At 41.5% G+C, this 72,089-nt stretch overlaps 1 protein-coding gene and 1 pseudogene across 1 annotated transcript; both read left to right on the plus strand.

Annotated features, from left to right (window-relative positions):
* Positions 1–4,947: 4,947 nt before the first annotated feature.
* On the plus strand, positions 4,948–27,029 carry LOC122755935 (zinc-alpha-2-glycoprotein-like). Its single transcript, XM_044004896.1, has 6 exons — positions 4,948–5,108; positions 23,001–23,273; positions 23,563–23,832; positions 24,029–24,175; positions 26,076–26,129; positions 26,571–27,029. The coding sequence occupies exons 1-6, from the start codon at positions 5,009–5,011 to the stop codon at positions 26,606–26,608; spliced, it is 882 nt and encodes a 293-aa protein (XP_043860831.1). The 5' UTR covers positions 4,948–5,008; the 3' UTR covers positions 26,609–27,029.
* Positions 27,030–58,315: 31,286 nt separating this feature from the next.
* LOC122755936 lies at positions 58,316–59,188 on the plus strand (annotated as a pseudogene).
* The last annotated feature ends 12,901 nt before the right edge of the window (positions 59,189–72,089 follow it).

Below are 72,089 nucleotides of genomic sequence, written 5' to 3' on the forward strand. Positions count from 1 at the left end.
TGGTATATAAGACCTATCTAACAACCTTGGCCCTTCTCTTCATTAGGCCCATTTTCTTTTTGGAACTCTAGCAACTCTTTCTCCCTTGTATTTGCAGTAAGGGAATTCAGAGATTTCTCTCTCTTTCCTCCTGCCCCCAAATTAGGGGCAATGATGACTTTCAGCAGAAGCATCTAGAATCAGGAATACTGGCTTGCATAATTGGATCTGAGATTGGACTTCAGGTCCTGGTATGCTGCCTTCTACATTTCTGTTTCCTTTCCTGAGTACGGGTCAGTGACTAATGATCTCAGGAAAAGGGCGATGTTTCTAGCCTTGTTGGTTACTTCATGGGTTGAAAGTTCCTGAGTTGGGGTGGTGAGGTGGTGCAGTGGATAAAGCACCAGCCTTGGATTCAGGAGGACCTGAGTTCAAATCCGACCTCAGACACTTGACATACTTACTAGCTGTGTGATGCTGGGCAAGTCACTAACCCTCATTGCCCTGCAACAAAAAACAACAACAACAACAAAAGTTCCTGAGTTGGAGATTTGGGTCTCAGAAAGAGGGAAGAAGATTTCCTTAGCAGTACACTTAGAGGAGAAAATTACTACTGCCAGTACTATCCTTTGTCTGAAGGAAGAAGGTCTTGTAGGAGTTGGCTAGGACATCTGGACCATGTGAATCACCCAGACAGTACAGGTGAGGTGAATGTTGAATAACTATTTAGCAATCTCACAAACAAAAGATCTCTAGCTTCTGAGTAGAATATAATATATGCATTAAACTATTTGAGAAATTTTATGTTTTCTGTATTAGTTAATATACACCTCTGAGTCTTGTGGCTAATGCATTTTTCTGTGGTGAAGGAAATAAGCAGTAGTCCCATAGTTAATACACATATTGCAAATTAATTTGCAATAATTAACTACCTTTTTCTAGCAGGGACTCTGTTGCCCACATTTTGTGGAGCCTTAGACATGTGCCATACATAAACTTTGTTTTAGAGATTTCCCTGGAGTTTTACTCCAGGACAGATAGATGGCACCGTAGATAACAGTGCCAGGCCTAGAGTCAGGAAAACTCATCTTCCTGAGTTCAAATCTGGCCACAGATACTTACTAGCTATGTGACTCTGGGTAAGTCACTTAACCCTGTTTGCCTCAGTTTCCTCATCTGTAAAATGATCTGGAGAAGGAAATGGCAAACTACTCTAATGCTTCTGCCAAAAAAACCCCAAATGGGGTCACGAAGAGTAGGATATGACTGAAAAATGACTGAATAAAAAAGTAGTAGAATCAGCGAGAGAAAAACTAAAATCCTCTCTTTGAAGTGATCAAACCTTGGGGTATATGAGCCCAGAGCCCCTTCTTGAGGCCCCCTGGCCTTTGGGGTAGAAACACAATCTCTGGTATTTCTTCATTATTTCCTCTACTGAAAATGCTTTCTTTTTTGTTTTGTTTTGTTTTTTTTTGCGGGGCAATGAGGGTTAAGTGACTTGCCCAGGGTCACACAGCTAGTAAGTATCAAGTGTCTGAGGCTGAATTTGAACTCAGGTCCTCCTGAATCCAAGGCCAGTGCTTTATCCACTGTACCACCTGGCTGCCCTCTGCTTTCTCTATTATTACAAATAATCTGTTTGGCAAATCGAATGGCATTTTCTCAATCACCATCCTCTTTGACTTCTCTTCAGTTTCTGACATTGTGCATCCACTTCTTTTACTTGATACTCTCTTCTGACCAGGTTTTCATGATAGCACTCTCTTAGTACTCCTACCTATCTGACCACTCCTCAGTATCCTTTGCTGGATCTTCATCTAGAAGGGTCCTAGAGCATTCTCACTAACCACTCTATCCTGAGCCCTCTTCTCTTTTCCTCCTATACTGTTTCACTTTGTTATCTCATCAATTCTCAGGGATTCAATTCCACAAACATCTATGAAGTACCTACTATGTTCCGGGCACTGAGCTAAACTCAATTATCATCTCTATGCTGATGATTTTCAGATTGACTTATCTAGCCCTAACCTCTCTGCTGATCTTCAGTCTCACATTTCCAACTGCCTGTTGGAGATCTCTAACTAGATGTCCCATAGACATTTGATATTTCCAAAACGGAACAACCCTTCTTAATTCTAGTGCCTTGCCTCTATTATTTCTAATTTATTTTCCATATGTCATTTGTACATAGTTGTTTGCACATTGTGTGACCTCCTTAAGATTAGGGATTATCTTTTGCCTCTCTTTATATCCCCAATGCTTATAGTATACCTGGTATATAGATGATACTTCATGTTTATTGACTGACTGATTTCATTCTCATTCTTTCTTTTGCTCCTCAGCTGTTGTTGTTGGCCCTTTGTTCTCTCTCTTTCTTTTTTCCTGGTCAGGGCAATGAGGGTTAAGTGACTTGCCCAAGGTCACACAGCTAGTAAAAAAAAAAAAGTCAAGTGTCTGAGGTTGGATTTGAACTCAGGTCCTCCTGAATCCAGGGCCATTACTTTATCCACTGTGACACCTAACTGCCCCTCCCTCCTTCACTAATATGAGACAACCAGCTGATATAGAAGGCAATCAAGAGGGGCAGCTAGGTGGCGCAGTGGATAGAGCACCAGCCCTGGAGTCAGGAGGACCTGAGTTCAAATCTGGCCTCAGACACTTAACACTTACTAGCTGTGTGACCCTGGGCAAGTCACTTAACCCCAATTGCCTCACTAAAAAAAAAAAAAGAAGGCAATCAAGAGCAGGAAACTTCCCCACCCCTGCATATTCATCAGCCCTTGAGCTTCAAGGTCATATGCCCTAACATAGGAAGAATGTCAACCTCTGCTGTAAGGAACCACTGTTTACATTGAGTCAGTGAGGGAGAATCATATTTAGAGGCAAATAGAGGAACCAGTGGGAACAGAATATATCCCCTGCTCCTCTGGGAACATCTTATTAAAGTAACCACTTCTGTAGAGTCTAAGGCTACAAAGATGGAAAGAACACAGAACAAACTCTCAAGAGTTTAAAAAGTGAAAGAAATGTAAACAACAACTATGATTCCCAGTGGAACAAGATAAATCTTTATTCTTATAACAGAAAAGCGAAAGGGGGAGAGTTGGGGAGGAGCTTTTATCAGAGGAGAAGATAGCCCTTGAATTGGGTCGAGGGAGAGGAGTGCATTCCAGGTAACAGTGCCCAGAAGTGGGAGAGTGCAGAGAGAGACAGCAGAATAGTCAGTAGTACAGTTTGGTTTGAACATTGTGTCCCAGAAGAAGAATTGTTGTTCAGTTATTTCTGACTCTTCATGACCCCATTTGGTGTTTTCTTGGCAAAGATCCTGAAGTAGTTTGCTATTTCCTGCTCTCCAGTTCATTTTACAGATGAGAAACTGAGGAAAACAGGGTTAAATGACTTGTCCAGGATCACACAGCTAGTTAGTGTCCAAGGACGGATTTGAACTTGGAAGATGAGTCTATCCACTGTGCCACCTAGCTACTTACATTTTAAAACTTGATAAGGAGAAGCACAACCCAAGATTCCAGAGACTGAGGAAGGTTGTATCTTCCATAATAGGAGAGGTCTTCCAGGTGTGGAAGGAAGGCTTGCAGCTTCCCTTTCCTGACCCATTTGGAAGGCTGCCTTGCAGACTTGTTCACAAAACTGCTGCCATGAAACTAAACTGCCCTGGGAGCATTAAGGGACTGCCTCATGGGTAATCCTGTGTTTACCCCAGTATCTCAGCTATATTGCCTTGACAGCATGCTTCTCAAAGAAGATTTTCCAGAGATACCTGCCTGAAGCTAAAAGACTAAAGCAGATCTGGATTTTGCTGACCCTCCATGTTATTACTGTGAATTGCTCAGATGGTGCAGGTAAGAGGCAGTTTCCTAAAGTGTCCTTACTTTGGTGGGGGAATGTAGTGTGTATAATGGCCTCTTTGAATTCTTGACAACTTCTATATTTGTTTATATGTTGTGTCTTGTCAGTTTCCTGAGGGGAGGGACTGTATTTTACCTCTTTTTATATCCTTGGCATTTAGCACAGTGCCTGGCACATAGTTGGCACTTAATAAGTGTTTGTTGGTTAATTGTTCATGAGTTCCTGAGGATTCTTTCATCTTGTGCATTTCCTATGGTGGAGAAAAAAAGTCTGTCCAATATGAAATTGTCATATTGAACATTAAGTAATTTATATGGGAGTTAGGACTCTATTATCCACTTTGGGGAAATTTTAGATTTGAACCATGCCTGAACTTTATTTTGGAGCTCCCAGATTAACCGTAGATGAGAGACAACGAACCAAAAAGAGAAAATGACTCTTTGGGATTAATTCTCAAAATTAGACATAGGTTTTTGTGAACTCAAAGTCCTTGCTGGGGTGGGGTGGGGGGAATGAGTGGGCTGGAATAGGGGAGTGTAGAAAAAGGGAAAAAAATAAAGAGAGGAAGATCAATGAACAAAAGTGAAGATAAGGGGAAGAGAATATTGGAAACTGGAGAGAAAAAAGGGGAAATCCCATTGGTGGCTAGAATTGATCACACTGATAGGGTGAATAATTGTACACTTTTCCTGGGTTTGGGTCCAATTGAATTGGCTGAAGGTGTGGTATGAAGTTTACCGGAAAGGAAGAAAGGAAGTGGGAGCAATTGCATTTAACCCAGCAGTGGCGTCAGACACTAATGGCTGAGGGGTGGAGCTTGGGCAAACTGGCAGGACAAGTACTGGATTATTACATTTCTTCCATTTGCCTGGACACACCTTCTTGGTCTCTTCTAGTTGACTATCACCAGATTTTTGTTTTTCTTTTCTCTTTTGCATTCCCTTCTTTTTTTTTTTGCTTGAAAACAACAACAAAAAAGAAATGGAAAAAAGGCATTTAGTTCCATGGCAAGTGCCCAGAAGAGTCTGACTCAGACTAATTTTTTTTCCTCTGACTTGACTTTCTCCACGCACCCAGGGAAGGGGCCTCTTCTTTATGGCCTTTGAAATCTTTGAACAAAAACCCAGACTGAAGACTCCTGGGCGGTGATCCGAAAGTAGAGATGGAGAGGAGGGAGACACAGCAGGCCCACCTTTCCACTGTGTTATTGCTGCCGCTGTGGTTGCTGCTGCTGCTAGGAACGTGGAAGGAAACTGAGGCTTGTGAGTCTGAGAATAGGCTGCTTCTTTTCTCCGATGGGAAATATTGGGAGAGGCACTGGAGGGACAGGGGTGGCAGCTGGAAGAAGCTTCAGGTAATGAGTAGGGAGGGTCTGGGGGATGTTTTTTTCTCTGACTTTACTTTCTCCATGCACCCAGGGAAGGGGCCTTTTCTTTATGTCCTTTGAAATCTGTGAACATAAACACAGATTGAAGAATACTGGGCCATGATCCTAGGGTCACCTAGGGTGCTCAGTTGGGGTATGGGTATTGGAGGTTGAAGGAAAATAATGAATATAGCAGAGCTGGAAGGATATTGAGAAATCACGCAGTTGTTGTATGAAACTGCAAAGCAGAGGACCCTTCCTATCCCATATCTCATCCCTAAAAGCCCCCCAGAGGTAGAGCAGCCAGGGGTACAAGTTGCCTAGAATTGATAGATACTATGGGACTGAGAGCTAGGAAACTTCTGTATTTCTTTCCCAGTCTGGCTACACTGGGATGATGTGAGGTTGGAGTGGCCTGGAGGGCTACCCAGAGATTCTCCTCAAAGTACACAGGCTTCCTGGACAATTGTGTCAAATACTATTTTCTGAGCTTCCTGAAAGGCTTCCTGAAATGTGTACATTTTCAGTCAGGCAACCCAGTAAACCCTTTCCTTCTCTATTGGAGCAATTTTCTAGCTGGAAGATCAGCGGTGGTAGGGAAGGAATGTGTTGAGTGAGCATGTGGGGGCAGGAGGCATTTTAAAAACATCCCAGATGGGATCAGGTTCAGTTTCTCTATTTTCCTAGCCTTTCTTCCACAACTCCTTTTGTTCCATCTCTCCTCCATCATATGAGAGCCAAACGGCATTGATAGCCACTCACAGAGCACTTCCATGTCCACTCTGAGGGTTTGTACACTCCCTGTTGGTGGCAGTATGGAATAAGTGCTATTTATGATTTCCCAGAGTCCTCAGCCTTTCACTGACCAGGCTCATTGTGTAGGAGTGTGAAGATCAGTGGATGGACCAATTAGAACTCCCCTCTGTGGTCCCTCCCCTGGCAAACCCCTAGCACCTTTCTTGTATATGCTGTGCTTTGGTGAGCTTTGGCTCTGTTAGAATCGAGCTTTGAAGCTTGGATCCTGCATAGAATATGTTTATTCAGCATAGAATCAGTAATCAAATAAACCGGACATAGTAACTAGTGAACAATACCTAACGAATATGTAAAACACCTAGGAAGTTGTGCTTCAAGACTTCTCTCCTGCACCCTTGAAACTGCCCAGGCATAGGATCGGTCTGGTCTTGGGAGTACTAGGAAATGTCCAGCTTGAATTAGTTTAGTTCGCTGCTGTTTCTCCCCTTTGTGTAGGCAAAAAAGTGCTCCCTGAATACTTGACACATTAGATGAAGAAGCGGAATCTCTGGTAGTTAACTCTGGACCTGGGACTTTAGCAGGAGATTGAAACTTGAGATCTGGTATAAACTGGAACTTAGGAGGGTTGCTGCTTAGAAGAGAAAGACTGGAAGACTACATCCAGGCTCGTTGCTAATACAGCTCGATGGCTAACCAAGGTATTTTAGATTTTACCACTTGCTCCTCAGCCTTTCCACTATCCCTCTATTAACTAGAGGCCGAATATGTCAGACTCCTTTTACTTGCTTCTGGTCCCTAGCCCACCCCACCTTAATTCTCAAGGTCCAGGTCCGGGGAAGTCCCCAAGAAACCAGAATAGGATATGCCTCTAAGGGCAATGAAGCATTTGATTAAGACATTTGAGTGCCCTAGGCAAGGTTTGGCAGTTGTCCTCCAGCTGTGTATTACTGTCTAGGAAGAGGCAGCTAGGTGGTACAGTAGATAGAGCACTGGTCCTGGAGTCAAGAGGACCTGAGTAAAAATCTCACCTCAGACACTTACTAGCTGTGTGACTCTGGGCAAGTCACTTAACCCCAATTGCCTTAAACATCTGGGGCCATCTCCACTCATTCTGGACCATGTGAATCACCCAGCCATTGCCAGATTATTGGTGGGACAATGAGGGTTAAGTGACTTGCCTAGGGTCACACAGCTAATAAGTGTCAAGTGTCTGAGGCTGGATTTGAACTCAGGTCCTCCTGAATCCAGGGCTGGTGCTTTATCCACTGCACCATCTAGCTGGCCTCTGATGTGTATCTTGTCCTTGCTGTTTATATGACTCTGGAGGAGTGAAGTTGGTGACCTTGTACAGCTCACTTAGATCCAATTCAGTGCAAGTCATGACATCACCCCGATGTCATGGTCCTCTTCTAAAACGAAGGAAAAACAACAATTACTGTCTAGGGAAAGTATCCAGCCCCGACTGTAGCAAGTGTGACAGCCCACCACAAAACAAATACCCACATTCTGTGAAGGGCTGGATTTTTTGGAATTAAAATATGCATTTGCAAAAAAAAAAAATAAACTAATATTAAATAAATAAATAAAATATAAAATTTAAGGACAAATGCATTTAATTTTTTTTGCCTGGCCATTTTGGAATCAGGATTAGATTTAGGATTAGCACAGCCTGCCTAAAGCAGCAAAACATTGTTAAGGGCTAAAATTCTAGCTAGTTTGTCTAAAATATCTAATGAGTGGTCGCCAATAAATTATAAGCTTTAGCAAGAGTTAGACCTTTAAGCGTTTATTAAGGAAAACAAGAATTTGGTAAAGAGAGAGAGAAAGGCCTAGATTCCTATCTATTAAAGGGAGAGCACATTTCTAGCTCCGCTCTCCACCAGAGTCCAAAGGAAAGAGAGTGAGACTGAGCGCCAGTCTCTTCCTTCCTCCTCCCACTAGCCCGCGTCAGGAAGTGACGCCAAAGAAAAGACTCCTGGTCTTGCCCCCAAAGACCTTCGCTTCATGGGCAGAACTCTTCTACAGTTAGTATCCAGCAGGTGGCGTTATTCCAATCGTTACAACATACTGAAGGAGAGACAGGCATGCATAAATCAGGCAGGTCAAACTACCACCTCCATCTTGACCACTATCTCTCCTCAGACCCTAATAGAGACAGTTCAGGATCTTGTACCCAAAAGTCTTGGGAATAGCAATGCTTCTGGCCCAGTGCTCTAAGACATCATCCTGGGAAGCAACCTCTGTGGAGATGCTCCTTCAGGAACTGCAGCCACAGCTACTGAAGATCAGGAAGGAAAATTCTTGCCACCAAACCCCTGGCACTACCAAATGGTTCGACATCAGAAACCAATATGATTTTATCAGTAACATTAAAGAAGAATCATTGGGGCAGTTAGGTGGTACAGTGGATAGAGCACCAGCCCTGGAGTCAGGAGTACCTGAGTTAAAATCCGGCCTCAGATACTTAACACACACTTACTAGCTGTGTGACCCTGGGCAAGTCACTTAACCCCAATTGCCTCACTAAAAACAAAAAAAAAGGAGAAGAAGCATTGCCATCTGCTTTGGTGTTGCCGCCCCAAACAAACAAACAAAAAAACTACAAACAAAAATGTGGGAATTTGCCATTTTGCCATCTGACTTTGCAACTGAAAGCCAGCGTTGTCTCCCAGCTGGAAATGTGAGCTTCTTGAGGCAGGTATAGGCTCAATCTTTGTAGCCCTTGTGCTTAGCACAGTGCTTCACACATAGTAAGTGCTGAATAAATGCTTTATTTATTCCTTCAGCCTGGCTGATCCCTTGGGATCCTTTGGATCTCAGAAGAAAATGAAGAAGGCCCCCAGCACACCGAGAGGACCCTGTGGTGAATTGGTGGAAAGAGATTGGCAAGAGTCATGAGGGATTGGCAGGCATGAGTAGGTTGTGACCTGCATCTGCATGGATGAGAGCTAAAATCCCTTTTCATATGTCATATTTAAATGTGTTATTCCCCACCATGTGTTATCAATCCCTGTGTATTGTTCCCTAGGCAGCTATCTGCCTACTTCTAGTTCCAACTCTGGAAGCAGCCTTAATTTGCTTGCTATATATATATATATATATATATATATATATATATATATATATATATTTTTTTTTTGGAAGTTGGAAGATATACATCTGATACTCAAGCCCATAGATCGTTTACCCTGTGGCCTAATATCTTGGGGATGTTCCAGGCAGTCGTGGGGAAAGATCCTTGCCTCAATCAGATTGGCTTCTGCATTCTGCTCACTGGTGGCCAACACTTTCTTTCTTTCTTTTTTTTTTTTTTGGTGGGGCAATGAGAGTCAAGTGACTTGCCCAAGGTCACACAGCTAGTGTCAAGTGTCTGAGACCAGATTTGAACTCAGGTACTCCTGACTCCAGGGTTGGTGCTGTATCCACTGTGCCACCTAGCTGCCCCCAAGACTTTATTTCACTTGACTTTTTGGATTCCTACCATTACAGTTGATACCTTGGAATCCTGAGCTCCTAACTTGACTTTAGGTTCTTCAGATCCTGTCTTCGCCATAGTGTGGGACAACACCCAGATTACCATTTTCTGCTTAGCCCCTGATGAATCAATCTAACCCTGTTTCCACCCATGTTCCAGCATGATGGCATAGAAGCATTCTAAGAATATTTGTGCAAACTTTTGCAATGCAATGAGTTAATAGGATGTGGTCAGAACCCAAAATGAAGTCAACATTTTGAAAAAGAATCAGGAGAGGTTCACTCATAAAAGAATAATGAAATAACCTACTTCCTCCAACCCCAAGAAGGAGAATGAGACAGGAAAATCCTGCTCATTCATTTTTCATTTCCTGTATTCAGTGTTCTAGCCAAACTGGTCTTCTTGTTTCTCACACGGAATACTCCATTTCCCACTTCTGTCTTTATGCTGGGGTCCCTTATGCCTGAAATACATACTCTCCTCATCTCTGCCCTTTAGAATCTTTTGTTTTCTTCAAAACCCAGTTCAAACAATTTTGAATATCAACCCTTTCCTAATTTGTACTTCCCTCCCCCGCAGCTGCCAGTACCTTTCCTTTGAAAAGAACTTTGTAGTTATTTTTATGTGCTTTTATATCAACCAATGTGCATTTATTTATCAGCCCTCCCTCACTTAAATCTAATTCATTGCAAATCATGACATCATCCTGATGTCATGGTCCTCTTAGAAAATGAAGGACAAACAACTTAATATGTTCCAGGCACAGTGCTAAGTACTGGGGATCCAAAGCAAAAGAGATATAGATATAGATAGTTATATATATATAGAAAACTAGAGATAGAGATATGTGTGTATGTGTATATGTGTGTATACACATGTTTATACATATATGTGTATGTTATTTATGTATACAGATGTGTGTTGTGTGTATACACACACATACATATAGTCCCTGCCTTCCCATTCTAATAGAGGAAACAACTTATATAAATCAAAATATACATGATAAAGAGAAGAAAGGTAACCTTAATGGGAAGGGCATTAGCCCCTAAGAAGACCCCCCAAAGGCCTCCTGGAAGAGGTGAAGCTTAAGCCAAAAATTTAAAGGAAGACCAGTATTTTAAGAGTTGGGTTGACCTGAGTTCAAATCCGGCCTCAAGACACTTGACACTAGCTGTGTGACCCTGGGCAAGTCACTTAACCCCAATTGCCTCACTCCCCCCAAAAAAATTTTTTAAAAAACAGTTGGGTTGAGAGGGAGAGCCTTCTAGACACAGAGAACAGCAGGTAGTAGAGAATGACTGGATCATGGAGTACATGGAGGGTATATATTGGAAAAGTAGGAAGGAGTCAGGTTGTAAAGAGCTTTAAATGCCATCAGAGGATTGATTTAATATTTGATCCTGGAGGTGGGTATCCAATGGAGCTTATTGAACAGGGTGGTGACATAGGGAAATGGACACTTTAGGAAAATCATTCTTTATTTTTCTTGATAGGATTTTTTTCCAGTTACATGTAAAGAGAGTTTTCAACATTCATTTTTTTGTTTTTTTGTTTTTTGTTTTTTTAGTGAGGCAATTGGGGTTAAGTGACTTGTCCAGGGTCACACAGCTAGTAAGTGTTAAGTGTCTGAGGCTGGATTTGAACTCAGGTACTCCTGACTCCAGGGCTGGTGCTCTATCCACTGCGCCACCTAGCTGCCCCAACATTCATTTAAAAAAAAAATTTAAAGAAAAAAAATTTTTTTTTGCACGGCAATGGGGGTTAAGTGACTTGCCCAGGGTCACACAGCTAGTGTCAAGTGTCTGAGGCTGGATTTGAACTCAGGTACTCCTGAATCCAGGGCCAGTGCTTTATCTACTGCGCCACCTAGCTGCCCCTCAACATTCATTTTTTGAAAGATTTTGAGTTCCAAATTTTTCTCCTTCCCTCCCCAAGACAGCAAGCAATCTGATATAAGTTATATATGTGCAATCATGTTAAATATATAGGAAAGTCACTCTTACAGCTGAGTGAAAGATGGATTGAGGTGGGAAGAAACTGGAAGCAGAGAGACTAATTAGTAGGCTATTATTGCACTAATCTGGGTGAGGTGATGAGAGCCTGAACCAAGGTGGTGTCAGGGTGAGTGGAGAGAAGGGGACATATATAAGAGATGTGAAAATTAAAATAACAAGATTTAACAATAGATTGGATTTGTAGAGAGAAGGGGATAGATACTAGAGATGTTATGAGGGAAAAAATAACAAGATTTAGCAAACCAACTAATTGGATAAATGAGATAAGTAAGAAAGTGAATAGAATTATATCAGTCTAGCTTGGTAGAAATGTAACCTCCCTGATGGCCAGGAATGCCTTATTTTGTATTTGTATCCTGAGCACCTACCTCACAGTAGGCCCTAAATGAATGTTCAGTGATTGATTAGACCAGCCCTGTTATATTGGCTTCCTTTTGATGCATTATGGTATGCTTTGCTGGAAGAGTATCATGGTACTAGAGCGTAAGGTAATAATCTTTAACATGAAAGGGGAAAGCAGAATAAATTTAAGATCCTTAACATTTACCTAAAGTTACCTCATACATTTGCTTCCTTGCTTAGATATTGATACTTTATTGAACTTATTGTTTGCTTAAAGACAGATAATAGTGAATGAGTAATAAAAGTTACAAACTTTCAAAGAAAAAAAGTGATATCAGGTTGTAAACTTGGCTGACAGTAATAGGGAAGTTCAGAAGTTGTGTGTGTGAGACAGCGGGGGTGTGGGGGAGGGAGTTCTGTTTTGAATGTGTTGAGTTTGACATAACTATGGGACATCCAGATTGAAATATCCAGCAATCACTTGGTGGTGTGGTACTGAGTCGGGAAGAGAAACTAAGACTGGATAAATAGATCAGGAAATCATGTGTGTAAGGGTGATATTTGAGACTACAGAAGCTGAGAGTGAGTATTTAGAGAAAAAGAGAAGAGGACCCAAGACAAAGCCTTGGGAGACACCTACAGTTCGTCAGCCTGACATGGGAGAAGATCTAGCCAGAGACTGAGAGCACATGGTTAGCCAGAGTAGGGGGAAAACTAAGAGAAGGCAGAATCATGAAAGCACAGAGAGAAAAAAGTATCTAGGAGGAGAAGATGGTATGGTCAATAGAATGTCAAATGCAGAGAAGTTAAGAAGGATGAAATTTAAGAAGAGACCTTTTTACCAGTTGTTGATAGGTTTTTCAAGGAGTTTAGCCTAAGTAAAAAAGGATATCAAACATTAGCTGGAGGGCAGAATAAGATCCTCTCCTCTTACCTCACTTCTACACCTTTCTTCTTCCCTCTCTTCTATTCCTTTTTTGCTTCCCTTCCTTCCCCTTCACTCATTTCCTCTCTCTTCCCCTCCCCTCTTTTCCCCTCTCCTCCACTCTTTTCCCCTTCTCTCTTTTTCTTCTCCTCCCCCACCCTCCCTCTCCTCACCTAGATCAGAGCATATCTCATATATTTCATTACCATCTTTTTGCCAATGATTCCCAAATCGACACATCTAACCCTCACCTCTCTCCTGAGCTCCAATTTCATATCACCAGTTGCCTACTAGTCCCCATAGAATCTCAAGCTCCATATGTCTAAAACAGAACTAATTGTGCCATGACACCTCCCCCAAACCCAATCCACAAAATCCATTCTTTTTTTTTTTTTTTTTGGTGAGGCAATTGGGGTTAAGTGACTTGCCCAGGGTCACACAGTTAGTAAGTGTCAAGGGTCTGAGGCTGGATTCGAATTCAGGTCCTCCTGAATCCAGGGCTGGTGCTCTGCGCCACCCAGCTGCCCCTCATAAAATCCATTCTTGACCCTCACTTTCCTGTTTCTATCAATATCATCATCTTTCTAGTTACCCAGGTTTGCAACCTTGGAGTCATCTTTGACTCTTCCCTCTACCTCACTCTCACCATATTCAATCAATTCTAAAGTTCTGTTGGTTTTACTTCTGAGACATTTTTCATATCTGTCCACTTCTTTCCATTAACAAAATGAAAACCCTAGTTTGAGTCTTTATCACCTCCTGTCTGGACTATTGCAATCAATTCTAATTACTGTCCCTGACTCCAGTCCCTCTCCTCTCCAATCTATCCTCAACACAAGTTGTCAAAATTGATATTCTTAAAACCTTGGTCTAGAGGGCAGTTAGGTGGCCCAGTGGATAAAGCACTGGCCCTGGATTCAGGAGGACCTGAATTCAAATTTGACCTCAGACACTTGACACTAGCTGTGTGACCCTGGGCAAGTCACTTAACCCTTATTGCCCTGCAAAAAAAAAAAAACACAAACAAAAAACCCACCTTGGTCTAGACTATATCACTCCCTTGTTTGAGGAGCTTCAGTGACTCCTGTTGCCTTTATGATAAACTATAGACTCTTCTCTCTGGCATCTAAAGCCCTTCACAGTCTTCTTCCATTCATCCTGTCTTTCCAGACTGATCACACATTACTTCTCCTCCTGCACTCTATGTTCTAGCCAAACAAATCTACATCCTCTTCTCTAATCATGATTTTTCATCTCCTGACCCCATACTTTTGCACCCACACATGCCAGGAATGTTCTCCCTTTGCACAGTCCTCCCTCACTTAAAAATACAATTCACTGCAAGTCATGACATAATCCCAATGTCATGATCCTCTTCAAGAATGAAGGACAGGGGGAGCAGCTAGATGGTACAGTGGATAAAGCACTGGCCATGGATTCAGGAGGACCTGAGTTCAAATCCAGCCTCAGGTACTTGACACTTACTAGCTGTGTGACCTTGGGCAAGTCACTTAACCCTCATTGCCCTACCCCCCCCCAAAAAAAGAAGGAAGGACAATAATTCTCCATATATCTGACAGGTAGAGGATTTCTTACTCTCCTGATTTGCTTATGGTATCACACTTTATGTCTAAATCATGTAACCATTTTGATTTTATTTTGCTATACAGTATAAGATATTGGTCTATGCCTAGCTTCTGCCATATTGTTTTCCAGTTTTCCCAGCAGTTTTTATCAAATAGTGAGTTCTTATCCCAGAAACTGGGGTCTTTGGGTTTATCCAATGCTAGGTTACTATGGTCATTTAGGACTGTGTTTTGTGTACCTAAACTATTCCACTGATCCACCGCTCTATTCTTAGCCAGAGTGGGGCAGCTAGGTGGTTCAGTGGATAGCACACTGGCCTTGGATTCAGGACCTGAGTTCAAATCCGGCCTCAAATCCTTGACACTTACTAGCTGTGTGACCCTGGGCAAGTCACTTAACCCTCATTGCCCTGCAAAAAATAAAAACAAAAAAAAATATCAATGATGTTCTTAGCCAGAGCCATATGGTTTTTGTTTTTGTTTTTTAGTGAGGCAATTGGAGTTAAGTGACTTGCCCAGGGTCACACAGCTAATAAGTGTTAAGGGTCTGAGGCCGGATTTGAACTCAGGTACTCCTGACTCCAGGGCTGGTGCTCTATCCACTGCGCCACCTAGCTGCCTCTCTTTTTTTTTTTCCAGAGCCATATTGTTTTAATGATTACCACTTTATAATATAGTTCGAGATCTGATGTAACTAAGTCAACTTTCTTTGTATTTTTCATTAATTCCCTTGACATTTTGTTGTTATTTTTTGTAGCTCTATAGAATAATTTTTGTAGCTCTATAGAACAATTTTTTGGTAGTTTTGTCATGGGGTGCAGAGCACCCCAGAAGTTCTCTGGGGCACATCAAGGAATCTTCTCCTTGAGAAACTAAACCAGAGTACTGACACCCTAGAGAGATAAGTGGAACCAGTTTGGACTGAGCTAGCTTTGGGACCTCCCACCCTCCATTCTGGTCTCCCTTATCCCTGGGGAAATAAATTTGGGTGTGGCTGCAGCCTTTGAAGAGGGATCCGTAGCCACTCCTCACCCAATTCTTCTAGTCACTACCAGTGAGGGATGGTCCTCCACTCCTCACCCAATTGCCCCAGCTACCACCAGTGGGGGATGGTCCTCCCTCACTAAAGAAACTTTCCACAGTCACAGAGGTGACCCCTCCCCCCATCAGTCCTCTATAAAAGTACCTGCCATTCTCCTGCTCGAGGAGATTGGTACCTCTGAGCCACTTGCTTTGTGCCTATCTCCCCATGAGAAGTCCAAGGATTTCTTTCATGGTTTCCCTTCCCCCCACCCTTCCCTTCCCTTGCCCCTAAATAAACTACCACCTTATTCTAACTACTTTTGTGTGCAAGAGGGTGTAATTCTTTAAAGAGGAATTCCTAAGAATCCCAACCCCTAACCCAACCCCGTACCCCATTTCTCCCATTACAGTTTGATTGGTTTAGCACTGAATAAGTAAATTAGTTTAGACAGAATTGTCATTTTTATTATATTGGCTCAACCTAATCATGGGCAATTGACATTTTTCCAAATGTTTAGATCTGACTTTATTTGTGTGAAAAGTGTTTTATAATTGTGTTCATATAGTTCCTGGGTGCTAAAATTACTTTGGATTTACTCTTGCTCTTTTTATGGGTTCATATTGTTTTCTCCCAGGAGAATATAAGTTCTTTGAATGTAGAGTATTGTTGTTGTTGTCTTTGTATCCCCAGTACTTAGCAGGATACCCTGCATTTAGTAGATCCTCAATAAATACTTATTGAATTGAGAAAGGTCACCCTTAACTCTGGGGCAGCTAGAACAGTAAGTAGGCTTGGAATCAGGAAGACTCCTTCTGAGTTCAAATCTGGCTTCAGACACTCCTCCACCTCTACCAGGGTTACCCTAGGATCCTGAAAGTGAGTAGTAGCATCATGGTATTTGCCTTTTCCCCATTTCCAGACCTGCCAGTTGGAGGGTGGTTTGGAGTGAGTAAGCTAACACATAGGGAGAGGGGGGAAGAAAAAAAGCAAGAGTGGACAGAGAAGTGAGAGAGGAGGAGAGAAGAAGGGGAGGTCAAGGGGAGAGGAGAATAGCACAGCTACCTAACATGCCTGTGTAGCTCCTTCCCCCTGTCAGTTCCCAGGGCTGACTGAACCAGAATGTTCCTCCCGAGGCAGGCAGGTGGGCAGGCTGTGTTTTCTCTCCAGCTCCCTCTCCACTCCCACTCTCACCCCTCCTTTTGCAGCAGCAGAGCCCATCTTCTATGCTTCCTGGTCTAGGCTCTGAACACTGTCTGGGTCCCCCTGGAAAGGGGACAGGCAGACCCTTCTTCCTTAGGAGCAGGGACTCTTCCATTAAGTGACTTGCCCAGGGTCATACAGCTAGTAAGTGTTAAGTGTCTGAGACCAGATTTGAACCCAGGTACTCCTGACTCCAGGGCCAGTGCACCACCTAGCTGCCCCAGAAATTTCTTTATGAGGAATATTCCTAAATCCCCCACAAGATGGGGATGTTGCTCCATGATAATATACCTGCATTCTCTTTTTCTTTCTCTCTCCCCTCACACATTCTAGAGGGTTTTTTTCCCCTCTCGATTAAAATAAAGTTGAGAATGAGGAAAAGGGAGACCTTGAGAATGTCTGTATTTTCAAACTTTAGGCAGGTATTCAAATACTTTTTATAACAAATTCTGGCAATATAAAAATTGAGGTTATTTTTTTTATTCAAAAAGAACAGTATTGAAGAAAGAACGTTTCTCCAGTCATCTCTCCAAAACAAGATTCATGCTTGAGTTAGGGGCTGAATTGGACGACCCTATGAGTTTACTGCCATTCTTCCTGGATAATTAATTCTACCATAGCGTCCTTGACTCTCCTGGGGTCATGGTGCACCCGGAGGCTGATTTTTCAAACACCTTAGCCACTGAGCTGTGTGTTTTCCTGATTGCAGGGAATGCTGAGAAGAAGAGAAATGGCTTTTTTTTTTTTTTTAAGTGTGGGCTGGGGGTTGGGGGGCACGTGTTACGTGTTCTAGTTCTAAGATTACTCCGTTGGGGCTTTCTTCCTTCTAGGCCAGCTATAGAATCTGGCTTCCCATTTCCTGACTGTCATGGAAATGATTTCCAAGGTTTCTTTGTTATCTTGAAAAGGTGTGACATTCCAGGTGGAGGGTTATTTGGGACCTTTCAATAGTTGTGAAACCGAATTTCAAAAACTGACTCTGGGTGCTTATGGGCTTTTCTTTTCTTCCTTTTTTTTTTGGGGGGGGGCAGTGTGGGATGTTGCCTGTGGGGTTTGCAGGCCATAAAGAAGCCTGTTTGGAATATAGCCTGAAGAAGGAAGAAATCAAACTTTTTTTTTTCTTTTTTTTGCTGGGCAATGAGGGTTAAGTAACTTGCCCAGGGTCACACAGCTAGTAAGTGTCAAGTGTCTGAGGCTGGATTTGAACTCAGGTCCTCCTGAATCCAGGGCCGGTGCTTTATCCATTGAGCCACCTAGCTGCCCCCCAAATTGAACATTTTTAAAGAGCCTACTAAGTAACATATTATCTCCAATAACCCTGAGTTGTAGATGCTATTTATGATTATCATTTTACAGTCTAGGAAACTGAGGTTGGCAGAGGTTAAGTGACTCATCCACTATAGCACCTATAGGTAAATGTCTGAGGCTGAATTTGAACTCAGGTCTTAGCTTAGACTCTTGCACTGCCTAGCATCCCTAAGGGAAGTTTTAAAGTTTGTGGCAGAAACCTATAATTGCAGAAATAAAGCAAAATGGGGGGCAGCTAGGTGGCACAGTGGATAAAGCACTGGCCCAGGATTCAGGAGGACCTGAGTTCAAATCCAGCCTCAGACACTTGACACTTACTAGCTGTGTGACCCTGGGCAAGTCACTTAACCTTCATTGCCCTGCAAAAAAAAAAAAAGAAAGAAAGAAAGAAAAACAACTTTGGAAGGCCTTAGAACTCTGATCAAGGCCAGGACCAGTCACATACCCAGAGGAGCTAGGATGAAATAACCTCTGGACAGAGTTGATTGAATCAAAGTGTGGAGGAAGACATATGTCTTTGGACATGGCCACTGTGTGGATTTGTTTGACTTGAATATATCTGTTACAAGGTTTTCTTGAAAAAGGAAAAGCTACAGCTACAGCCTCGGGCTTGGAATCAGGAAGAAGATCTGAATTAAAATCCAGTTTTAGACACTAGCCCCTAGGCCTAATTTCTAATTCAATTAAAGAGTAACCCTAGGCAAGTCACTTAGCCTCTCCCTCAATTGTCTCGTCTGTAAAATGGAGATAATAATGGTCCCTACTTCCTAGGATTGTTGTGAGGATAAAATGAGATAATATTTGTAAAGCATTTAGTGCAATATGGCACACTAAATAAAATGCTTGTTCCTTTCCCTTTCCTAAATGGGGAAAAAAAATACAATGATAACCAATGTGAGGGAAAGTGCTGGTAACAAAACTTGGGAACAAAACTTTATTTGTCAAATTTTTCATTGAAGTTTTAAATTTTATTTTGAGTGGCTCTTAATTTGTATTCCTCTTTCTAGTAGTATTCTGACACACTATTCTAGTGTGGAGCTAACCATGGGTTCTTTTTAATTTAAGTTTTTATTGATGTCTTTTTGTTTTATATTACCCTCATTTTCTTTTCTTTGCTTTTCTTTTTTTTTTTGGTGAGTCAATTGGGGTTAAGTGACTTGCCCAGGGTCACACAGCTAGTAAGTGTTAACTGTCTGAGGCTGGATTTGAACTCAGGTCCTCCTGAATCCAGGGCTGGTGCTCTATCCACTGTGCCACCTAGCTGCCCTTGGCTTATGATGTTTTTTTGTTTGTTTGTTTGTTTTGTGGGGCAGTGAGGGTTAAGTGACTTGCCCAGAGTCACACAGCTAGTAAGTGTCAAGTGTCTGAGGCTGGATTTGAACTCAGGTCCTCCTGAATTCAGGGCCAGTGCTTCATCCACTGCACCACCTAGCTGCCCCGGGTCGTCCCAAAAGAATTACAAGACTCAGTGACTCAGTTTCCCAAATTTTATTGCAATACTGTGAGTGACCACAAGGAGAGAACCAGAAAAGTGGAAAGGTATCCCTCGAATAAAGAAAGACAGTTATATTTATAGTATGGATAAATTGATTATCAGTCTCATTATAATAATCTCCACTTTAGGGAGATACAAGGGAAGGTTTATCTTAATTTGGAGTTCCTGGGGGTTTAAACCAATCTGGGAGGCAGGTACCTTTTTGCATGGAGGTGTGTTTTGGGGGTTTACACATCATAAGGTGAATATGGGGACAAATTTGTCCTTTTCTCTGCATGTCACCTTTTCATTCCCATGTCTGGTTTCAAAATATTTTCATTTAACAGTTTGAATTTCTTTTCTTTTTTTTTTTTTTAGTGCGGCAATTGGGGTTAAGTGACTTGCCCAGGGTCACACAGCTAGTAAGTGTTAAGTGTCTAAGGCCGGATTTGAACTCAGGTACTCCTGACTCCAGGGCCAGTGCTCTATCCACTGCGCCACCTAGCTGCCCCAACAGTTTGAATTTCTACGCCCTGTCTGTGTATCATTTTTATAGTTAAGGTCTCTATGACCTGCCTCTTTATGTTATGGGTGCTGATTAATGTGGGTGACAAGAACCTAGGCTTTGACTTGTAGTAATGAAGACTCAAGCCTTAAATTACCCATTAACTGGGGTCTGAATCCCTCTTAGAGTTCAGATCTAAATTAGAGCTTGGGTCTTGGGTTTTTTCTGTTAACCCTTTTTTTGCCTCCCACATCAGTAGGAATGTGGACAGAGACATGGTGAGTGTGGCCAGATTGCCTTTCATGCTCAAATAGGCCCTATGAAGGGTATCTAAGTGGCTCGGTGGATAGAGCACTGTCCCTGAAGTTGGGAGGATCTGAGTACAAATCTCATCTTAGATACTTACTAGCTATATAACCCTGGGCAAGTCATTTAACCCCAATTTCCTTAAACATCTGGGGCCATCTCCAATCATGCTGATGTATATCTTGCCACTGGACCAGATGGCTCTGGAGGATAGTGGAGTTAGTTACTTTGCACAGCCCTCCCTCACTTAAAAATCCAATTCAGTGCAAATCATGACATCACCCCAATGTTGTGGTTCTCTCTGAGACTGAAGGACAAACAACAAGAAGTTCCTATGAAGCTAGAAAGGTATTTTCTTCACTTTTTTTAAAAAGTACAATTATGTAAAACTTTTCTATATTAGTAATTTTGTATAAGAAGACGAACAAAGAGAAAAAAATGAAAGTGAAAAATACCATGCTTCAGTATGTATTCAATCAATATCAGTTCTTTGGGGGAGCAGCTAGGTGGCAAAGTGAATAAAGCCCTGGATTCAGGAGGACCTGAGTTCAAATTCGACTTCAGATACTTGACACTTGTTAGTTATGTGACCCTGGGCAAGTCACTTAACCCTCATTGCCCTGCCCCCTCCCCAAAAAAAGAGAGAGAGATATCAGTTCTTTGGAGGTGGATAGTATGCTTCATCATTAGTGCTTTAGGATTGTCTTAGATCATTGCATTGCTGAGAATAGCTAAGTCATTCACAGTTTTTTATTAAACAATATTGCTGTTACTATGTACAACATTTTCTTGGTTATGTTGACATCAGTTCATGTAAGTCTTTTTTTTTTTTTTTTTTGGCGGGGCAATGGGGGTTAAGTGACTTGCCCAGGGTCACATAGCTAGCAAGTGTCAAGTGTCTAAGGTCGGATTTGAACTCAGATCCTCCTGAATCCAAGGCCAGTGCTCAATCCACTGTGCCACCTAGCTGCCCCCTCATGTAAGCCTTAGAAAGGTATTTTTAAGAATTAAATTTTATTTTATTTTCAAGTGTTCCACTTTCTCTTCCTCTTCCTACCCCTCCCACCACCTTCCAGTGAGAAATCAAGAAAAACCAAACCCTATTACAAACATGTATATAGTCAAAACCAGGGAGGTATTGACATATTCTGTGTCTCTAGTCAATACTAGACCAGCTAAGTTCAAACAGGTTCCAAGAGGTGAGTGAGTACCTGTCCTCTCCTAGTATGCTTGGTATTTCCAGAGGGGAAGGGAGAAAGGAATAAGGAAGGATTCATATAGTACCTACTATGTGATAGATCCTGTACTCATTTGATCCTCCCAACAACCCTAGGAGGTAACTGACTTGCCCAGGGTCACACAGCTAGTAAGTGTCAAGTGTCTGAGGCTGGATTTGAACTCAGATCCTCCTGAATCCAGGGCCAGTGCTTTATTCACTGCGCCACCTAGCTGCTCCCATTACTCTTTTTTTTTTTAATAGAGTTTTATTTGTACATTTTTTTTTGAATTTTTTTTTTTTTTGGTGAGGCAATTGGGGTTAAGTGACTTGCCCAAGGTCACACAGCTAGTAAGTGTTAAGTGTCTGAGGCTGGATTTGAACTCAGGTACTCCTGACTCCAGGGCCGGTGCTCTATCCACTGCGCCATCTAGCTGCCCCCGGTTACTCTTTTTAAAAAAAAGTATTTCATCACTGAGTCATGCCTGACTTTTTGTGACCCAATTTGAGGTTTTTCTTGGCAAATACACTGGAGTGGTTTGCCATTTCCTTCTTCAGCTCATTTTACAGATGAGGAAACTGAGGCAAATGGGGTTAAGTGACTTGCCATGGGTCACACAACTAGCTAGTAAGTATCTGAGGCTGGATTTTAACTCATATCTTCTTGAGCCTGTGCTCTATCCAATATGCTGCTTAGCTGCCCTAAAAAGTATTTAGAAAGTATCTATTATCTCCACTAGGCTGCTGAGAGGCAGTGTGATATAGTGAACAGAGAACTAGCCAGAAAGACATAAGTTAAAATCCTGCCTCTAACACATATTGCCTGGGCTAGTCACCTAGCACTTGAAGAACCAAGGTCTAAACATGTTCAAAAACAAATGTCAGGCAGCTAGGTGGCACAGTGAATAAAACACCAGCCCTGGATTCAGGAGGACCTGAGTTCAAATCTGGATTCAGATACTTGACACTTACTAGCTGTGTGACCTTGGGCAAGTCACTTAACTCATTTGCCTGCCAAAAAAATGTCTTTGACACAAAAATTTTCATCCTACTATCTCTTCTTTTTACTTTTTTTTTTTTTTTGGTGAGGCAATTGGGGTTAAGTGACTTGCCCAGGGTCACACAGCTAGTAAGTGCTAAGTGTCTGAGGCCGGATTTGAACTCAGGTCCTCCTGACTCCAGGGCCGGTGCTCTATCCACTGCGCCACCTAGCTGCCCCCCCCTACTATCTCTTAAAAAAAGTACACTGTCGGGGCAGCTAGGTGGCCCAGTGGATAGAGCACCGGCCCTGGAGTCAGGAGGACCTGAGTTCAAATCCGGCCTCAGACACTTAACACTTACTAGCTGTGTGACCCTGGGCAAGTCACTTAACCCCAATTGCCTCACTTAAAAGTACACTGTGTCCATTGACAGCAATGAAATTCTGCTCTTTCTGGTGCTCTCAGTGTTCTAAGCAACTCAAATAATAGAGTTTAAAGAGTATAAATCACATAGAAGGTGTTAGAAGGAGTGTCCTTTTTTTTTTTTACACCAATGAAATCACTGGTCCAGTACCCAACCCCCACTAAAATCCAGCTAGGCTGAAAATAGAGATTAATTTGGGGAACCCTCTATCAGAAAGAGGAATGAATGTGAGCTCTTCTTATCTCATAGGGCCTGCCTCTCTTCAATATGATCTCATTGTTGTGTCCCAGCCAGAACCAAGGGAACCTCTCTACATGGCCCTTGGCTATATAAATGATCAACTCTTCCTTCACTATGAGGGGGAGAGTAGAAGGGCAGAGCTGCAAAAACCATGGAATGATACAGAGGAGGGGAGAAAAATCTGGGAAAGGGTAACCCAAGACCTTGAAGAGAGGGGGAAAGAGCTGAGAATGACCCTTCAAGACATTCTGGGACACAACAACCAGAGTAACAGCAGTGATGGTGAGTATGAAGGATAAGACCATGGGAAGGGTGGAGAGGGGGGAGTCTATGGGAGATGGGGGGACAGGACAAAAAGAACCATAGGTTTATTGGGCCACATCAGATCTTCCCTTCTCCCTTTCCTAGGGAGTCTATTTATTTTAGAATGTCAAAAGGATCCAACCTGAGTTCCTTTATACCCTTTATGGGTGGGCTGGGGGAGCTGGGAGAAGTCTGTGTCCTTATTGAACACCAAGCGACAAGGTAAAGATGGGCAGTAGTTATTTATCCTATGGATGGGTGGTTTCAGGCTCTCACACCCTTCAGGCCACATTGGGGTGTGAGCTCCAGGACAATAGCACCAAAGGGTTCTGGAAGTTCCAATTTGATGGGCAAGACTTCCTCACCTTCTACCCGGAGAGACTCAGCTGGACTGCAGCCCATCTGGCAGCTCAGAGAATTAAGGAGAGATGGCAGGACTGGTTCCAAAGGAAACTCCTTAAGATCCATGAGGAGGAATACTGTTCTGTTCAGCTCCAGAAATACTTGGCATCCTGGAAGGGGATCTTGGAGAGGAAAGGTATGGATCCCAGGACAGAGGTTTTCCCTTGGCTTCATGGGTGTAGTTTCTGCCCCAGAGATGGGATATCATGGGTTTAAAAGAGTTTACAGAAATGATTGAGCCATGGTTCTCCTTCCTTCCTTGAAGCTTTCTTTGTTCTCAAAAAACATCTGCACTTTCTACCTGCTGAGACCCACACTCTATCCCATTCCAGAGCTACCAACTGATGAGCCATCTGGACCCAACACCTTGTCCCGCGGACCCCTGAAGGTTGAGTTACTAATTATTAGCATAGGCCTCATCCTTGCTCTCCTCATTGTTGTTGGAGCTCAGCTGTGGAGGTGGATGCAAGCAAAGCCAGGTATGTTGGACACGTTTGTTTAAAGACTTGGATAAAGGAAACTGTTGGGAAGTGGAAATAATGGATAGGACTAACTGGACTGAAGGCAAGGAAGGAACTTCTCAATGATCCTCTCTTGGCCCAGGGAGAGGTAGTGTTTGGTATCATCAGTGTTTCACCTTCTATCTCTTCTTTTCCATGATAGGAAGAAAGTAAACAAGTGTTAAGTGCTTTACAAACATTATCTGACTTGGTCCTTACAACAAACCTGGGAGGTGGGTGCTATTATTGTCCCCATTTTAAAATGAAGAGATTGAGGAAGATAGAGGGTAAGCAACTTGCCCAGGGGCACCCAGCTAGTGGTCTGAACTCAAGTTTTCCTAACTCCAGGCCTAGAGTTCTATTCACTGTACCACCAACCATGCCTCCTTCGGCATGATAGCGTCAGGCATCTCAGGGTATATTTAGAAATACTTAGATCTTGATCAGCAGCATGGAAAGAACACTGAAGAAACCTGGGTTTGAATCCTAGCACTGACACTAGCTGGGTGACTTTGGGAAAATCTTCACTCTCTCCAAACCTTCATTTTCTTATCTGAAAAATATGGACAAGAATACTTGCTCTACCTATATCACATCATTGTTAGGAGGAAGGTGCTTGGGCAGCTAGGTGGCACAAGGGGATAGAGTACTGGCTCTGGAGTCAGGAGGACCTGAGTTCAAATCCAGCCTCAGACACTTGACACTTACTGGCTGTGTGACCCTGGGCAAGTTACTTAACCCCAATTTTGCCTAGAAAGAAAGGAAGGAGGGGCAGCTAGGTGGTGCAGTGGATAGAGCACCAGCCCTGAATTCAGGAGGACCTGAGTTCAAATCCGGCCTCAGACCCTTGACACTAACTAGCTGTGTGACCCTGGGCAAGTCACTTAACCCCCTTTGCCTCACCAAAAGAAAAAAAAAAGAAAGGAAGGAAGAAAGAAAGAAAAAGAAAGGAGAAGAATTTAGTTTGGGGCAGCTAGGTGGTACAGTGGATAAAGTACCCACCCTGGATTCAGGAGGACCTGAGTTCAAATCCTGGCTCAGATACTTGACACTTGCCTCAAAAGAAAGGAAGGAAGGAAGGAAGGAAGGAAGGAAGGAAGGAAGGAAGGAAGGAAGAAAAAAAAGGAGAGGAATTTAGTTTGGGGCAGCTAGGTAGCACAGTGGATAAAGCACCAGCCCTGGATTCAGGAGGACCTGAGACACTTGACACTTACTAGCTGTGTGATCCTGGGCAAGTCACTTAACCCTCATCGCCCTGCAAAAAAAAAAAGTGCTTTATAAACATGAAAGTGCTATATAATCAAGAGTTTATTACCCTGCTGGATCTGTGGAGAGGGCTTGATTTGGGCTAAATGAAGCAGAGAGGATGCTTAGTGACAAGAGAAAGGTATATAGGCTTTAATCCTTCACAGAACCCCACCCCAATTTCTCCTCCTGGCTGACCTGTGGGACTTTTCTTGTTCTAGTAGTTATTGGAAAGGAGAGAAGAGAGAGACCTATGGGGACTTTACTCTCCTGGATTTACTTCTCTTTCTCATATTTTCCTTCCCTAATGAGTCCAATCTATTATCTCCATCAGTGTTGTTGGTGGTGATCAGTTGTTTCAGTCATGTTCAACTCTTCTTGACCTTATCTGGGGTTTTCTTGGCAAAGATATCGGACTGGTTTGCCATTTTTTAGATGAGGAATAAAGACAAACAGGGTTAAATGACTTACCCAGGGTCACATAGCTAGTAAGTGTCTGAGGTCAGATTTGAACTCATTAGGATGAGTCTTTCTGACTCCAGGCTTGGTGCTTTACCCACTGTGCCACCTAGCTACCCATCTCCATTAATAGCTTTCACTTAGTTATCTTTCTTCCTCTTCTCCCCTTCCCCAGAGATTAGGCCTGCCAGAAGAAGTGAATGGAAATCTGCCCACCCTCTTTTCCCAGGTGAGTCACTGTGGGAAATTTTAAGAAGGCTCAGGCATGGTGCAGAGTGGTTGGGATATTGTCTTTTCTGTTCTTGGGAAGGAAGAGATAGAATTTGGTAGAAAGGGTTGAATGGATAGGCTCACAGAGTAGTGGCTTTCGTGGGGAACTCTGATCAAAGTAGTGGGTTTTCATTCTCCTTCAGGGTTATTGCCCTTTTAAAACTACTCTCCTAAACCAGGGGCAGAAGGAATCCTTCTGTTTCCTAAAGGAATCAATGGGTATTCCATGGGAGTATCAGCTGATACTGTCCTCAAGTGGGAGATTCATGATTGAGAGAGGAAGCCCAGTATAACTGGGTCCTAGAGCTGTGGAGATTACAGTAGCCTTGGGTCATGTAAGTGTTTCCTCCCTGTGCATTCTGGGAGAGAGATCATTTTGGCCCCTTGTTAATTTTTGCAGGTTTTGGTCGCTTCAGAGAAACTCAGAGTATGGTGTAGGCAAGATCTGGAGTCAGGAGGTGAGGGCTTGTATCCAAGCTTCAACACTTACTAGCAGTGGATCTGTAGGAAATTCACTTTATCCCTTGGAGCTTCAGTGTCCTCGTGTGAATAACCTGAGGAGGAGTGCCTTTGCTACAAGGTTTTCTTGATCAAAGAATTACTTAAAACACTATCAAAATATAGAGGCAGTTGATGGTGCTAGTGAGCAAGGCAGGCCAGTGTCTTCTTCTACTAGCAGTACGGGCGATTGAGACAAATTTGTTCCAACAGCCATGAAAGTGGCTAAAGTAGATACTGTGGAGCACTTAGAGCTTGATCAGACATCGAAGACTCCAAGGTCATCCACCGCATCCTGGGTCATCGATAGTCATCTTGACTTTTGTTAGGCCACTTGACTTTGATGACTGGAAGAGACAGTGACGCTGATGACTTTGTGAAACTTTGCCTCACTTAAATCTAATTCATTCACAAGTCAAGACATTATTCAGTGATATCATAGGTCCTCTTTGAAAATGAAGGATAGGGGCAGCTAGGGGGCGCAGTGGATAAGCACAGGCCCTGGAGTCAGGAGGACCTGAGTTCAAATCCTGCCTCAGACACTTAACACTTACAAGCTGTGTGACCCTGGGCAAGTCACTTAACCCCAATTGCCTGACCTAAAAAAAAAAAAAAGAAAAAAAGAAAATGAAGGATAGGGGGCAGCTAGGTGGTGCAGTGGATAAAGCACCGACCCTGGATTCAGGAGGACCTGAGTTCAAATCCTGCCTCAGACACTTGACATTTACTAGCTGTATGACCCTGGGCAAGTCACTTAACCCTCATTGCCCCACAAAAAAAAAAGAAAGAAAATGAAGGATAAACAATTTGGGTAGGGGAGATGTGATTTTTGTTGGATTCTTTCCTCTTTTATAGGAGAGGCCTTCCTTTTGAGCCCAGTATGCCAGTAATAGGATCCATGGGTTAAAGAATGAAAATTATCTCACCCACACTTTGCTCCCCCTATCTTGACTCTCATCGACTCTCATTTGGCTTGCAATTTATTCCTGGGTGTAGTTGAATCCTGAATTCAGATGCCAGGCTTATACAATATTCTCAAATTCTCCCTTTTTGTACTATAGTTGTTAACACCCAAGCCCTGGTTCATTTTTTGTCTCCTTTAGAATTTTTTTTTTTTTGGTGAGGCAATTGGGGTTAAGTGACTTGCCCAGGGTCACACAGCTAATAAGTGTCAAGTGTCTGAGGCTGGATTTGAATTCAGGTACTCCTGACTCTAGGGCCAGTGCTCTATCCACTGCGCCACCTAGCTTCCCCCCTGTCTTAGAATTAAGAAAGGTCTCTCTCTTATCCTCTGTCTACTTGGAAACTTTGTATAACATAAATACCCCTTGGCATTTTTGCTAGCCAATAGAGTTTTATGCTAGGTAAATGAGATTTGATTTGAAAGCTACAACCTAAGAACAAAAGCCACTGAACCTGGATAATTGGAAAAGGAAAAAGCCTCTTTGCTACCACATCGAAAAAGTGTCTGGATTCCTCTGATCTCTCCAGCTGACTCTCACCTCTTGGAGCTGTGAGTCTCTGGCTTCTGCTGGATCCCAGCACTGAGATCTGATATGCTTTTATTTGACAGCATTTTCTCTATATCCACATCAGCTACTGGATCCCTTTTTCCTGCTTGTTTGGTTCTCAGTTCTCTTCTTCCTGCTTGGGAGTTAAGGTTAGACCCTCTACTCAGTCTATTTCTGCCCCAAAGGCAGGCTGTAATGGATTGTTATTATTTATTCTATATTCCAGGCCTGAACTCTAAGGTATGTGGTTTTGCTGAGTAGTCTGGATAAAGGTCTTAGAAACACCCTTCCTCTACCTCCTGCCCTCCCCTCCTTAAACTCACATACCTGTTTGAGAGGAGCTGAGAATGACACTATAGACTCCTTGGGAAGCCATCTAGGCCCAAGGGACTCTGGTCTAAGAATAGATTAGACAGCCCCCAGACAGAGACCAAAACATGTCCATCTTGAGAATTTGGTTTAATAACGTACTTGGGAAAGGAAACAAAAAGAAAGAAAGGAAGCCAGGGGCCCACACTGAGTTCCACATGGGAGTAGCCACTACAGGATGGGAGGAAGAACACAGTTCATTTCCTGCATGCCCACTTCCCCTATCCCCCAAGTAAAGAGACAGATCACCAATTGTCTCATGAGAAACAGTGAGTCAGAAGCTTTCTCTTCTTTCAGTTGAGGAAGTACCCTGCTCCAATGCCCATATTACAGAGCAGGCTGATGACCAAAGCTTGCTATATCATGCCCAAATGCCAAGTCCTTTCAGTGCTGGGTTACCACATTGCCTGAAGTAAACACCCATCATCCCCTGTGTGACCAAGTACTGGGCCAATACAGATGGTTGATCAGATCCAGGAAGGGCAACTCTAAGCATGCTCCATGAGATGGCTCTTGTTTCACATTCATTTATATAGAGATATGTACACCTGAGAATAAGGAGGAGGAGGAGGAGAGACAGAGACAGAGACAGAAGCAGAGAGAGACACAGGAAGAGAACATTTGAGGGAGGTGAAAGCCCTGTAGTATACTGAACTGGTCAAATTTTTTTTGTTCTCCAAGAAAAAGAAGTTTATTAAGATGTCATGGGGGGCAGCTAGGTGGCGCAGTGGATAGAGCACCGGCCCTGGAGTCAGGAGTACCTGAGTTCAAATCTGGCCTCAGACACTTAACACACACTTACTAGCTGTGTGACCCTGGGCAAGTCACTTAACCCCAATTGCCTCACTAAAAAAAAAAAAAAAGATGTCATGAAAGACATTTTTAAAAATTGAAGTCAAAGTGGGGAGCTAGGTGGTGTAGTGGATAAAGCACTGGCCTCGGATTCAGGAGAACCTGAGTTCAAATCCAGTCTCAGACACTTGACACTACCTGTGTGACCCTGGACAAGTCACTTAACCCTCATTGCCTGGCAAAAAAACAAAAAACAAAACAAACAAACAAAAAATTGAAGTCAAAATATGAAAGATAAAATAAGATTTTGCATGACAATTAACATAATTTCACAATAATATTACTAAGTTCCACACTAAAGTAAAGCTCCTTCCTATAACTTACTTCCTTCAGCCTGTTTTCAGAGACCAATCATCTAAGTGTTGGTGCCTCTTTTAAGTATTTGTTCTTTTTTTTTTTTTTGGTGTGAGGCAATTGGGGTTAAGTGACTTGCCCAGGGTCACACAGCTAATAAGTGTTAAGCATCTCAGGCTGGATTTGAACTCAGGTACTCCTGACTCCAGGGCCAGTGCTCTATCCACTGTGCCATCTAGCTGCCCCTTAAGCATTTGTTCTTAACCAAAAGTCACTGATAGAAGCTAAGCACTTTAAGCAGTAGCAGGAGCCCCATTCATAACAAAGAAGTATCTGGTTAATTTCTCTGCCTGGCTGCTTCTGAAACATGATAGAAAAGAGAACAGGGGAAAAAATCTTTTTTTTTTTTAAACTGTTAGCTTGACTTTTTTTCATTGTGGGTTTTTTGTGGAGTTTTTTTTTTTTTTTTTTGGTGGGGCAATGAGTGTTAAGTGACTTGCCCAGGGTCATACAGCTAATAAGTGTCAAGTGTCTGAGGCCGAATTTGAACTCAGGTCCTCCTGAATCCTGGGCCAGTGAGTGCTTTATCCACTGTGCCACCTAGCTGCTCCTAGCTTGACTTTTTTCATTTTCATTTTCAAGTCAAGGTCTTTATCTCTCTGTGTGACCTCATCAGTTCCTAAGTCTTTAAGTCTAAATAGCCAAACCACATTTCATTTGACATCACTAACTGCCTTTGTCACTCCCCAACTCAATATATCCAAAATAGAATTCATTATCTTTTCCCCAAAACCCACCTCTCTTCCCAACTTCCTTATTTCTTTTGAGGACATCACTTTCCCCATTCAATCCATTGCCAGGCCTTACTGACTTTACCTCCATGATGCATCTCATATCCATTTCCTTCTCTCATAAGCAGCCCCTCATCTGGACAATTGCACTTAGCCTCCTAATTGGCTTCCTTGTGTCTATTCTCTCCTCTTCATTCTGTCATCCACATAACTGCCAGCTTGGTATTTCTCAATCACAGGTCTAACCATGCCACGTGCCTGCTCAAAAAGCTTTGGGGGTTTCCTATTGCCTCTAAATCTAAAGGTTAAAGGTTTGGCATTTAAAGCCCTTTGCAATGGACTTATTCCCTTTCACACACTCTACAAATAGATCTCCTTGCTGTTCCTCATGTATGATATTCCATTTCCTTGCTCTTAGCCTTTGCATTGACCGTCCCTGAGATCTGGAATCCCCTCCCCCTCCTCTGGCTCCCTTTAAGGCTAAGCTAAAGTGTTTCTTCCCAGAAGCAGCTTTTCCTGACCCTTCCCAATTGCTAGTCTCTCCCCCACCCCCAATGACTTTGTATTTATTGTGTATTTCGATTTATGGTGTGTGTGTGTGTGTGTGTGTGTATACATAAAATACATGTACATACCTGTATACATATTGCTGTTGCTTCAACACCCCAATAGAATGTAAGCTCTTTAATTAAGGGCAGGTTTTTTTTTCCCCCAATTTTGTCTTTGTATCCTCAGTGCCTACTACACAGAGCACCTAGTAGGAACTTAATAAATGGCTGTGAAATTGAAGATAGACTGTCGGCAGAATTTTGGGGTGCCGCATCTTAGGAGAGGCATTGACAAACAAGAATCCATCCAAGAGGGTGGCAAGAATGCCAAGAGGGGAGAAAGTATATCCAAAGCCTGCCTGTTCTCTAACTTATGTTTGAATTTCTGTTTAATTATTACCAAATACTGCTACAGCCTGCCAGTCAGACACTAACCCCAGACTTGCTCTATGTTCTCTCTTCTGGGCTGGAAATGGCTTCTTCATCTTAACTATACTCATGCTGACAATTAGGGGTGGTTCCCTTCTCCAATGAGCTCATCATTGCCTAAGTCTTTTCTCAATCTTCATTTTTCTTGTCTTCTCTGCTGTCCTTGTGTAACGATTGGAATAACGCCACCTGCTGGATACTAACTGTAGAAGAGTCTAACATTTATATAGCATTGACTATGTGCCAGGCACTGTGGTGAGTGCTTTACAATTATGATGTCATTTGATCTTTACAACAACCCTGGGAGGACCATGCATTTCTATACCCATTTTACAAATGAGGAAATTGAGGCAAACAGAGGTTAAGCAACTTGCTCATGGTCATATACCTTTTCTAAGGTTCTGAGGCCAAATTTGAACTCATGTCTTTCTGACTCCAAAGATCAAAGATAAAGGGAAAAATCCCATACGTATAAAAATATTCATATCAATCCTTTTGGTCATAGCAAATAACTAGAAATAGAGTGAGTTACCCATCAACTGGTACAAGTTGTAGTATATGAATATAATGAAATATTAAATATATAGCCTTATAAGAAATTATAAAAGTAGGGCAGCTAGGTGGTGCAGTGGATAGAGCACCAACCCTGGAGTCAAGAGGACCTGAGTTCAAATACGGCCTCAGACACTTGACATGTACTAACTGTGTGACCCTGGGTAAGTCACTTAACTCTCCTTGTTCCACCAAAAAAAAACCCCACAAAAACAAAAACACAAACAAAACAATGCAAAACAGAAGGGCCTTATAACACATTCTTCCCCACAAAAAACCCAAAATTCCAAAAGTGACAGATTCAGAGAAAGCTGAGAAGACTTGTAGAAACTGATGGAGTTGAGTGAGCAGAACCCAATTTATATACAATAATGTAAAAGAAAACAACTTTGAAAAACTACATATTCTGATTAATGTAATGTTCAATCATGGCTTCAAAATGTTGATGAAGCAAAACACCTCCAGACAAGAAAATGATGGACTAGAGGTTCAGTCACATTTTCACATGTAGACAATGTGTTGAATTGGGTTTTTTTGTTTGTTTGTTTGTTTTTTTATTTTTTTAAATTAATTAATTAATTTTATTTATGTATTCATTCATTTATTCATTCATTCATTTAGGTGAGGCAATTGGGGTTAAGTGACTTGCCCAAGGTCACACAGCTAGTAAGTATTATGTGTCTGAGGCAGGATTTGAACTCAGGTCCTCCTGACTCCAGGGCCAATGCTCTATCCACTGTGCCACCTAGCTGTCCCGTGTTGAATTGTTTTAATTGACTTTCCTCTTTTTTTTTTTTTTTTTTTTGACGGGGAGGGCTAATGGTTGGGAGGATAGAATTAGTGGGTCACAATGAGAATACAAAAAGAAAGAACATCACTTAAGCATTTAAAAATTATAAGGAAGGGGCTGCTAGGTGGCGAAGTGGATAGAGCACTGGCCCTGGAGTCAGGAGTACCTGAGTTCAAATCCGGCCTCAGACACTTAACACTTACTAGCTGTGTGACCCTGGGCAAGTGACTTAACCCCAATTGCCTCACTAAAAAATAAAACAAAACAAAAGACCCAAAAAACTATAAAGAAGAAAATTTAAAAGTTCAAAAAAGAAAACAAATTAATAAGACAATTTTATTACCATCATATTAAATTTAATATATACTCTCCTCCTCCCACCCCAGACCCTGAGTCCTAAGAGAAGTTTGGTTTTCATATACAATTATCTTTTTTTTTTCTTGATACTCTCCTCTTCTTTCTTTTTTTTTTTTTTTTGCAGGGCAATGGGGGTTAAATGATTTGCCCAGGGTCACACAGCTAGTAAGTGTCAAGTGTCTGAGGCTGGATTTGAACTCAGGTACTACTGAATCCAGGGCCGGTGCTTTATCCACTGCGCCACCTAGCCACCCCCCTACTCTCCTCTTCTTATGTGAACAATTTGGTTGTTAGACTTTGGGAGCAGAAAACTTTTGCTGAAAGAAAAAGGAGGAAATCAACTTGTGAAGGATATATTTTTAAATTGCCCCTCTAGTGGCAATTGTTTAGTAGCTTAAAGGAAAAGAAAAAGAACTGTGTGAAAATCTGCTGAGATTTACCTTTTTGCAATCCCACCCATTCATTGTTCCTGACTTTTGATTGCACCTTTTCATTGAAATTGTTCTCTCCAAAGCTCCAAAGCTCATCATTGCATAATCCTGTGACCTTTTCACATCTTTTTGCATCTTACCTTCATCCTTCTTTCTTATCTTCTCTGCTGCCTTTGACACTATAAATCATCCTCTTCTGGATTTCTCTTCTCTCTGGGTGTTCCTGACACTGATCTAGTCCCCTCCCTCCACTCTTTCTCCCCTCCAACCTCCTTCACCACTCTTTTGAACTTTCCTTTACTAGATCTTCATCTAGGTCACATCCACTAAGCTTTTCCTCCAAAACCCTCCCCTCTGCATCCATCAGTTGGGGAATGGCTGAACAAGTTGTGATATATAATTGTAATGGAGTACTATTGTGCTATAAGAAATGATGAGCAGGGGGGCAGCTAAGTGGTGCAGTGGATAAAGCACTGGCCCTGGATTCAGGAGGACCTGAGTTCAAATTTGACCTCAGACACTTGACACTTACTAGCTGTGTGACCCTGGGCAAGTCACTTAACCCTCATTGCCCTGCAAAACAAATAAATAAATGAATGAGTGAATGAATAAATAAATAAATAAAGTCAAATACAGGGCCAATTATAAAAACAAAAGAAAAGAAAAAAAAAGAAATGATGAGCAGGAAGATTTCAAAAAACCTGGAAAGACTTAATTGAACTGATCCTAGTGAAGTGAGCAAAACCATGAGAACATTGTACACAGTAACAGCAACATTGTGTGATGATCAGCAGTGATAGACTTAGCTCTTCTCAGCATTACAATGATCCAAGACAATTCCGAAGGACTCATGATGAAAAATTCTATCCACCTTCAGAGAAAGAACTGATGGCACCTGACTGCAGATTGAAGCAATAAAATAAGAAATAATAAAATAAATATAATATATTTTCACTTTATTTTTCTGATGGGTTTTTTGTTTGTGTCTTCTTTCACAACATGAATAATATGGCAATATATTTTGCATGATTGCACATGTATACTCATATGAAATTGCTTACTGTCTCAGGGAGGGGGGAAGAGAGAGCGGGAGGGAAAGAGAGAATTTGGAACTCAATATTTTAAAAAATGACTGTTAGGGGCAGCTAGGTGGCGCAGTGGCTAGGAGTCAGGAGGACTTGAGTTCAAATTCGGCCTCAGACACTTGACACTTACTAGTTGTGTGACCCTGGGCAAGTCACTTAACCCCAATTGCCTCACCAACCCCCCCCAAAAACCCCCAAAACCTTTGCAAAAAAAAATGACTGTTAAAAATTATTTTAACATGTAATTGGGGGAAAAATGCTATTTAAAAAACAAAAAGAAAAACAAAGGGTTCCCTGTTACTGTCAAAGGCAACATGCTCCTCATTCTTTTTTCACCCCACATATCTAATATCTTGTAATTTTTATCTTGACAACATCTCTTGTATATGCCCCTTTCTCTTCACTCACAGCAGGGGCTACTTTTGCCCTTTTTTTGTAACCCTGGTACTCTGGCTGGTACATGTTGTTGTTGTTTGGTTATTCCAGTCGTGTCCTATTCTTTTCTTGGCAAAGACACTGGCATGGTTTGCCATTTCCTTCTCCAGTTCATTTTACAGATGAGAAAACTGAAGGAAACAAGTGACTTACCCAGGGTCATACAGCTACTAAGTGTCTGAGGCCAGATTTGAACTCAGAAAGATGAGTCTTTCCTGACTCCAGGTCTGACAATCTACAGAGAAAACACTAAATAAATGCTTAATGACTGATTTTTTGGATCAACATCATAGAGATTATCCCTAGATTATATCTATTTGACTCATATTGCCCCTACTCAGAGTTAACTTTGGGGCTCTCGAATATAGTTTATTTCTAGGTCTTTACAGATGTAGGCAAAATAGAGTTTCTGTTCAAGCATTCAACAAATGCATATGGGACATAGGACAATCTTTATTTCTTATAACATTGTTTTAGACTTTCAAAGCATAAGTTCTTCATGGTAAATAAGATATTATAACTTTATCTACTTACGCACAGTTAGAAAATTTAGATTGCAACTCTGGTGGGTGGAGGGCTCAAAACTATTAATTCATAAGAATTCTACCTTTTAAGGCAAAAGGCACTTCATTATTATAATTTTTCTTTCTTTTCTTATTTTTTAAAAAGTTATTTATTTTGGGGCAGCTAGGTGGTGCAGTGGATAGAGCACTGGCTCTGGATTCAGGAAGACCTGAGTTCAAATTCGGGCTCAGACATTTGACACTGGCTGTGTGACCATGGGCAAGTCACTTAACCCCAATTGCCTCACCCCCCCCCCAAAAAAAGCTATTTATTTTATTTTTAATTTATGAACTAAACAAGCATTTCTATAACAGTAGTATAATTTTAAAATGATTGCAAATCTATAATGTACAGCTTGCTATTCCTTTTTTTTTTTTAAGTGAGGCAGTTGGGGTTAAGTGACTTGCCCAGGGTCACACAGCTAGTAAGTGTTAAGTGTCTGAGGCTGGATTTGAACTCAGGTACTCCTGACTCCAAGGGCTGGTGCTCTATCCAGTGCGCCATCTAGCTGCCCCCTTTTTAAAAAAATTCCTTTTAAATATATAATAAATTTATCATGTAAGTAACTTTTTCCCTTTTTTCTCCCCCTCCCTCCACCCTGGAGATGACTACCATTAAACACAAGTTAACACACACACACACACACACATATATATATATATATATATATATATACATATACACACACATATCTATCTATCATTTATCTATCTATCTATCTATGATCTGAGAAACTATCCATAAAAGTTTCCTCCCAATTTTCTGCTTTTTTTCTGATGTTGGCTACATTTGGCACAGTAGTATTCCGTCATTGTTCAGCCATTCTTCGATTGACAGGCATCCCCTCAGTTTCCAGTTCTTTGCTACCACAAAGAAAACTGCTATAAATATTTTAGAACAAGGGGCAGCTAGGTGGCACAGTGGATAAAGCACCGGCCCTGGATTCAGTAGTACCTGAGTTCAAATCCAGCCTCAGACACTTGACACTTACTAGCTGTGTGACCCTGGGCAAGTTGCAACCCCCATTGCCCCACAAAAATAAATAAATAAATAAATAAACTATTTTAGAACATATAGATTCTTTTCCTTTTTTCCTAATCAACTTTGAAAATAGACCTAGGAGTGATATTTCTGGGTCAATCATATATCTGATATGCTTCCAAATGCTATAATACAAGAAAAACTAGAAACATAAAGAATATCATGAGTTTTTAAATTTTTTTTTTTTTAGTGAGGCAATTGGGGTTAAGTGACTTGTCCAGGGTCACACAGCTAGTAAGTATTAAGTGTTTGAGGCCAGATTTGAACTCAGGTACTCCTGACTCCAGGGCCAGTGCTCTATTCACTGCGCCACCTAGCTGCCCTGAGTTTTAAAATTTTTAAACATAATGCCAAACTTCACAATATGGTGTCCAATTTTGTAGCTCCTGCAATGAGAAGATGGGGGTCACTCATTGGTCAGGTATTCAAAGGACCTGTTGGCCAAGTGCCAAGGCAAGGAACAACAAGGATAGAGACACAATCAAAAATAGCTGGGGAGGGGCAGCTAGGTGGCACAGTGGATAGAACACTGGCCCTAGAGTCAGGAGGACATGAGTTCAAATTTGACCTCAGGCACTTAACACTTACTAGTTGTGTGTCCTTGGGCAAGTCACTTAACCCCAATTGCCTCACTTAAAAAAATAGCTGGGGGACTTTCCATGCCATTGAATCACCCCCACCACACTGGGCTTGGTTATTTACTCATCAAGCATTGGTCAAGCAAATGGATTCACTAGACTGATTTACTATATATCACTTGACAACAGTAATAATCACTGTCCCTGTGGAATCAAACTTAACTGAATAATACTTCTGAGAGGTCTTAATAAAATAGGGGTCTATATTAATCATATTCTACATCAAGTTCTCCTCAAGTCAAATGTCAGCTATACAGTTGGATAAAATCTTAACTTTCTCAGAAAATCATTCATGTACCTTTGGTACATTATTTAATCCAAAACCAAATAACAATAATCAACATTTATACTTTGCTCACTATGCTAAGCATTTTAGAATAATTGTATTCCTCCTACAATCCTGGGAGGTGAGTGCTATTATGTATTATCCCCTTTACATATAAAGAAGACTGATTAAATTCTCTGATATACCAAAATTCTTTTTTTTTTTGGTCTATGTTTTCTTTTGTAATATGGCTAATATGGAAATATATTGCATGACTATACATGTATAATCCATATCAAATTTCTTTCCTTCTCAATGAGAGGGAGGGGAGGGAAGGAGGGAGAGAATTTGAAACTAAAAATTTTAAAAAACAAGTGTTAAAAATGTTTGTTTACATGTAAATGAGAACAAAATAAAAATTAAATGCAAAAAAAGTCAATATATTAGTTTCTGAATCTAAAAAACTGATTTGGGTGCTATCCTACTGTTTTAGTTGTTTTAACATTTTCTTTTATATGTTATGGCCTACAAGTCATTTTGGGTACAAAGTGGCAACCCCTTAAAATTTTGAGGGAGGGACATAAATGAGCTAAAGCAACTTGGAGTGAACAGAGAAGAGTATCAGCCTTGTATTTCAGTTTCTTTCATGTATTTATCAAGAAGTTTAATTAGTATTGCAGGGATTCTTTTCTGTTTTCATGGTACTAGGCCTTCCCATTCAGGTCAGTGCAGCATTACTATTTATTTACCTGTTATCTTTATTTCTGATTAAAAAAAAAACAACCCAAATGGTGACCACTAGTATATGCTGATCTCTCACATGTTATAATTTCATATTTTGTTTTTCCTCAGTAATAGAGAGACTGTGGGGGAAAGGCTCAGTGGAATAAAATGAAAGTGTTCTTTTAAAAAAATGAAATAGATGCTCTATTTAAACACTTCTTCCCTCTTTAACATAAAAGGCATTAAGATATATAAGTGGAAAAGAGTTTTTCTTAAATTGATTGATAATAAGTTTAGTCTAATGATTTTACTTAGATGTTTTAGAAATATCATGTGAACTAATAAAGAATTATGTTTAATGTTTTTGTACATATATAGCCTATATCTGATTACTTGCTGTCTTGGGGAGGTGGGGAGGGAGAAAAATTTGAAACTAGAAATCTTATAAAAACAAATGTTGAAAACTATCTCTACATGTAACTGGAAAATAATAAAATACTTTTATAATTAAAAAAAGAAATGTCATGTGATATTTTTAATTTCAAGTCTGCTCAAATAACAAAGAAACCTTCAGCCTTATAACCTAGGCTACTGTTTAAGTGTTCCTGTCTCCTCTTTCCCTTTTTGCTACTGTAATTTTGGGTATCTAGCTAATCTTTCTTTTCTACTTTGTTGACTTTGACTCAAAGACTTTATAAGGACTGATTCAAGCATAGAACTATTGATTTGCTCCCTACCATGCCTACCTCTGATAGGCCAGGGATCCATGTACAATGTTAATACGTTTACAGATGGCACGACAAAGGAGAAAAGTTCCTAGAATTTCATTTCCCATCACTGGTGTTAAGAGGGCATCACTTGGGGGGCATCTAGGTGGCGCGGTGGATAAAGCACAAGCCCTGGATTCAGGAGGACCTGAGTTCAAATTCAGTCTCAGACACTTGACACTTACTAGTTGTGTGACCTTGGGCAAGTCACTTAACCCTCATTGTCCCACCAAAAAAAAGAGAGCGTATCACTTATTAGCAAAAATACTCTGGGGCAGCTAGGTGGCGCAGTGGGTAAAGCACCGGCCTTGGATTGAGGAGTACCTGAGTTCAAATCCAGCCTCAGACACTTGACACTAGCTGTGTGACCCTGGGCAAGTCACTTAACCCCCTGTTGCCCCGCAAAAAAAAAAATACTCTGAGTTGTTTCCAAGGAGGCTATATGCCTAGTTTTATTTGGGGCAGCTAGGTGGCACAGTAGATAGAGCACTGTCCCTAAAGTTGGGGGGACCTGAATTCAAATCTCACCTCAGACACTTAGTAGCTGTGTGACCCTGGACAAGTTACTTAACCCCAATTGCCTTAAAAATATAGATAGGGCCATCTCTAATTGTCCTGATATATGTCTTGCCACTGGACCCAGATGGCTCTGAAGGAGAGAGTGAGGTTGGTAACCTTGCACGGCTCTCCCTCACTTAAATCCAATTCACTGCAAGTCATGCCATCACCTCCCAATGTCATGGTCCTCTTTGAGAATGAAGGACAAACAACTATGTCTAGTTCAATAGCATGATGACATGGCCAGGTGAAGAATCAATATGATTGTCAAGGAATTCACTGAGAAGCATTTTTTTCTTTCCTTCTTTCTTTCTTCCTTTCTTCCTTCCTTCCTTTCTTTCTTTCTTTCTTTCTTTCTTTCTTTCTTTCTTTCTTTCTTTCTTTCTTTCTTTCTTTCTTTCTTTCTTTCTTTCTTCCTTCCTTCCTTCCTTCCTTCCTTCCTTCCTTCCTTCCTTCCTTCCTTCCTGTCTTTCTTTCCCTCCCATTCCATAGAATCAAGCAAATCTTTGCTTATTGACATCACTATGCAATGGCTTTACATACAGCAAGCTGGGAAATGCATCACAGAGATTTTCTGATGCTCTTTTGATCCCAAGACTTTGGGCAAATTAAGTTTTAAGATCTTTTTTTTTCCTTGGTCAGGCCCTCTATACTTGTATTAACTATATTACAAGGTTGTTACAAAGCTCAAATAAGGTAAATTAGATGCAACATGGTATGAAGACAATGTCAACAGATGGACAGAAGCTCCCAGCGCCTCCTACCTGATACCCAAAAGCCCTGAGACCATGACTGATGAGAAGGTGCCTGCCAGTCCTGTAGGAGACAAGAAAACTGAAATTTTGTGCGAATCAAAAAAAGAAGAGAGAAAAGAGCAATTAGGAGTATGGCCCTGCAAATGGGGGAGAACTGAGAAAAAACAAGAGAGGTTGGAAAGCCAGTGAACTATGTAGGGTACTCAATGCCACTATTGTTGCAACAGTTGAAGTTGGTATTGTCTTACCAAGGGGAGAAATTCTAGGAAAATAACTAAAGAAAAAAGTTGGGCCTATTGGGTCACCTGAAGTGAGAAACTGGGAAAGAAGAGCTCTACTCAAATGAGGCAGGAGCCATAAAGAGTGGGGTCAAGAAGAGTTGGACATGACTGAAAGGACTGAACATGAACAACAACAACAACTACTACTACAATAATAACATTCCTCTGTAGCCAAACAACTCCTGTCCCCATTCACTGTCAGATATGTGGAATGCTACCTAAATATAAATTATTGTGTCAGAACTGTGGATGTGTGTCCTAACACATACCCTAAATAGGAAATTAACTTCTCTTTTTATCATCACTCTTTTTTTTTTTTTTAGTGAGGCAATTGGGGTTAAGTGACTTGCCCAGGGTCACACAGCTAGTAAGTGTGTGTTAAGTGTCTGAGGCTGGATTTGAACTCAGGTACTCCTGACTCCAGGGCCGGTGCTCTATCCACTGCGCCACCTAGCTGCTCCGCTATCATCACTCTTAATCAATAGAAATGGTGCTCTAATAGGTTGTAAAACCCTTAACTAGATTCTGTTCAGCTAACTCTCAATTTGCCCATATAGTTTTTCCACTCTGGATAATCTCTTTTTTTGTGTGTGTGTGGGGCAATGGGGGTTAAGTGACTTGCCCAGGGTCACACAGCTAGTAAGTGTCAAGTGTCTGAGGCCAGATTTGTGTGTGTGTGTGTGTGTGTTTAGTGAGGCAGTTGGGGTTAAGTGACTTGCCCAGGGTCACACAGCTAGTAAGCGTTAAGTGTCTGAGCCGGATTTGAACTCAGGTCCTCCTGAATCCAGAGCCGGTGCTCTATCAACTGTACCACCTAGCTACCCCTTGAGGCCAGATTTGAACTCAGGTCCTCCTGAATCCAAGGCCAGTGCTCTTATCCACTGTGCCACCTAGCCACCTGGATTATCTCTTGATTCATCTCAAACATTTTTTTTCCTTTTACTACCCAGGAGAGGTCCCAACTATATCTTCAAATTGTTGGAGGCTGTTTAGGGAATACAAATTGATTAAAATGTTAGAAAGACAGTTATATTTATAGTATGGATAAATTGATTATCAGTCTCATTATAATAATCTCCACCTTAGGGAAGTACAGGGGAGGGCTTATTCTAATTTAGACTTCCTGGGGTCCTAAATCCTAAGGTGGTACCTTGTTCCATGGAGGCGTATTTTTGGGGTTTATGTGTAATAAGGTGAATCTGGGGACAAATTTGGCCTTTTCTGTGCATATCACCTTTTCATTCCCATGTCTAGTTTCAAAATATTTTCATTTATTAGTTTGAATTTCTATACCCTGTCTGTGTATCATTGTTATAGTTATGACCTGCCTATATGTTCTTGTTATGGGTGCTAATTAATGTGGGTAACAAGAACCTAGGCCCTGATTTGTATTAATGAAGACTCAGTCTTAAGTTATCCATTAACTGGGGTCTGAATCCCTCTTAGAGCTCGGGTCTTAGTTTTTTCTGTTAACCCATTTTTTACCTCCTACATCAAGTCCTTTGGAATTCTCTTGGATCATTGTATTGCTGAAAAGAGCTAAGTTATCAAAGCTGATCATTGCATAATGTTGCTGTTACTGTGTACCATGTTCTCCTGGTTCTGCTCACTTCACTCAGCATCAGTCCACTAAAGTCTTTCCAGGTTTTTCTGAAATCTGCCTGCTCACCATTTCTTATAGGATGATAGAATTCCATTACATTCATATACCACAACTTGTTTAGCCAGTCAGGAACTGTTTTCATTGTTGGCTTTGTATCCAGCAGCAAAGTGTCTTTATATAGAGGTATTTAATTAATTGAATAATGACTCCTCAGAAAAAGGTACCAGCCTGGGGGTTGGTTTAAGGCCCCAGGAACTCCAAATTAGAATAAGCCCTCTAGGTCACTTACTAGCTGTGTGATCCTGGGCAAGTCACTTAACCCTCATTTCCCCACAAAACCCCAAACAAACCAAAACAAAAACCAAAAGAATAAGCCCTCCCCTGTACCTCCCTAAAATGGAGATTATTATGAGACTGATAAGCAATTTATCTTTACTATAAATATAACTCTCTTTTCTTTCCTTATTGGAGAGATACCTTTCCACTTTTCTGGGTCTCTCCCTGTGTTCACTCACAGTATTGCAATAAAACTTGGGAAACTGAGTCACCGAGTCTTGTAATTCTTTTGGGACGACTTGCAATCAATTTGACCCTAAATTCCATCCCACATCAGACTCATGATGGAAAATGCTTTCCACATCCACAAAAAAGAACTGTGGAATCTGGATGCAGATTGAACCATACTGTTTCTTTTTTGTTTGTTTGTTTTCTTTTTTGAGGTTTTCCCTTTTGTTCTGATTCTTCTTTCACAACATGACTAATGCAGAAATATGTTTAATGTGAATGTACATATATAACCTATATCAGATTGTTTTCTGCTTGGGGAGCAGAGAGGGGAGAGAGGGAAGAAGAAAAATTTGGAACTCAAAATCTTATAAAAACAAATGTTTTAAGGGGCAGCTAGTTGGTACAGTGGATAAAGCACTGGCCATGGATTCAGGAGGACCTGAGTTCAAATCCAGCCTCAGATACTTGACACTAGCTGTGTGACCCTGGGCAAGTCACTTAACCCTCATTGCCTGCAAAAAAAAATGTTGAAAACTATCTTTACATGTAACTGGAAAATAATAAAATACTTTTAAGATGGAAAAAAATAAAAGAAAGAAGTCTCTGACCTCAGGGAGATTACATTCTAGAGGAGGAGAGCATACACAAAGACTCCAGATAAGGGTAAAAAGATAGGGAGAGAAAGAGACAAAGATAAGGCCAGAGAGGCTCTAGGAATATTTAAGAAGGGAGGGAATACAAAATAGCTGGGAGGATCTAGGGTAGGCTTCTGGAGAAGACTAAGATACCAGAACAGAGCCTAGAAAGAAGATAAGAATCCTGAAAGACACAGTAAAAGAGAATGAAATTCAGGCCATTTGTGCAATCCATGCAAATGCACCTAGGTGAGATATGAAATATAGAGTTGAAAAATTAGTAGTTAAGTTTAGTTATAGTGTAGTGAAGGAGAGAAATGTAAAACAAGTAAGGCTGCAGAGTTGCAGTAAGATTGGGGAAGGAGGAGGATAAATGTCTGAGTATTTTTTTTAATTACATCCCAGATGCTATAGGGAAACACTATAGGATTTTGAGCAGGGGAGTGACACAATCAGATCCGGATGTCCAGAATATTATTTTGATAGCAGTTAAAGGATAGAACTGGGAAGAGAGAAGTTGGAATTATGAAGTCTAATTAGGAAACTCTTAGAATGTTTCAAGGAAGAGATGCTGAGAGAAGTTTAAATTAGAGAGAAAGGAACATGCATTTATTATGTACTCACTACATACCAGGCACTATGATCAACACTTTATAAATATTTTCTCATTTGATCCTCACAATGACCTCGGGAGGTAAGTGCTACTATGATCTCCATTTTATAGTTGAGGAAAGTGTGGCAAATAGTGATTAAGACACCTGCCTGGGGTCACAGAGCTAGTAAGTAACTGAGGCAGGATTTGAACTCAGATCTTCCTGACTCCAGGCCCAGTGATCTATTCACTGCAGCTCTTATCTGCCTTTAATTAGAGCAATGACTGTGAAAATGGAGAGAAGAATCATTGAATCCTAAACCTGAGTTGTACTCTTCTACGGATGTCTATAGGGTCCAGGAGGGAAAGAGAATGGATACAAACTTAGACTCTAATAGGTTGGGCCTGCTTCAGGCCAGTCCCCTGGTAGTTTAGGTTTGATTAAGTAACAAAAGTGGATAACTTGTAGCCCATTCAACAGTTAAGAAAAAGAGATTTACTTAGCCATAGCAAGAAGGATATTTATAAAGGATACACATTGACAAAATTTGGGTACTTGAATTGCCAAGCATCTGCCCAGTACTTGGAGCTCCTTGTGGCTGTTTTGTATTTAGGGGAGTGATGAAATGATTTCTTTTTTTTTGTTTTTTGGTGAGGCAATTGAGGTTAAGTGACTTGCCCAGGGTCACACAGCTAGTAGGTGTTAAGTGTCTGAGGCCGAATTTGAACTCAGGTCCTCCTGAATCCAGGGCCAGTGCTCTATCCACTGCGCCATCTAGCTGCCCCAGTGATGAAGTGATTTCAACATTTTAAAGCTTTAGTCTCCTGAGCCAATCAAGTATCAAGGAAAACATTGATACCTTTTATGAAAAAATGAGACTAACTCTCATTTGGGGAGGGGTAAGGATATTGCTCCTACCCCAAGTCCCAAGGTAGTTTGGCATAAATTCAAAGGACACTTGTGGCCAAGATAATTCACAGTGCTGTACTCACAGTTCAGGACTGGACATCCTTTCTCATCCTCAGACTATCATTGCAAAGTTCATTTTCAGACAAGGTGTTTGTGTTGTGTGACTTCACTGCTAAGTAAGCTGTTCCACCATAGCTGTGCTGAACTGGTTCTTCACAGGGCATGGCATTTCAGCTGGACAAATGACCTGACTGCCAGGTGGTACAGTGAATAGAGCTCTGGGCCTGGCTGGAGTCAGGAAGTTGTTCAGTTGTTTTAGTTATGTCCAACTCTTCATGACCCTATTTGGGCTTTTCTTGGCCTGGAGTGGTTTGCCATCTACACGGCTCCTTTTACAGATGAGGAACTGAGACAAACAGTCAAGTGACCTGCTCAGGGTCAGAGAGCTAGCAAGTGTCTGAGGCCTGATTTGAACTCAGGAAGATGAGTCTTCCCCACTTCAAGCCTGGTGCTCTATCCACTGTACCACCTAGCTGCCCAGAATCAGGAAAATGTGAGTTCTAATCTGGCCTCAGACATTTCCTAGCTGTGTGATCCTCAGCAAATCACTTAACCTGTCTGCCTCAGTTTCCTCATCTGTAAAATGGCACTACTACTAATAGTACCTACCTTCTAGGGTTTTTCTGAGGTTCAAATGAGACAATATTTGTAAAGTATTTAGCACAGTGTTTAGATTCTTAATAAATGCTTCTTTCTTCCTTCCTTCCCTCCTTTCCTTTCTTCTTTCCCACCAAGGCAGTTTTTGATGCCAAGGGTGTGATTGGTCACAGATCAGCATTAGGGGAAGGGGTATAGGTGGCATGAAGTTGGGAATTATTAAACAAACTGTGGTACTTGAATATAAGGGATTATGATGTAAAGAGCAATGAAAATGAAGAAAACAGGAAAACAGGGATAGACATTTGAACCAATGCAAGATGAAATTAGAAGAAAAAGGAAATCAGGTTTATCCCCAGCAGGATCCTCCACTCATGCTCTTATGGAAGGGGAAGTTTATACATCCTAAATGTATCCTCCTCTGGAGACTAAGTTGGTGTAGTAAATGGAAGTTTGAAGGGCTGGGCCAGAATGCGGGGGAAGGGAGTATATGAAACAGTGCGTCCTGTTGTCACAAGGGGGCAACAAATTGCCAAAAATTAGGTGATAGAGAATGGTGCAGTACCCAGGCTTCTATGTCACCTGAAATTTGAAACAAAAAAGACTATCCATTCCAGGGAATGGCTCATTCAAACTCCCCTAGTCCTCTCTACGCCTCTCCTTTTTGCCTTTTCTTTCTTTTCCTTTTTTCAAATTATTTATATATTTGTTTTTGAATTTTATTTAAATTTTTTTTTCCAATTACCTGTAAAGTTTTTTTTTTTTAGTTTTTTCTCCCCCCTCCCTTCCCTTCCACTTCCCAAAGCCAGCAAGCAATCTGATATAGGTTATACATTACAATCATGTTAAACATATTTTTACATTAATCATGTTGTAAGAGAAAAACCATAACAAAAGGAAAAAGATAAACAATTACCAAAAAAAGCAACAACAAAAAGTAAAAATAGTATGCTTCAATCTGCATTCAGACTTCATAGTTCTTTTTCTGAATGTGGAGAGCATTTTCCATCATGAGTTTTTTGGCATTGTCTTGGATCACTGTATTGCTGAAAAGAGCTGAGTCTATCATAGTTGACCATCACACAATGTTGTTGATACTGTGTATAATGTTCTCTTGGTTCTTCTCATTTCACTCAGCATCAATTTATGAAGTCTTTCCAGGTTTTTCTGAAATCCATCTGCTTATCATTTCTTACAGCACAATAGTATTCCATTACATTCATATGCCACAATTTGTTTAGCCATTCCCCAGATGATGGGCATTCCCTCAACTTCCAGTTCTTTGACACCACAAAAAGGGCAGCTATAGATATTTTTGTACATGTGGGCCTTTCCCCCTTTGTATGATCTCTTTGGGATATAGACCTAGTAGTGGTATTGCTGGGTTAAAGGGTATGCAGTTTTATAGCCTTTTGGGCATGGTTCCAAATTGCTCTCCAGGATGGTTAGATCAGTTCCCAGTTCCACCAACAGTGCATTAGTGTTCCAATTTTCCCACAACTTCTCCAACATTTATCACTTTCCTTTTTTGTCATGTTAGCCAATTGGATAGGTGTGAAGTGGTACCTCAGAGTAGTTTTAATTTGCATTTCTCTACTCAGTAGTAATTGAGAACATTTTTTAATATGGCTGTAGATAGCTTTCATTTCTTCATTTGAAAACTGCCTATTCATATCCTTTGAGCATTTATTTCTCAATTGGAGAATGACTTGTATTCTTATATATTTGACTCCATTCTCTCTTCCCAGCTTTTGGCTTTCTTTTTTTTTTTAATCATAAAAGTTGTTTATTGCTTTCCAGTTCCATGTAAAGATAGTTTAAAACATGTTTTCATAAGATTTTTAGTTCCAAATTTTTCTCCCTCCCTCCCTTCTCTCCCCCCTCCCCAAGACAGAAAACAATCTAAGATAGGTTATATATGTATAGTCATATTAAACATATTTCTGTATTAGTCATGTTGTGAAAGAAGAATGAGAACAAAAGGGAAAAATCTCAAAAACAACAAAAAAAGTAGAAACAGTATGATTCAATCTGTATTCAGAATCAACAGTTCTTTTTTTCTGGATGTGGAGAACATTTTCCATCATGAGTCCTTTGGAGTTGTATTGTATTGCTGAGAAGAGTTGTCTATCACAGTTGATCATTGTGAAATGTTGCTGTTACTGTGTACAATGTTCTCCTGGTTCTGCTTACTTCGCTCAGCATCAGTCCACTTAAGTTTTTCCAGGTTTTTCTGAAATCTGCCCACTCATCATTTCTTATATTGGCTTTCTGTCTAATCTTGTTGGCACTGGTTTTGTTTGTGTAAAAACTTTTCAATTTAAGGTAGTCAAAATGATCCACTCTGCATTTCATAATGTTCTCTATCTCATCTTTGGTCAAAAATTCTTCCCCTCTCCTTAGATCTGACAAGTAAACTATTCCTTTTCTAATTTGCCTATGGTATCACCCTTTATGTCTAGATCACATACCCATTTTGACTTTACTTTGATGTACAGTGTAAGATGTTGGTCTGTGCCTAGTTTCTGCCATACTATTTTCCAGTTTTCTCAGCAATTTTTGTCAAATAGTGAGTTCTTATCCTGGAGGCTAGTCTTTGGGTTTATCAAACAGGAGATTGCTGTTTTGTGTGCTTAACCTATTCCATTGATCCACTTCTCTATTTCTTAGCCAGTACCAAATAGTTTTGGTGGTTGCTGCTTTATAATAGTTTTAGATCTGGTAGGCCACCTTCCTTTGCATTTTTTTTTCATTAATTCTCTTGATATTCTTGACCTTTTGTTCTTCTATATGAATTTTATTTTTTTTTCTAGCTCTATGAAATAATTTTTGGTAGTTTGGTATAGCACTGAATAACTAAATTAATTTTAGGTAGAATTGTAATTTTTATTATATTAGCACGGCCCACTCATGAGCAATTTATATTTTTTCCACTTGTTTAGATCTGATTTTATTTGTGTGAAAAGTATTTTGTAATTGTATTCATTATAGTTCCTGTGTTGGCCTCAAGTAGACTCCTAAATATTTTATATTATCTACAGTTATTTTAAATGGAATTTCTCTTTCTATCTCTTGCTGCTGGACTTTGTTGGTCATCTATAGAAATGCTGATGATTTATGTGGGTTTATTTTATATCCTGCAACTTTGCTAAAGTTAATTGTTTCATGTAGTTTTTTAAGTTGATTCTTTAGGATTCTCTAAGTATGCCATTACATCATCTCAACTTTTCTTTTGCTATGTTGCTGGCCACCATTTTTTCCTATCTGTTAGCACTGCTACATCTATAGGTTTTTATTACCACTTGCCTAGGAAATTTCAGTAGACTCTAACAAGGTCTTCTGTATGTTGTACTAGTTTGCTTAAAAGTTTGGAGTCCCAATTGCTTAATGAACAAGATTCCAACATACGCCTTCCTTGCTCTCTGCCCATTGAATTCTTATCTAGCATTTAAGGGTCATCTGAAATACTTCCTGTTCCTTGAAGTTTCCCCTCATCCTTCCAATTATTAAGGATGCTTTCTGTCTCAGATCTTGTTTTGTTTTATGTCTCTTTCAAGTGCCTTTTTTTTTTTTTGGTGAGGCAACTGGGGTTGACTTTCCCAAGGTCATACATGCTCTATCCGTTGCACCACCTAGCTGCCCCTCAAGTGCTTTTCAAAAAATTATATTCAAATCCGGCCTCAGACACTTAACACTTACTAGCTGTGTGACCCTGGGCAAGTCACTTAACCCCAATTGCCTCACTAAAAAAATTTTTTTTAAAAAATTATAAACTCTACAATGAAACACATACAAAAAATTAAGGAGGATTGCATGAAATCATGAACTTCTATTATTCATAGTTTTATTTATATGTATGTATGTGTGTATGTATGTACGTATATGTATATAAAAGACTGTGGTATGTGAGAAAATAATGGGGTTCTATGACCCAGAGAGCCTTACTAGACCTTTCTTTTTTTTTCTGATAAAAGTATTTTATTTTTTTCCAGTTACATGTAAAGATAGTTCCCAACATTTGTTTATACAAGCTTTCCAATTTCAGATTTTTCTCCCTCCCTCCCCTCCCTCCCTCCTCCCCTAGACAGCAGGTAATCTGATATAGGTTTTTATATATATATATATATACATAATAACATTAAACATATTTCTGCATTAGTCATGTTATAAGAGAAGAATACCAGACATTTCTTAAGGCCAGCCTAGAGTCAGGAGAATTTCAAAGGAAATGTGGTTGTACTTTGGACTGTGAATAGGGATTAAAACCACACCTCCCTGAAGGCTTTTTCCCCTTGGAGGGCTCTGTTTTCTGATGCCAAGTTCTCAGATGTCAGCATGTACTGCGCTGAACCCTCAAATCCAGTAAACCAATAGATTTGAATGATGCTAGCCAATTACCTTGGAGCACTGTGGGAGGGCCACCTCTCCATGATTTCTCTCTTGGCCCTGGAACACAGGAGAAGCCACATGGCCCACTCTCAAGGGCTCTTGGCTTTGAACACTCAAGGAGGCAGGATGCAGATTATTCTCTCTCCCCTCTTTCCTATGTAGTCCTTGATCTTTCTGAGCCATGTGCTCTCTTTACTATATTTAATATGCTTTAATAAATGCTCAATGCCCCAAACTGGTGCAGTAGCCTCCAATTTCTAAGTAGCAACATATTAGAACCCCAGCTAAGTTTCCCTAAAACTTGGGAGAGTAATAGGGTGAACCCATAGAATTTTAAATGCCACAGTTAACAATTCTAATGTCCTTTTTATGTATTATAATTTTATATATTTTCCTTATAGGTTCAATTAGATCAAAGCCTATGTCTAAATTCAAACTTTGTATCTCTCCCAGTATCCATCAATGTGTTCTACACACATCAGTCTCTTTAAAAAAAACATTGAAGGGACAGCTAGGTGGTTCAGCTGATAGAGCACCAGCCCTGGATTCAGGAGGACCTGAGTTCACTTGACACTTACTAGCTGTGTGACCCTGGGCAAGTCACTTAACCCTCATTGCCTGCAAAAACAAACAAACAGATAGATAAATAAACAAATGCTACTTACAGATACTCAGTGCCACAATAAGGTGAAAATGTGACCAAGTTTATGTGTGAATTGTGATAATTTTATTATTCATGTGCTTGCTTTAATCTTTGAGTACCTGTGACTATTATTTCTATTGATTTACTGTTATATAAATGTGTCATTACTATGAGTGGCTAGTTTTGTGTAAATGGAAGTACATTAGTGAAGACTTAAAAGGCTTAAAGGAGGATTAGATTCCCCCTACTTACCACTAAAAAGTTACTACTATTTTCCCCTACAAAGCTATCCCTAGGACCTAAAAGAGATAGGCCTGCTCTGGGAACCTAGACTTGTTATTGATTTAGAGTGATTTAAGCAGCTCAGAGAGTAAGTATCCATCCATATGCTATGTGTAAAAGGTATGGGGGGGGGGGGCAGCTAGGTGGCACAGTAGATAGAACACGGGCCCTGGAATCAGGAGGACCTGAGTTCAAATCTGACCTCAGACACTTGACACTTACTAGCTGTGTGACCCTGGGCAAGTCACTTAATCCCAATTGCCTCACTAAAAAACAAACAAACAAAAAGAAACGAGGCATTTCAGTTGGGTGATCATCCCATGCACTCATTACACAGCTCTTCTCTAGCCTGATCAATCTACTTACTCTTGCAAGCTCAGTAGTGCTTCTCCCATCTCTGATCCTGTATTCTATATGTTTTCAAATCGCCACTTCCATGACATCATTTAGATAGCTGCACAAAATTTAGAACTCCCCACTACCTTTTTAGTGAACCTAGTTGAGTACTCCAATTTTCCCCTCTTTCAGGAACAATTGTTTATATGCCTAGACTTGCATAGAACACAGAACTTGTGGAGAAGGCGAAGAATCAATGGGAATGCTCTTCCAGAGTATGTCAGAAGCACATTAGCCCAAGCTAATTCAGGCCTGTGAACCTGCTCTGTGCACAGTGCTGTGTTGTAGCAAAGCTAAAGAAAGGAAAGAGGAATAGTTGGTGCCTTACTGGAGTTTATATTTTAGTCTCTATCAGAGGGGAGAGGGAAGACACACACAAAAATATGCCATGATGCTAGTTTAATGAACACTACCAGGTAGTCTTAGGATGTCAGAAGTAGCTATGGCAACCAAGCAGCCTTCTACCCAGCCGCCACAGGACTAATGATGTTGACTTTAGAGAGAAAAGTTAAAATCCATCTTGTTAAGCTATGTGTAAGAGTAGAGAAAAGGGGGCAGCTAGATGGCACAGTGGATAGAGCACCGGCCCTGGAGTCAGGAGGACCTGAGTTCAAATCTGGCCTCAGACTCTTAACACTTACTAGCTGTGTGACCCTGGGCAAGTCACTTAACCCCAATTGCCTCACTGGAAAAAAAAAAGAGTAGAGAAAAGATTAAGGGATAAAAGCGATGTGTCCTTTCTCTAGGTACACGCCCCTTTAATTTCTGAGACTCTTGTGGCTTGCTGTTGTGGATGATGGCAGTGATTGACAGATGCAAGATGGTGCTAGTGGGAGCTGCTGATCAAGGAGTGAGCTGATCATGAGCATACACATGAAATTATTGGGATCTACCTGTTTTCCTTTTTCTTCCATCTCTAGCCAGGACTGAACATTGGGAGACGCTTACAGTTAGCAGGCACCATGTGATTGAAGATCAGCAAAGGAAACAGAAGAGGTTAGAGAGATAAGAGAACCAGGAAAAAAGAGAGCATTAGGGAAAAGATGACTGACAGTGTCACAAGCTGTAGAGAGGTATTTTGTAGTGACAAATCAGGGGAGGACCTTTTTAGTACTTCTGAACAAGAGGAACTAGTGAAAAAAATGTAGTCCCCTCAGGATTAGGTTTAGGGAACTATCCTCCCACGTATAGAAGAAAGAGATTTCTCCAGTTACCAAGGATCTCTTAATTGCCAAATCTAATAGTCTTTTCTCAGTCCTTCTCCTTCTACACTATTTCACTTTGCAATTTCATCATCTCCCAAGGTTTCAATGATCATCTCTGCCTAGAGGACTTTCAGATCTACTTGTCTAGCCTTAACTTGCCTCTCTACTGACCCTCCAGGTTCACATCTTCAGATGCCTATTGGATATCTCAAACTGGATGTCCATTTGACATCTTAAAATCATTATATCCAAAACTAAACTCACTTTCCTTTCCCCTCTTTCTAATTCCCCTAGAATACCACCATCTTATTATTCAGTCACCTAGGATCACAAACTAGGTATCATTCTCAACTCTTCACCCTCCCTTCAACCCCCCCATATTATTATTATTATTTGGGGGGGCAGGGCGATGAGGGTTAAGTGACTTGACCAGGGTCACACAGCTAGTAAGTATCAAGTGTCTGAGGCGGGATTTGAACTCAGGTACTCCTGACTCCAGGGCCGGTGCTTTATCCACTGCGCCACCTAGCTGCGCCCCCCCCCATATTCAACACTTTGTTAAGTCCTGCCATTTCTACCTTTATAACATAAATCTACGCTCCTGGGATCTAACCCCCTGTTTTACAGATAAGGAAACTGAGACCCAGGGAAGCTGTAAGAGACCTGGTCATGGTAAGTGGCTGGGGCAAGCAAGATTTACCCTCAAGTCTGGCGCGCTGGGATAAGGGGTGGGGCGTGGGGGGAAGGAGGCTGCTCGTGCCACTGGCATCTCCTATTCCCAATCCAGGAAAGGGGGAGGGGAGGAATACTGAGCTCACCCCGAAGTCCTGGAGAGCGCGCTCTCAGAGCCTGGGTGCACTCGACTGGAGGCGTCCCAGCGGTCGGAGCCGAGTCGAGTGCGGTGCAGATCTCTCCTCATTTATGTGAAGAGAGCACGCGCTTCGGAGCGGCGGGTGTTACTCCCTTCCTTACCACCTTTGTCACACTGGCCTCGCCCCTTGTCCCCCAATCGGCCCAGGTTAGGGTTAGGGATGGAGTCAGGATCGGAAGTCAGAAATGGGCTAGGGGGTGGCTAGGTGGCAAAGTGGATAAAGCACCGGCCCTGGATTCAGAAGGACCTGAGTTCAAACGTGGCCTCAGACACTTGACACTAGCTGTGTGACCCTGGGCAAGTCACTTAACCGCCATTGCCCCATAAAAAATTTTTTTTAATTAAAAAAAAAAGAAATGGGCTAGAAAATAAGTTGAGTACACGTTTCAAAAGCCGTCTCCTCCACCCTTCTCCTGACCCTTTTTAACTCCCCAACTCCACACATCTTAGACACTGCCACCTGCCCAGTCTACACGCCCCACATCCACGCACTCGAATTCCTCTTCTCGACTCGCTCCCCCAACCCCGAATGCCTTAGGCGTCAGAATTCCTATTTTGCAGACTTGGGCTGGGTCTAACTCCCTACTCTGTTTTCCCCGGCTCCGATCTGGACCCACTGTTCTGCCTCTTCCCCAAGCTTCGGAATCTGTCCATCTCCATCTTCCATCCCGACTCAGAGTTCTGAAAGTTCTCTATCCTCAGTCCCCTCACCTCCAGCTCCCCGGACTTACCGAACGGGACAGTCAGAACATTCAAGATCACTGGGGTTATTTCTGGGATTATCAGGAACAAGCAAAGGCCCCGGCAGATACGTACCATTGCTCTTCTCCTGCTCCTAAAACTCTCCGCAGCTACGGTTTTTCTCCCCGGTTACAAATCCCTACTACCACACAGCTCCAGGAAACACACTGCTCTCTGCTGTAGCAGAGGTGAAGTTAATCCCGAAAAAGACCAGCGCCGTAGCTCCGCCCAGTGCCTCACGCCTTCCCAACTAGGAAAGTTTTTGTTCCAAGTTTCCAGAGGGACGGGTTTCTTTCAAGGAAAATCTCAAACGGGATAATTTAGGCTTGTAAGAAGAATCTCGCACAGAGTTCTCACAAAGAAGGCTAAGGGCTTCTTAAAGGGGACAGAGCGAGGAGGGAGGAAAGAAGGAAGAGAATTTGGAACACAAAGTTTTAAAAATGGTTGTTAAAAATTGTTCTTGCATGTAATTGGGGAAAATAAAATTCTAAATAAACAAAACAAACTTGAAGGAGAAATGAGACCAAGACAGTTCAAATAAAAGCCCCCCTCACATCCACCCCCGTTCCCCCCACCCCCACCAAAAAAGAAAAGAAGTCTAAGGGGGACGACAGGGTTTAGATCTTTGATCATATGCTTCTCTGTCCTACTAGGCTTGTTTCTAACTTTCTAAATGCGTCAATCACTTCTTTACATCCAACCCTGCCCCCAACCCTCCAGATTCTCTGCCACCTCTCCCAGCGGACGCTGGGGTAAGGAGAACGGGAGGATAAAAACCCCAGAGTTCTAACTACTGGTCTTTGGGGGGTGGGTTGGGGATAGGAGTGGGTGGAGATAACAAGTGCGGAGGCTAGTCTCCACCCTGCAGGCTAAGCTGCCAAGTCGCTCCCAGGCAGCCAATCACGGTTACCTGTGCCTAGTTTGTGGTGGGTACTAAAGCTAAAACGCTTTACAAATATTAGCATAGGTGATCCTCAGTTTAGACCTATGAGATGAGAGGATAAAGAAACAAGGAACCCCGGTCTCAAACACTTAACACTTACTAGCTGTGTGACCCTGGGCAAGTCACTTAACCCCAATTGCCCCCCCACACACACACAGACACAAGAAACAAGCAAGGAACCGGGGCGGCTAGATGGCACAGCACCGGCCCTGGATTCAGGAGGATCTGAGTTCAAATCTGGCCTCAGACACTTAACACTTACTAGCTGTGTGTCCCTGGGCAAACCATTTAACCCCAATTGCCTCACACAAAAAAAGAAAGACAAAAGGAACCCACTTCGATTCTGTTAAAAGAAGTTAAAAGAATGTGAGTCAATCTACTACCACAACCACCACTCCAAAAATCATCCCTAATAGCTTCCTTTCTTGCCGAATGAGTCTTGGCATTTAGCCCCATTTAACTCCACTAGTGCCCTTAGCTCAGCTCTTTGATCCTTAAGTTCTTTCCACTAGGTCCATTTCTTTCCAATTTCCTCCCGCCACCCCCATCCCCTTTCTGCTTCACTCTAGCTTGGTCTAAAAAAATCTGCCTGGATATATAAATTTCACCCTTGCTCACACCCTAAAAATTTGCAAGTGAAGTACAAGCTTTTACTTCTCACAAAATTCTTAAAAGCCTACAGAAAGCTAAGGGGAACCACAGAGTTTAGAACTCTCATCATATCCTTCTCTGTCCTCCTTGGCTTATTTCTTCCGCCTTTTCTAAATATTTCAATCCTTTCTTTGCATCTGATCCTATGTCTGTGTGTATACCTGTGTGTATGTATGTATGTATATATATGTGTGTGTGTGTATGTGTGTGTGTATATATATACATACATACATACACACACTGTGTAAAGAATTAATTGTGATTTGAGGTTTTTCTGACCCCATCTTTGGCTAAAGTTAGAAGACCTGGCTAGAGATGCCAGCCTCAGGCACCGCCACTACCTCAGCGCTGACACAGTGTTCCACCCACCTCAGGCAACGACTATGTAGGCCTGGCCAAATTATGATTGGAAGCCTGGTGAGGGGAGGTGACCTTCAGTGTCTGGAACTTGGGAAGTGTGAGATTTAAAAATGACTATAAGAGCATTAAACTCCCCCTTTAACTTTTCCCTTCATATATCTCCCAGACCAGTAAGAAAAGAAGCCTCTGAGCTTTTAATCAGTGAGGGATTAGCCTTTATTGTTTAGACAACAAACAGGTGATACCAATTAGGGAAACAGGAAAGCAAAACTGCTTGCCAGGCCCAGAACCAGAGCCGTCACCACTAAACTCAGAAGCCAGAGTGAGTGAGACTGAGAGAGCCAACTTCTGTTCTACCCCCAGTTTTAAGTTGGCATCCTGGAAGTATGGCGTGCTTGGCCACACTCTCCCGGGCAGCAGCAGGCACATGGCTGTTTGTCATGGTCTCCTCCCCAAAAGGGCGGTCCTTCAAAAGTCGCTTCAGTAGTATGCTGTTTTTACCACAGTAGGCTGACAGTCTTACAGCCACCTGTTAATTCTGTTAATCAGGGCTGCCAGCCAATTTGCTTGGGGCTATGTATGTATGTGGACCCTGTTTCCTGTGGAAGAGGGGCCTTTTGGGATAGAGAGAAGGGAGGAGTCAGTCCATTCTGGTGTGTGAGAGAGAGAGAGAGATGGGGCGCAGCAGTTTTACTCTTTGGGAACAGCCGAGTCTGGTTGGTGTGATTTCAGGTCGTATTATTTTCCTTCCCCTATTCCCTTTTTCCTTTGTTCCTAGTTCTACTAACCTTACTTGTGTTTTAAATTTGTTCTTATTAATAAACCCTGTTTAGTTTTTGAAACAGGCTGTTAATCTCCTTCCTTACCCCAATATTATGGTGAGCCACCCAATTAACTTTCCTAATTTTAAATTTGGCTCTTACAACCCTAAGTTAATTGGGGAGCCAAAATAATTCCCACATATTAAATTTGGCCTCTTTCAGAAAAAAAACAAAACAGGGTTTATTGATGGGAACAAATTTAAACCACAAGTAAGGTTAATAAAAATAGGGACAAAGACAAAGGGAATAGGAGAAGGAAAATTATATGACCTATGATCACACCACCACCTGGGCTCAGCAGTTCCCAAAGAGCAAAACAGTTGTGTCTCCTCTCTCTCCCTCTCTCCCTCTCTCATGCCAGAATGAATCTCTCTTTCCTTCTCCTTCCCAGAAACCCCCCTCCCAACAGGAAACTGAGCTGTCCTCACTCAGCCCCAAGCTAATTGGCTGGCAGCTCTGATTGACAGAATTAATAGGCCAATGTAGAACTGCCAGCCTTCCCAACTTCTGGAGGCTGAAGGTCACCTGACTGCCCACACCAGGCTTCTAGTCATGGCAATTTGGCCAGGCCCACGTAGACATCGGCTCGTGGCGATGATGTGAGCTACAGTGCCATGGCGAAGGCCACACAGCCAGTGGTTGGAGCACCGTGCCATCAAGGAGGCAGCAGTGCCTGAGGCCAGCCGAGGCGAGCATCAGGGCTTCTAATTTTAGCCAAAGAAATCTCAAATCACAATTAATTCTTTACAACACACACATACACACATGTACATATACATACATGTATATATATCCATGCATGTATACAGACGTAGTCGATTTTATTCCATTCAAAAAGTCCTTATTAAGTACGCTAGGAGCCAAGCACTGTACTAGGTACCTGGATCAAAAAGACTCTAAAGGGGCAGCTAGGTGGTGCAGTGGATAAAGCACTGGCCCTGGATTCAGAAGGACCTGAGTTCAAATCCAGCCTCAGACACTTAACACTTACTAGTTGTGTAACCCTGGGCAAAGTCACTTAACCCCAATTACCTTGCAAAAAAAGAAAAAGAAGAAAGAAAAAGAAGTAAAAAAAGACTCTAAGAAAAATCAATTATTGGCTTCGGTAAGAGGCTTTACTCTGGACCTCAGTTTCTTCAACTGGATCAGTGCTGGGATTAAACTAGATGGCCCTAAAGTCCCAGTTATAGGATTGTATGTTCCTATGAGTAATTTCTTTGAAATCTCCCTTGCCAACTAATAAGCATTTACCATGAGCCTCCTGTCAGTCAGCCAGGTCCTGAGGCTACAAAGATAAAATTGACAAAGTCCCTTCACTCCAAGAGCTTACATCCTATTAGTTTGAGGCATATTGATAAATAAGTAATGTAGCTCTTCCTAGCTGGGTGCTCAGAGAGGCGGTGCCATGGTCAGCTCCAGTGCCAAGATTGTGAAGCCAAATGTGGAGAAGCCAGAGAGTTCAAGTCTGGCATTTCACAGGTTCTATTGGAGTTGGAGATGAACTCTGACTTAAAAGCTCAGCTAAGAGAGATGAATATCACAGCAGCTAAGGAAATTGAAGTTAGTGGTGGCAGAAAAGCTATCATTGGGGCATCTAGGTGGTGCAGTGGATAGAGTACTGGCCCTGGAATCAGGAGTACCTGAGTTCAAATCCGGCCTCAGACGCTTGACACTAGCTGTGTGACCCTGGGCAAGTCATTTAACCCCAATTGCCTCACCAAAAAAAAAAAAAAAGAAAAGCTATCATCATTTTTGTTCCAGTTCCTCAGTTAAAATCTTTTCAGAAGATCCAAGTACAACTAATTCGTGAATTGGAGAAAAAGTTCAGGGGCAAACATGTGGTCTTTTTGCTCAGAGGAGAAAAAGCTGTACAAAAAGTAAGCAAGGAGCAGCTAAGTGGTGCAGTGGATAGAGCACCAGCCCTGGATTCAGAAGGACCTGAGTTCAAATCTGCCCTCAGACACTTGACACTTACTAGGTGTGTGACCCTGGGCAAGTCATTTAACCCTAATTGCCTCACTAAAAAAAAAGTAAGCAAAAGTGTCCCAGGAGCCATACTCTGACTGCTATACATGATTCAGTCCTTGAGGATCTTGTCTGTCCAAGTGAAAGTGTTGGCAAGAGAATCTAGAAACTAGATGGCAGCAGGCTCATAAAGGTCCATTTGGATAAAGCACAGCAGAACAATGTGGAACACAAGGTAGAAACATTTTCTGGTGTTTATAAGAAGCTGACGGGCAAAGGCTTTAGTTTTGAATTTCCAGAGTTCCAACTGTAAATGCAGAAATGAATAAAGTCCATTGTTCATAATAAATGAATGTATGAATGAACGGATAGATAGATAGATGATAGATGCTGTGTGTAAAAAATAAATGCAAGGGGAGGGGGAGGGGAAGGAGGGAGAAAAATTTGGAACTCAAAATCTTAAAACAAATGTTGAAAACTATCTTCATGTAACTGAAAAAATAAAATACTATTAAGATTGAAAAAAAATAAATGCAAGGTAATCTTTTTTTGCGGGGGGGGGGGGGAACTAGCAGCTTGGAGGGGCAATTAGGAAAGAATCCACATGAAAAGTGAAGCTTGAACAAAGTTTATTTGAAACTTAGGGGCAGAGGTGAGGTGGGAGTGCATCCAGGACATGGAAGACAGCCAGCACTGAGGTGCTGAGGGGGTTAGACTGTGAGTATGTGTCCCTCTCTCAGTCCACAAACTTGTCCTACAGTTCCACAACTGCCATTTTTTGTCTTTTTGTTAAATTCCCTGTCTCCAGCACCAGTCCCTTTGTCTTTCCTTTTCCATGACTGATACCAAAGTTGTCTTTGCCTATCAGGGGAAAAAGGAAAGAAAAGAGTTGTTAAGGTTAAAATCCTAGCTAGTCTGTCTAAAATGTCTAATGAGCGGTCACCAATAAATTATAAGCTTTAGCAAGAGTTAGACTTTTAAGCATTTATTAAGGAGAATAAGAATTTGGTGAAGAGAATGAGAAAGGCCTAGATTCATCTATCTATTAAAGGGAGAGAGCATTCCTAGCTCCGCTCTTCACCAGAGTCCACAGGAAAGAGCACAAGTCAGAGCGCCAGGCTCCCCCTTCTTCCTCTCACAAGCAAACGTCGCTTCCTGATGCCAAAGAAAAGACGCATGGTCTTGCCCTCAGAGACCTTCACCTCATGGCAGAGCTTTTCTACAGTAAGTCTCCAGCAGGTGGCGTCATTCCAATCGTTACAGTGGAAAGCTATCTCTGCCTAAACAGGAGAAACTTATGGCACAAGGCTGAGTGTTCAATCTGAATAGAGACCTGAGTCCAAATCTCCCAGCTGGCATCTTTTGGAGAGAGCACTTTCAGTTAAGTGATGAGGTTGGGAATCAGATAAAAATTTAGTTATATAAGTGAGAGGAAGGAAAGGGAAGCAATAAGCACATACGTTTCCTCCCACCCCCCTGCCTAAGAATCTGGCTATGAAAGGAAAGAGATACATAGGATTATGATGAAGCAGCCTCACTGGAGGAAGCCCCGAGATATCAGAATCATAGAAAGCTTTATTCTTGGATTCTGAGATTGTGTCAAGAGATTGTTTTGTTATTGTTGAGAGAGCCTCTTAGAAGATGTGCTCTTCAAATCACTGGTAGGGGGTGCTGGGGAACAGTCACCATGAATATTTCTTTCTTTTTTTTGCTGAGCAATGAGGGTTAAGTGACTTGCCCAGGGTCACACAGCTAGTTAGTATCAAGTGTCTGAGGTCAGATTTGAACTCAGGTACTCCTGAATCCAGGACTGGTGCTTATCCACTGCGCCAACTAGCTGCTGCCACCATGAATATTTCTTGACAGCCATTGGCTAAGAAAGTTAAGGGCAGTGATAACCTTCTGTGACCCCAGCTTTGCCACTTGCTAACTGTGTGAAGTTAGGCATGTAACTGAACCTCTCTGGGCCTATTTCTTCATTTGTAAAAATGAAAGGGTTGGGTGAGATAGCCTGAAGGTCCTTTCCATCTCTCTATGACTCCTTCATATATATATATATATATATATATATATATATATATATATATATATATATATAGGACTCCTTCATGTCTCTGCAGACAATAGGAGCAAGAGGAACAAAGGTGTTTATCAATGACATCAGGAGCCTTGGCAGAGTTCCATTTATGGAGGTGAACCCCTGAAACTTAAAATGCATCAACAAACCTCCATGCTGGCTGGGAGGAACAAGATGAGAGAAAACAGGGATTGGCTGATAATTTTCTCACCCTGTCCATTCATGAATTTCCCTGGGAGTTGTTATTTCCTTAGTGATATGTATGCAACATTTTGTATGTGAGATGAGTGCTTAGGGTACCACTAATGATGCTAATTGATAATGATTCTGTTGCCCATCCATTTTTTTTTTTTTTGGTGAGGTAGTTGGGGTTAAGTGACTTGCCCAGAGTCACACAGTTAGTAAGTGTTAAGTGTCTGAGGCCGAATTTGAACTCAGGTCCTCCTGAATCCAGGGCCAGTACTCTATCCACTGTACCACCTAGCTGCCCTGCCCATCCATTTTCAAGTGAGTTACCTTGCAATTCTGTCTTAATGAAATATTTTTCTATTGGGATTATGGTTCCTACATAGAGGATTCACTGACTGGGGGGGGGAGAAGGGTGGGGGGGGAGTGGAAGAATGGAAGTAAGCATTTACTATGTGCCATACACTGTGCTAAGTGTTTTACAAATATCTCATTTGATCTTCACAACAACCCTGGGAGACAGGGGCTATTATTATCTCCATTTTACAATTGAAGAAACTGAGGCAGACAGAGGTTAAGTGACTTGCCTAGGGTTGCACAAATCAAGTCTAAAATTTGATTTGAACTCAGGTCTTCCTGACTCCAGGCCCAGTGTGCCACCTAAGGATAGGAACAGGGCTTGAGTCATGATGTACATAACTGCCTACCCCAAACACTCATAGAATGAACCTGGAGGGGGCTAAGGAGAAGAGAGGATAAGTGATTATTGTTTTCAACTCCAGAAACTGAAGGCCAAGTAAATTTGAGGGACATAATGCTGTATACTAGTTGGGAAGTCAGGTGTTCTGGATTAAAAAAAAATAACTCTGCTACTATTTCATTCACTTAACTGTGCAGGTCATTTCACATCTTTAAGTCTCAAGTTTCATCTGTAAAATGAAGGGGTTGAATTTGATGACTTCTAATGTCCCTTCTAGCCCTAATATTCTAATTCCATAAAGAAAGTAAATGCCTGGGATTTCCCCTTCCATTCCAGCCCTACCATGTTCTGATTCTATGAATAGTTTTCTGGCTACTGTCTCCTGCCCCTCTCACTTGTCACCACTCACAAACACCCAGGAAAACCTCTGGTGGTGGTGGTGGATTCAGAAATACCCTTTCTTAGATATGTAAATGACTGATGTATCTGCCCTTTCCCAAGCTTCCCTATCACAATTTCCCCAATCCATTCATTTTACCTGCTTATGTGACCCTTGAAGCTCAATAGTAGGCACCCTTGCCCCTCTCCCCACTTCACCTGAGTCAGCTGAAAACTGTAGCTGTGGCTGATTGTCTCTCCTCTCCCCTGCCCTCCATCACCCCCAAAAGAGCCTAATTATAGTTTCACCAACACCGAATAACCCCCAGCTACTGCCCTAATGATACACTTTGATTAGGCCTCTATGAAAAACTAATAAGCAATTATTGAGGCCAAGCACTGTGTTGTACTAGGGGTACACAAACAAAAATGAAGTCACCCCTCACCTCAAAAGTAGCTTACCCTTGGGGCAGCTAGGTGGCGCAGTGGATAAAGCACTGGCTTGGACTCAGGAGGACCTGAGTTCAAATCCAGCCTCAGACACTTGACACTTAACTAGATGTGTGACCCTGGGCAAGTCACTTAACCCTCATTGCCCTGCAAAAAAAAAAAAATGTAGCTTACCCTCTACTGGGATAAGATACAACACATAGATACATAAATACAAAGGATCCCTACAAACTCATTTTTTGGGGCAGATACTGACAATACAGAAGCAAAAAGAGATTGAAAGTGGGTAGTAAGGGGGGCAGCTAGGTAGCACAGTGTATAAAACACCAGCCCTGGATTCAGAAGGACCTGAGTTCAAATTTAGCCTCAGACATTTGACACTTACTAGTGTAGGGACCAATTTTTAATTGGGCAGTGATAGCTAGGTGGCTCACTGCAATACTGGGGCAAGGAAGGAGACCAGCAGCCTCCCTTAAAGGGAGCAGGATTTATTTAACAAGAATGAACTTAAAAAAACACAAACAGGATCAGTAGGCTCAAGGGAAAGGAAATAAAATGGGGAAAGGGAACTTATACAACCTGAACAACACCACTGCCCAGGAATCAGCTGAGAACATAGAGCAGCATCCTGTTGCCTTCCAGCTTCACGCTACAATGGCGTGCCGAGGTTTTTTTAAAAAAAAATTCTAGCCGAAAGATGGGGTCATAAAAACCTCAAATAACAATTAATTCTTTACATTAGCTGTATGACCCTGGGCAAGTCCAAGTCACTTAGCCCTCATTGCCCCACAAAAAAAAAAAAAAAAGAAAAAGAAAAGAAGGAAAAAAGAAAGAAAGTGGATAGTAAGAGTGAAGGACTGGATATTGTCTTCCCCTGAGAGCAGGGGATACCAGAACAAGGCTGCTTTGGCCATGGGGTTGGAGGGTAAGAAGAAAGAAAGATCAGAAGATTTAAAAGCAAAAAAATATATTTTTTTAATTAAAAAAAAAGATTTCAGGGGCAGCTAGGTGGCGCAGTGGATAAAGCACTGGCCCTGGAGTCAGGAGGACCTGAGTTCAAATCTAGCCTCAGACACTTAACATTTACTAGCTGTGTGACCCTGGGCAAGTCACTTAACCCCAATTGCCTCACTAAAAAAAAAAAAAACAATTAAAAAAAAGATTTCAAAGCAACACACAGAATAAAAAGATATCTAAAGAAAGGGAACATGGAAGGAAACAGGATCTCATTCATTTTGTTGTTGTTGTTGTTTTGTTTTGTTTTTGCAGGGCAATGAGGGTTAAATGACTTGCCCAGGGTCACACAGCTAATTAAGTGTCAAGTGTCTGAGTCTGGATTTAAACTCAGGTCCTCCTGAATCCAAGGCCAATGCTTTATCCACTGTGCCATCTAGCTGCCCCTCCTCATTCATTTTTTATGAAAATTAATACACATATTTGCGATAAGACAAAGCTGCTCCTGGGACTCTATGGACCTCAATACCTTCTCTCTGCTACTCCTAGTCAACATGGGGAGGTTTAGGACAGAGCTACTCCCAGGACCTGACTAGCCCTGGCTTTCCTAGTACATCTTCCTGGTTATCTAGGGGCATAAAAAGTCTCAGCCATTTGGAACCTGTGCTTCTCAGACTTGGTGGGTACCTAAGGTCAATGAACTCATCAAACTCCATGACCTAATGGCAAGATTCCTTTCTAGTTGGAGATGGGGTGGGTGGGACATGGGGGAACACATGTCCAGAATTTAAGTATCATTCTATCTTTGTTGCATATTTTTTTTTTTTTAGTGAGGCAATTGGGGTTAAGTGACTTGTCCAGGGTCACACAGCTAGTAAGTGTGTTTTTGTGTCTGAGTCCGGATTTGAACTCAGGTACTCCTGACTCCAGGGCGGGTGCTCTATCCACTGTGCCACCTAGCTGCCCCTGTAATTTTTTTAAATTTTTTTTTGTTGTTGCATATTCTTACTGTGCTAGTACAAAGTAAACTTCCTGTGGGGGGGGGGGAGGGGGACAATGGATGTTAAGTGCCTAGGATCTCATAGCTAGTAAGTATCAAGAGTCTGAGGTTGAATTTGAACTCACGTCCTCTTGACTCCAGGGCCTGTGCTCTATCCACTATAACCACCTAGCAGCCCCTTCCATTTTCAAATATTCGTTGTCTCATGAGTGCCTCATTTCTTCCCAAAATTGAATCTGAAGTCCTTGAGGGCAAGGACTGACTCTCTTTTGCCTCTAGGTGTCGCCCAGTGCTTAGCACAGTGCCTGACACATGGTGTGTGCTTAATAAATGTTCATTGACTGACTGACTGAATGAATTAAAAGGGTGCTGCACCTAGAGTCACAACATTTTAAAAAGATATAAACAACCTGGTATTTTTGTTTTGTTTACAATTATTTCCTATTTTGTTTATTTGGATGTTTTATTGATGGTGATTAAGTTTGGAAGTTTTTTCAAAGGAAGGTCCACAGGGCAGCTAGGTGGCACAGTGGATAAAGCACTGGTCCTGGATTCAAAAGGAGCTGAGTTCAAATCCAACTTCAGACACTTGGCACTTATAAGCTGTGTGACCATGGGCAAGTCACTTAACCCTCATTGCCCTGCAAAAAAAAAAAAAAAGAGGATCCAGACAATTTTCAGGTTTAGATTTGAACTATACTTCAACATTGGTTCTTCCTGCTAGAGAATGACTAATTAATTGTTCAAAACTGGAAAAAAAAAAGAATTTAAAAAAAATTTAAAAATAAATAAATAAATGTAAAAAAATTTAAACTGAAAGTTACAAAAAACTCAGTACCAAAGGACATGACAGAATGAGTTTATTATATAAAAGACTTGGGGCAGCTAGGTGGCACAGTGGATAAATCACCAACCCTGAATGCAGGAGGACCTGAGTTCAAATCCAGCTTCAGACACTTGACACTGTGTGACCCCTCATTGCCACGAAAATGAATGAATGAATGAATGGATAGAGAGATAGATAGATAGATAGATAAAAGTCTTAAGCTCCATAAAAGAACTTAAGGACACATGGAAAACTCCAAATCACTAATGTAATAGGGCTTGCTTTGCCTAAACCAAAACCTCCAAACAAGGAGGGAGGCACCTTGTTCCTGGGAAAGGTTCCTCTCTCATCCTTCATTTTGCTACCATGTGTTGGGGTTGGGGAGACCTCACAACTGGCCTGCTGTGCCATGGGCCTGCTGAGCTAGGACCAAGGAGCTTCAGCTGCTGATCTAAGTTTCGGCCAAGAACCTCCTGATGACTTGCCCAGACACCCTCTGCCCTGCACTGCTCTTCCCTTTTATCCACCTGAGACGCTTTCCTGAAGTCCTTCTAAATTATCTTAAGCGGGGGCAGCTAGGTGGCTCAATGGATAAAGCACCAGCCCTGGATTCAGGAGGACCTGAGTTCAAATCCAGCCTCAGACACTTGACACTTACTAGCTGTGTGACCCTGGGCAAGTCACTTAACCCTCATTGCCCTGCCCCCCCCCAATTCTAAATTATCTTTTTTTTTTTTTTTTTTTGCTGGGCGGTGAGGGTTAAGTGACTTGCCCAGGCTCACACAGCTAGTTAGTGTCAAGTGTCTGAGGCTGGATTTGAACTCAGGTCCTCCTGAATACAGAGCCAGTGCTTGTCCACTGAGCCACCTAGCTGTCCCCTCTAAATTATCTTAAGCTGGAAGATTGTTTCTCTCCATCTTTTTGTAGCATCTGTTTAAGAGGCTTGATTTAATCTTGTTTCTGAAGGAAACTCAGGAGAGCTCAGGCAACTTCCTGGCTTCTCTCTACCATCTAGGCTCCGCCCCTATTTTGCTACCATGTGGGTAGAAAGCTTAGCCAGAGCAGGATAAAACAGTTTTCAGAGGAAAAATCTAAGCTATCAAAAGTCATTTGAAAAAATGCTCTGAATTCACTAATAATTAGAGAAATGCAAATTAAAGCAATTCTACTTCATACCCATTAGATTGGCAAAGTTGACAAAAAAGGAAAATTATACATGTTGGCAGGAAAAGAAGACACATTGATGTACTAGTTGGTTGAGCTGTGAATTGGTACAATCTTTCTGAAAAGCAATTTGGAACTATCTCCAAAAAAGTGCTAAACTCTTATTGGGTATGGTATCCTGCCCACTATGCCAATTGTTGGGTATGGACTGGGGCTCAGGTGTATACATCCCCTATACCCTCAAGATAACAACTTAATACGAAAGAAAGCCATTGGCATCTCCAGGGTTAAAGAGATAGAATTTATTTAAAGGAGACTTACTTGGGGGGAGGGGAGGATGGGAGGGAGTCACTGTCCTGTCTGGCAGACACTATGTAAATTCCCATCTTGCTCCCTCCAACCTTCCCTGATAGTTATACACGTAGATTATATAAGCATACTTGGTGGAAAGCCTTCTTTGTGCAAGTAAGAATCAAAGGTGTAGGGGCTTGTGTGCAAGAAATTGATTGGTCAAAAAGTTGCATGATTTCCTTGTGATTGGCTAGGATGCACTGAATGTTTTTGCACAGGAAAAGAAGCAAATAAGCTTGTATTGGGCTCACAGAGTAAGGGTTAAATAATGGTCACCAATCCAAGTATTCTGGTCTTGGGATGCCACACTCCACCTATACCTCCCTAGATAAGATAGTCTCTAAGACTGTCAAGGACTAGCTAACTATGTGGTAGTGTGCCTGAAAGATGCCCATGCACATATACCTCCCCTTTATGTAACAGGGTGAATGGGAGGTCAAATTTTTTTCCTTGTGAGACCTGGCCATACAGCTAAAGCCATGGTACCCTACAACTCTGCTTTGACCCAACTGACCCAGTTTGGTCCATTAATATGCCTATCCCCCCAAAGAACCCATATGTACAAAACTATGGGTCTAACTGGATACTAAGAAAGTGATATATGAATGAAATGGTATAGTATTGTCCTGTAAGAGTGATGACAGAGACAGTTTCAGAAAAACTTGAGAAGACTTGTGTTGTATAAACTAATGCAAAGTAAAATGAGCAGAACCAGGAGAAGTAGCAACACTATAAAAATGAAAACTTTGGAAGGCTTAAGAACTCTGGCCAATAAAAGACAATCCCAAGGTACTATTGATGAAACATACTATCCACCTCCAAAGAAAGAACTGATATTGATGGAACAGACTGAAGCATGCCATTTTTCACTTTCTTTCATTTTTTTCCCCTTTTAATCAAGTTTTCTTGTACAAAATGATTAAAATGGGGGCAGCTAGGTGATGCAGTGGATAAAGCAGCAGCCCTGGATTCAGGAGGACCTGAGTTCAAATCCAAACTCAGACACTTGACACTTACTAGCTGTGTGACCCATGGCAAGTCACTTAACCCTCATAGCCCTGCAAAAAACAAAAACAAAATGATTAAAATGGTAATGTTTTACATAATTGCACATATACAATCCATATCTGATTGCTTGCTGCCTCAGGGAGAGGTTAGGGGAGGGAGGAAAAGAGGGATAAAAACTGGAACCCAAAACTATAAATAAAAATGTTTATTATTTAAAAAGAAAGAATAGTGATCAGAACTGATTGGCTAATTTAGGAAAGATCTAAATGTTCAACTGCCCAAAGGAAATGTCTCTTATCCAGTCCTGCCAGTGACTGGAGGACCAAGAAGCCAAATTGTGATGAAAGGTAACAGGTAGATATTGGGTCATATCAGTAAAGGAGAGGTTTTTTTTGTTTGTTTTTGGTGAGGCAATTGGGGTTAAGTGACTTGCCCAGGGTCACACAGCTAGTGAGTGTTAAGTGTCTGAGGTCAGATTTGAACTCAGGTCCTCCTGACTCCAGGGCTGGTGCTCTATCCACTGTGCCACTTAGCTGCCCCTAAAAGAGAGTTTTGAAGTTGGAAAAGAAATAATCAGTTTCTGGTGTTGGCCCATAAAGGTAGTCATGTGCATGGCCATCTCTAGTGGTTTAGGCATCTGGACCTATGAACTTGGATTAGGTAAATTCTCTAAGATACCTCCTAGCTCCAGTGATCTTCAGAACTATCAATCAATCAACCAATAAATATTTATTCAGCACCTATTATGTCCCAGGCACTGTGCTAAGGGAAAGGAGAGTTGTGTCCATTTTTAGGCCATGAGTATCTACCTGGCCAGTAACCAGGCACCAGCTAGAGGCAGCAATGATAGTGGAGGAGGGCATGAGCAGTTTCTGGTAGCCACCACCCTCTCCAGGAAGTTTGGGGGTTCTAGACAGTCAGAAAGTGAGAACCTCAACACTGTCCACCAGGGTTCAGCTGTAAAGGCTATCTATCACCCTGCTTATCTGGGAGATTTCCTTACATGCATAATCACACAAACCCATCTCTTGTTCTTTTTCCATTTTTGTCCTTTTGTTAACCCAACTCCCCTCGCCCCTTGTCCCACCATCAGTCCCTTAATTCCCTGGACCTCATGGGATTCCAAAGAATTCACATATGTAGATCCTCCAGCTTGGGGTGTGGAATTGCCCAATAAGTGGAAATCAATGTGACCATTTCCCCTTTTAGACGTGACCCTATCTCCATCTGTTGACATCACAAGACTATGGAACAGATAAGCCAACCCCAAGTTGGCTTATATGGAATGACCATATTGGGTGTAGTCCTTTTGGTGTTTGTAATTCAGAAATTCTTATGGCCCTGTGTGTGTGTAGCAATGTTTTGGGAGAGAGAATAATCAAGGAGATAGGAGGACTATATGTTTAACTAAGCCTCCTTTTCCCAGAACTCATCTCTTGTCCCTTCCAGGTTGCAGAGACTCAAACTCTGTGGTACTACAATTCAGGTGATCATTTTGATGGAGGAGGTAAAGAAGAGGTTAACAGACAAACCTAAGACCAGAACTCTAATTTAAATCTGAGCTCTGAAAGGGATTAATGGATAATTTAAGACTTGGACCCTCATCAGTATGTCAGGGCCTAGGTTCTTGTTATCCCCAAAACACACCTCCTCAGAAAAAGGTACCAGCCTCAGAGGTTGGTTTAAGGCCCCAGGAACTCCAAATTAGGCTAGGCCCTTCCCTGTACTTCCCTAAACTGGAGATTATTATGAGACTGATAATCAATTTATCTATACTATAAATATAACTGTCTTCTCTTTCCCTATTAGAAAGATACCTTTCTCCTTTGGGGGCTCTCCCTGTGGTCACTCACAGTATTGCAATAAAACTTAGAAGACTGAGTCACTGAGTCTTGTAATTCTTTGGGACGCCTCATAATCAATCTGATCAATTAAACCCAACCCACCCCCACCCCCCACATCATTTTCAAGCCTCCAGAAAGGTTTTTCTTGCCTGGGAGCCAGGGGATAGAGGCCACTGCCACCACTTCATGGTGCTAATACCCTTCTCTCTGAGCTTTCTCCTCATGTCAGAAAACAGGCTTAGTAGTATGAGCCAAGACTCTCACCTAACCCTACACCTTGTACCTCTGATGAAGTTCTGGCTTCTGGTCCTTCACTCACTGGCAGAGCCTGAGTAACAGACACATCGTGAAGCCAATAATTATTTCTACCCTCTCCAGGGTAAAAGGGTTGCCTTGACTCCCCTTTTCCTTCCCAGGAGGTCTCAAGAGTCACTTTGGGGTTTCTAAGTCTCCTCCCTCAGTGACTTCTTCTTTACAAAGCTTCTATTTATAGAAAGATTTACAATTCACTAAGTATGTTCCTGCAAAAATTCCTATTTAATTTCTTATGTTGACCCATGATATAGAAACTGAGAAATATGGAGCTCACAGCACCGTAAAGGAAGTCAGCTTTATTGAGAGGAGATAGTCATAAAATAAGGATGATGGACAGAGGACAGTCCACTTAAGTCTCTGATGGACACAGGGCAGTGTACTGGCACCCTTTCCACAAATAAATAAAGTCTGGTGGGTTTTTATAGGGTTCTTATGTGGGTCTAGCAGGATTAGGCTAGGAGAAGGAAGTAAGGAGCTTGGACCTGGGGACTGGCTCATTCATGCTAATGGAGGGAGAGAAGACTCTTAGGGAACTGGAGGCTAGTTGATATTCAAACTCCAAGAAAGTAGAAAAGGGGCTTTGGACCAGTTACTTCTGATCTTACTCTGACAGCCTGATTCTGGGCTTTTGAGCTTTCCCAAAGCTTCTTCATTTAACAAAGTAAGGGCTTGAATAGCTCAATGAAACTATGAAGGTTATCCAAAGCAGACAGGTCATAGTGAAGAGTTTGGATAAAAGGTGATCCACTGGAGAAGGAAATGGCAAACCACTCCAGTGTCTTTGCCAAGAAAACCACAAAGACAGTACTAAAATCAAGTGGGCCTTAGGAAACATTGCTAATAATAAGGCTGGTGGAGGTGATGGAATTCCAGCTGAGTTATTTAAAATCATCTTTTAAGATGATGCTGTTCAATATGGAACTATGCCCAAAGGTCTATAGAACTATGCATACTCTTTGATCCAACAATACCACTGCTTGGTTTAAATCCCAAAGACATCCCCAAATGAGAAAAAGACCTATTTGTACAAAATATTTATAGCAGCTCTTTTTGTGGTGGCTAAGAATTGGAAATCAATTGGTGATGGAATATTATTGTGCTATAAGAAATGACAAAGCAGGATGATTTCAGAAAGGCCTGGAAAGATTTGTATGAATTGATGTATAGTGAAGTGAACAGAACCAAGAGACAGCACAGAGACAGCAATATTGTGCACAGAGACAGCAATATTGTTTGATGAATAACTGTGAATGACTTCATTCTCAACGATACAATGATCCCAGACAATCCCAAAGGACTATTGATGAAACATACTATCCACCTCCAAAGAAAGAACTGATATTGATGGAACACAGACTGAAGCATGCTATTTTTCACTTTCTTTCATTTTTTTCTTTTATTCAAGTTTTCTTGTACAAAATGACTAATATGGTAATGTTTTACATAATCATACATTTATAACCCATATCTGATTGTTTGCCACCTCAAGGAGGGGTAGGGGAGGGAGGGAAAGAGGGATAAAAATTGGAACTCAAAACTATAAATAAAAATGTTTATTACTTAAAAAACAAAGATGATGCTGTTGCAGTTTTATACTCAATATGCCAGCAAATTTGGAAAACATAACAGTGGCCACTAGATTGGAAGAGATCAGTTTATATCTTAATCCTAAAGAAGAGCAATGCCAAGGAATGTTCAAATTACCAAACAATTGTGTTCATTTCACATGCAAGCAAAGTTATGCTTAACATACTGCTTGACATATTGCTTCAGCAATATGTAAACTGAGAATTGTCAGAAGTACATGCTGGTTTTCAAAGAGGCAGAGGAACTAGAGACCAAATTGCCAACATTCAATGGATTATAGAGAAAGCAAGGGAGTTCCAGAAAATACATCTACTTCTGCTTCATTTATTACACTAAAGACTTTGACTGTGTGGATCACAACAACATGTGGCAAG

The sequence above is a fragment of the Dromiciops gliroides genome, chromosome 4 (genome assembly GCF_019393635.1).
Source record: "Dromiciops gliroides isolate mDroGli1 chromosome 4, mDroGli1.pri, whole genome shotgun sequence".
NCBI lineage: Eukaryota > Metazoa > Chordata > Mammalia > Microbiotheria > Microbiotheriidae > Dromiciops > Dromiciops gliroides.

What these genes read in the sequence shown, in the direction of transcription:
- LOC122755935 (XM_044004896.1), top strand. Translation starts at nt 5,009, where the DNA reads ATGGAGAGGAGGGAGACACAGCAGGCCCACCTTTCCACTGTGTTATTG. An exon ending in GTGGATGCAAGCAAAGCCAG is followed by an intron (nt 24,176 to 26,075) that starts GTATGTTGGACA and finishes CCCCTTCCCCAG; the next exon opens with AGATTAGGCCTGCCAGAAGA. An exon ending in TGCCCACCCTCTTTTCCCAG is followed by an intron (nt 26,130 to 26,570) that starts GTGAGTCACTGT and finishes TAATTTTTGCAG; the next exon opens with GTTTTGGTCGCTTCAGAGAA.